The 72,089-nt window shown below is 39.5% G+C and overlaps 1 protein-coding gene across 2 annotated transcripts; it reads left to right on the top strand.

Annotated features, from left to right (window-relative positions):
* Positions 1–33,420: 33,420 nt before the first annotated feature.
* LOC119219356 (glucagon-like peptide 2 receptor) lies at positions 33,421–51,436 on the top strand. Of its 2 annotated transcripts, none has more exons than XM_037474542.2 (13): positions 33,421–33,837; positions 43,848–43,944; positions 44,026–44,124; positions 44,421–44,542; positions 44,657–44,763; positions 45,357–45,513; positions 45,726–45,885; positions 48,225–48,285; positions 48,379–48,445; positions 48,644–48,708; positions 48,957–49,095; positions 49,177–49,218; positions 50,681–51,436. In XM_037474542.2, the coding sequence occupies exons 1-13, from the start codon at positions 33,742–33,744 to the stop codon at positions 51,047–51,049; spliced, it is 1,581 nt and encodes a 526-aa protein (XP_037330439.1). In that variant the 5' UTR covers positions 33,421–33,741; the 3' UTR covers positions 51,050–51,436. The 2 variants fall into 2 exon arrangements, with proteins under 2 accessions (XP_037330439.1, XP_037330429.1); XM_037474532.2 differs by having other exon boundaries at positions 48,620–48,708.
* Positions 51,437–72,089: the final 20,653 nt, after the last annotated feature.

Genomic DNA, 72,089 nt, shown 5'->3' with positions numbered 1-72,089 from the left:
AAAAGTTGAAAGTTGAAGAAGTTTTGAAAGGATTTGAAAATTTAATCCATTAGGAAACCATGTTAAAAAGGTTGAAGATATTAATTTATATTAATTCAATTATAAGAGCTAAAAAGCTGAAAAGTCATAGCACCCCTCCCCTGAATGAGCTGAACATTTTAATATTTGAATGGTCTTAATAGCTGAAAGTGTGAAGGAGTTGAAAGGTGCGGCGGAAGAAATAGAAGAATAATAATATGAAGAAGATGAATAAGGCGGAATAAAGATTAGAAGAACAATACTTGGAATGCTTGAAGCATTCCAACTAACTAGTGAAACATAATGAGTGGTTATGAAAAAACTATAATAGATATCAACAAGCTGTTTTTTTTTGGAAATTGTTAAGACTTGTGTCAACATTTTAAAGTTTAAATGGTGTCTCTAGCTGAAAGATTGGAAAAGCTGAAAAAGTTGAAAGTTGAAGAAGTTTTGAAAGGATTTGAAATTTAATACATTAGGAAACCATGTTAAAAAGGTTGAAGATATTAATTTATATTAATTCAATTATAAGAGCTAAAAAGCTGAAAAGTCATAGCACCCCTCCCCTGAATGAGCTGAACATTTTAATATTTGAATGGTCTTAATAGCTGAAAGTGTGAAGGAGTTGAAAGGTGCGGCGGAAGAAATAGAATATGAAGAAGATGAATAAGTCGGAACTAGAAAATGCATTTCCTGCTGAAAATGCGTTGGAATGCAAGCTGAAAATAATTTCTAAAAGTTGCTTAAAGTACAGAAATGAAACCAGCTGAAATTATTCTAAACATTGCTGAAAGAATAGAAAAAGCTGAAATACACTTAAAAATGGCTGAAAATACAGAAATGAGAAAAGCTGAAATGAACTTGAAACAATTGCAAAAAAACTGAAATGGGAGAAGCTTCTATGAATTTGAAATCACAGAAATAATAAAAGCTGAAATTAATTTCAAAAAGTTGCTTAAAATGCAAAAAGCTGAAATTATTCAAAACATTGCTGAAAGAATAGAAAAAGGTGAAATACATTTAAAAATGGCTGAAAATACAGAAATGAGAAAAGCTGAAATGAACTTGAAACAATTGCAAAAAAACTGAAATGGGAGAAGCTTCTATGAATTTGAAATCACAGACATAAAAGCTGAAATTAATTTTAAAAAGTTGCTTAAACTGCAACAAGCTGAAATTATTCAAAACATTGCTGAAAGAATAGAAAAAGCTGAAGTACATTTGAAAAGCTGAAATGAACTTGAAAGAATTGGAAAAAACAGAAATGGCAAAATACAGAACGAAAAAAGCTTAAATTACTTATAAACATTGCTGAATCTTTTTCATTCAAACTAAATGAACTTGGTAAATGGACGTGTACAACGCTTTGCTAGTCTTCTGACTACTCAAAGCGCTTTAATACTAGATGACATCTCTCACCCATTAATACATTGATGTCACAACCTACCATACACAGTGGCACCTGCCCATTTGCACAGAATAAACAAGACAGGAGAAGATCCTGGCAACAAGTCAAAATAAAATATAAAAATCTTTTTGCAAATAGTGTAGAAATTACCAAGAGCTTTGTGGCGGTCCCATCAAAAACGCCCCTGGATACTTCCGGATAAGTTAACAGTCATGTCTTGATGATGTCATAGAGATGCGCGGTTTTGTGAAATAAAGATGGACGCATACAGCGCCAATGACTAAAATAAGTACTAAGTGTTTCACTTGGACAATTAAATGTTAGTGGACACACACAAATACTACAGCCCCCATCTCGATTACAATTGTTCACTCCTCAGTGCGCAGTTTCGCCCACCAGCGGACCCCCTCCTCCCCCCCTAACCCCGGCTGGCCCACCGTAACTTTTGACTTGCTTATTAACTGACGGACCTTCTTGCGGTCCGATGAAGGTTATTAATAGTATATTAGGTTGACGCTTTGTTGCGTAAAATAAAGACCAAACGATCTCCTGTCATTCGCGTAAGAAAACAAACTCACGTGTCTGCAGCTCAATCACCGAAGGAACAACGTCACGCCACTCCCTGTAGCTTTTGACGTGCTTATTAACCTACGGACCTTCTTGCGGTCCGCGAAAAGGTTATTAATAGTATCACTCGCGTAAAAAAATAAACTCACGTGCCTGCAGCTTAATGACAACACCGAAGGAACAACGTCACAACCACGGTTTAAGTCTCCAGCGGGGAGTAGCCTCGTTAGCAGTTTAGCTAGCTAGCAATCTAGTACTTATGGCTCTCACATGTCTCAAATATCTTACGGTCCAGCCTCCACATTACTTACGGTCTGCTCATCCCGGGTCTCCGTCCCAACTCACGACACGCACGTCCACACGTACCGTTATCTAACCACGGTTAAACCTGCACGTCCATACGTACCGTTATCTAACCACGGTTAAACCTGCACGTCCCTGAGCTGCGTCTTTATGGCCATCGATCAACAGCTGATCGCTAATTAGCTCGCAGTGAAGAGAGTGAAGAGATTTAGACAAAATCCACACCTCAAACAAATGCTTCCTGGAGCAAAACTATTTGGAGTAGCCAAAAAATAATGACATTTTGAGAGACACAAGACTCTACCGAACGTTTGAGTGTAGTTTTTATGTCTCTATGTGTTTTAAAACTGCTCAAACAGCCGTTTACAAAAAGTGTACCGGCTGTGTTTTTTTTTTTTAAATGTCGGCAGATTTGTATGGAAGCGTATGGGGCTCGGGGCAGACTTTGTCTCACAACCAGGCTCCTCACGCAAAAAGTAAATAACTCTGACATTCCAAACTTATACGAGTCCAACCAGCACAAGCACGGCTAATGTTTTCTTTTTAAATGAAGGCTGAAAAGTGAATATTGTGGCCGTAAAGAGAAAAGTGCCTCTTTTTTTTTTACTGAATCCTGACACGGCGCTCACTCTAAATCGCGGGACAATCCGGAAAACTCCACTCTAAATTCGAAAGAAACCCCAAAACTAATGAAACATAATTAGTGATTATAAAAAAACTATAATAGATATCAACAAGCTGTTTTTTTTATGAAATTGTTAAGACTTGTGTCAACATTTTAAAGTTTAAATGGTGACTCTAGCTGAAAGATTGGAAAAGCTGAAAAAGTTGAAAGTTGAACAAGTTTTGAGAGGATTTGAAAATGTAATCCATTAGGAAACCATGTTAAAAAGTTTGATGATTTTAATTTTTATTAATTCAATTATAAGAGCTAAAAAGCTGAAAAGTCATAGCACACCTCTCCTGAAGGAGCTGAACATTTTAATATTTGAATGGTCTTAATAGCTGAAAGTGTGAAGGAGTTGAAAGGTGCGGCGGAAGAAATAGAATATGAAGAAGATGAATAAGTCGGACTAGAAAATGCATTTCCTGCTGAAAATGCGTTGGAATGCAAAAAGCTGAAATTAATTTCAAAAAGTTGCTTAAAGTACAGAAATGAAACAAGCTGAAATTATTCTAAATATTGCTGAAAGAATAGAAAAAGCTGAAATACATTTTAAAATGGCTGAAAATACAGAAATGAGTAAAGCTGAAATGAACTTGAAACAATTGCAAAAAAACTGAAATGGGAGAAGCTTCTATGAATTTGAAATCACAGAAATAAAAGCTGAAATAAATTTCAAAAAGTTGTTTAAAATGCAACAAGCTGAAATTATTCTAAACATTGCTGAAAGAATAGAAAAAGCTGAAATACATAAATGAGAAAAGCTGAAATGAACTTGAAAGAATATCAAAAAAACAGAAATGGGAGAAGCTTCTATGAATTTGAAATCACAGAAATAATAAAAGCTGAAATTAATTTCAAAAAGTTGCTTAAAATGCAACAAGCTGAAATTATTCTAAACATTGCTGAAATAAAAAAGGCTGAAATACATTTAAAAATTGCTGAAAATACAGAAATGAGAAAAGCTGAAACGAACTTGAAAGAATTGGAAAAAACAGAAATGGGGGAAGCTTCTATGAATTTGACAAAATACAGAACTAATAAAAGCTTAAATTACTTCTAAACATTGCTGAATCTTTTTCATTCAAACTTAATGAACTTGTACACCGCTTTGCTAGTCTTCTGACAACTCAAAGCGCTTTAATACTAGATGACATCTCTCACCCATTAATACACTGATGACACAACCTACCATACACAGTGGCACCTGCCCATGTGCACAGAATAAACCAGACAGGAGAAGATCCTGGCAACAAGTCAAAATAAAATATAAAAACATTTTGCATGGTTGGTGAGTGCCTCAAAAGTTTGCAAATAGTGTAGAAATTACTGAAAGCTTCGTGGCGGTGCCATCAAAAACGCTCCTGGATACTTCCGGATAAGTTAACCGTCATGTCTTGATGATGTCATAAAGATGCGCGGTTTTGTGAAATAAACATGGACGCATACAGCGCCAATGACTAATACAAGTACTACGTGTTTCACTTGGACAATTAAATGTTAGTGGACACACACACAAATACTACAGCCCCCATCTCGATTACAATTGTTCACTCCTCAGTGCGCAGTTTCGCCCACCAGCGGACCCCCTCCTCCCCCCTAACCCCGGCTGGTCCACCGTAACTTTTGACGTGCTTATTAACTGACGGACCTTCTTGCGGTCCGATGAAGGTTATTAATAGTATATTAAGTTGACGCTTTGTTGCGTAAAATAAAGACCAAACGATCTCCTGTCATTCGCGTAAGAAAACAAACTCACGTATCTGCAGTTCAATCACCGAAGGAACAACGTCACGCCACTCCCCGTAACTTTTGACGTGCTTATTAACCTACGGACCTTCTTGCGGTCCGCGAAAAGGTTATTAATAGTATCACTCGCGTAAAAAAATAAACTCACGTGCCTGCAGCTTAATGACAACACCGAAGGAACAACGTCACAACCACGGTTTAAGTCTCCAGCGGGGAGTAGCCTCGTTAGCAGTTTAGCTAGCTAGCACTCTAGTACTTATGGCTCTCACATGTCTCAAATATCTTACCGTCCAGCCTCCACATTACTTACGGTCTGCTCATCCCGGGTCTCCGTCCCAACTCACGACACGCACGTCCACACGTACCGTTATCTAACCACGGTTAAACCTGCACGTCCCTGAGCTACGTCTTTATGGCCATAGATCAACAGCTGATCGCTAATTAGCTCACGGCGAAGAGAGTGAAGAGATTTAGACAAAATCCACACCTCAAACAAATGCTTCCTGGAGCAAAACTATTTGGAGTAGCCAAAAAATAATGACATTTTGAGAGACACAAGACTCTACCGAACGTTTGAGTGTAGTTTGTATGTCTCTATGTGTTTTAAAACTGCTCAAACAGCCGTTTACAAAAAGTGTACCGGCTGTGTTTTTTTTTTTTTAAATGTCGGCAGATTTGTATGGAAGCGTATGGGGCTCGGGGCAGACTTTGTCTCACAATCAGGCTCCTCACGCAAAAAGTAAATAACTCTGACATTCCAAACTTATACGAGTCCAACCAGCACAAGCACGGCTAATGTTTTCTTTTTAAATGAAGGCTGAAAAGTGAATATTGTGGCCGTAAAGATAAAAGTGCCTCTTTTTTTTTTACTGAATCCTCACACGGCGCTCACTCTAAATCGCGGGACAATCCGGAAAACTCCACTCTAAATTCGAAAGAAACCCCAAAACTAATGAAACATAATTAGTGTTTATGAAAAAACTATAATAGATATCAACAAGCTGTTTTTTTTATAAAATTGTTAAGACTTGTGTCAACATTTTAAAGTTTAAATGGTGTCTCTAGCTGAAAGATTGGAAAAGCTGAAAAAGTTGAAAGTTGAAGAAGTTTTGAAAGGATTTGAAAATTTAATCCATTAGGAAACCATGTTAAAAAGGTTGAAGATATTAATTTATATTAATTCAATTATAAGAGCTAAAAAGCTGAAAAGTCATAGCACCCCTCCCCTGAATGAGCTGAACATTTTAATATTTGAATGGTCTTAATAGCTGAAAGTGTGAAGGAGTTGAAAGGTGCGGCGGAAGAAATAGAATAATATGAAGAAGATGAATAAGTCGGAATAAAGATTAGAAGAACAATACTTGGAATGCTTGAAGCATTCCAACTAACTAGAAAATGCATTTCCTGCTGAAAATGCGTTGGAATGCAAAAAGCTGAAATTAATTTCAAAAAGTTGCTTAAAGTACAGAAATGAAACAAGCTGAAATTATTCTAAATATTGCTGAAAGAATAGAAAAAGCTGAAATACATTTTAAAATGGCTGAAAATACAGAAATGAGTAACGCTGAAATGAACTTGAAACAATTGCAAAAAAACTGAAATGGGAGAAGCTTCTATGAATTTGAAATCACAGAAATAAAAGCTGAAATAAATTTCAAAAAGTTGTTTAAAATGCAACAAGCTGAAATTATTCTAAACATTGCTGAAAGAATAGAAAAAGCTGAAATACATAAATGAGAAAAGCTGAAATGAACTTGAAAGAATATCAAAAAAACAGAAATGGGAGAAGCTTCTATGAATTTGAAATCACAGAAATAATAAAAGCTGAAATTAATTTCAAAAAGTTGCTTAAAATGCAACAAGCTGAAATTATTCTAAACATTGCTGAAATACATTTAAAAATTGCTGAAAATACAGAAATGAGAAAAGCTGAAACGAACTTGAAAGAATTGGAAAAAACAGAAATGGGGGAAGCTTCTATGAATTTGACAAAATACAGAACTAATAAAAGCTTAAATTACTTCTAAACATTGCTGAATCTTTTTCATTCAAACTTAATGAACTTGTACACCGCTTTGCTAGTCTTCTGACAACTCAAAGCGCTTTAATACTAGATGACATCTCTCACCCATTAATACACTGATGACACAACCTACCATACACAGTGGCACCTGCCCATGTGCACAGAATAAACCAGACAGGAGAAGATCCTGGCAACAAGTCAAAATAAAATATAAAAACATTTTGCATGGTTGGTGAGTGCCTCAAAAGTTTGCAAATAGTGTAGAAATTACTGAAAGCTTCGTGGCGGTGCCATCAAAAACGCTCCTGGATACTTCCGGATAAGTTAACCGTCATGTCTTGATGATGTCATAAAGATGCGCGGTTTTGTGAAATAAACATGGACGCATACAGCGCCAATGACTAATACAAGTACTACGTGTTTCACTTGGACAATTAAATGTTAGTGGACACACACACAAATACTACAGCCCCCATCTCGATTACAATTGTTCACTCCTCAGTGCGCAGTTTCGCCCACCAGCGGACCCCCTCCTCCCCCCTAACCCCGGCTGGTCCACCGTAACTTTTGACGTGCTTATTAACTGACGGACCTTCTTGCGGTCCGATGAAGGTTATTAATAGTATATTAAGTTGACGCTTTGTTGCGTAAAATAAAGACCAAACGATCTCCTGTCATTCGCGTAAGAAAACAAACTCACGTATCTGCAGTTCAATCACCGAAGGAACAACGTCACGCCACTCCCCGTAACTTTTGACGTGCTTATTAACCTACGGACCTTCTTGCGGTCCGCGAAAAGGTTATTAATAGTATCACTCGCGTAAAAAAATAAACTCACGTGCCTGCAGCTTAATGACAACACCGAAGGAACAACGTCACAACCACGGTTTAAGTCTCCAGCGGGGAGTAGCCTCGTTAGCAGTTTAGCTAGCTAGCACTCTAGTACTTATGGCTCTCACATGTCTCAAATATCTTACCGTCCAGCCTCCACATTACTTACGGTCTGCTCATCCCGGGTCTCCGTCCCAACTCACGACACGCACGTCCACACGTACCGTTATCTAACCACGGTTAAACCTGCACGTCCCTGAGCTACGTCTTTATGGCCATAGATCAACAGCTGATCGCTAATTAGCTCACGGCGAAGAGAGTGAAGAGATTTAGACAAAATCCACACCTCAAACAAATGCTTCCTGGAGCAAAACTATTTGGAGTAGCCAAAAAATAATGACATTTTGAGAGACACAAGACTCTACCGAACGTTTGAGTGTAGTTTGTATGTCTCTATGTGTTTTAAAACTGCTCAAACAGCCGTTTACAAAAAGTGTACCGGCTGTGTTTTTTTTTTTTTAAATGTCGGCAGATTTGTATGGAAGCGTATGGGGCTCGGGGCAGACTTTGTCTCACAATCAGGCTCCTCACGCAAAAAGTAAATAACTCTGACATTCCAAACTTATACGAGTCCAACCAGCACAAGCACGGCTAATGTTTTCTTTTTAAATGAAGGCTGAAAAGTGAATATTGTGGCCGTAAAGATAAAAGTGCCTCTTTTTTTTTTACTGAATCCTCACACGGCGCTCACTCTAAATCGCGGGACAATCCGGAAAACTCCACTCTAAATTCGAAAGAAACCCCAAAACTAATGAAACATAATTAGTGTTTATGAAAAAACTATAATAGATATCAACAAGCTGTTTTTTTTATAAAATTGTTAAGACTTGTGTCAACATTTTAAAGTTTAAATGGTGTCTCTAGCTGAAAGATTGGAAAAGCTGAAAAAGTTGAAAGTTGAAGAAGTTTTGAAAGGATTTGAAAATTTAATCCATTAGGAAACCATGTTAAAAAGGTTGAAGATATTAATTTATATTAATTCAATTATAAGAGCTAAAAAGCTGAAAAGTCATAGCACCCCTCCCCTGAATGAGCTGAACATTTTAATATTTGAATGGTCTTAATAGCTGAAAGTGTGAAGGAGTTGAAAGGTGCGGCGGAAGAAATAGAATAATATGAAGAAGATGAATAAGTCGGAATAAAGATTAGAAGAACAATACTTGGAATGCTTGAAGCATTCCAACTAACTAGAAAATGCATTTCCTGCTGAAAATGCGTTGGAATGCAAAAAGCTGAAATTAATTTCAAAAAGTTGCTTAAAGTACAGAAATGAAACAAGCTGAAATTATTCTAAATATTGCTGAAAGAATAGAAAAAGCTGAAATACATTTTAAAATGGCTGAAAATACAGAAATGAGTAACGCTGAAATGAACTTGAAACAATTGCAAAAAAACTGAAATGGGAGAAGCTTCTATGAATTTGAAATCACAGAAATAAAAGCTGAAATAAATTTCAAAAAGTTGTTTAAAATGCAACAAGCTGAAATTATTCTAAACATTGCTGAAAGAATAGAAAAAGCTGAAATACATAAATGAGAAAAGCTGAAATGAACTTGAAAGAATATCAAAAAAACAGAAATGGGAGAAGCTTCTATGAATTTGAAATCACAGAAATAATAAAAGCTGAAATTAATTTCAAAAAGTTGCTTAAAATGCAACAAGCTGAAATTATTCTAAACATTGCTGAAATACATTTAAAAATTGCTGAAAATACAGAAATGAGAAAAGCTGAAACGAACTTGAAAGAATTGGAAAAAACAGAAATGGGGGAAGCTTCTATGAATTTGACAAAATACAGAACTAATAAAAGCTTAAATTACTTCTAAACATTGCTGAATCTTTTTCATTCAAACTTAATGAACTTGTACACCGCTTTGCTAGTCTTCTGACAACTCAAAGCGCTTTAATACTAGATGACATCTCTCACCCATTAATACACTGATGACACAACCTACCATACACAGTGGCACCTGCCCATGTGCACAGAATAAACCAGACAGGAGAAGATCCTGGCAACAAGTCAAAATAAAATATAAAAACATTTTGCATGGTTGGTGAGTGCCTCAAAAGTTTGCAAATAGTGTAGAAATTACTGAAAGCTTCGTGGCGGTGCCATCAAAAACGCTCCTGGATACTTCCGGATAAGTTAACTGTCATGTCTTGATGATGTCATAAAGATGCGCGGTTTTGTGAAATAAACATGGACGCATACAGCGCCAATGACTAATACAAGTACTACGTGTTTCACTTGGACAATTAAATGTTAGTGGACACACACACAAATACTACAGCCCCCATCTCGATTACAATTGTTCACTCCTCAGTGCGCAGTTTCGCCCACCAGCGGACCCCCTCCTCCCCCCTAACCCCGGCTGGTCCACCGTAACTTTTGACGTGCTTATTAACTGACGGACCTTCTTGCGGTCCGATGAAGGTTATTAATAGTATATTAAGTTGACGCTTTGTTGCGTAAAATAAAGACCAAACGATCTCCTGTCATTCGCGTAAGAAAACAAACTCACGTATCTGCAGTTCAATCACCGAAGGAACAACGTCACGCCACTCCCCGTAACTTTTGACGTGCTTATTAACCTACGGACCTTCTTGCGGTCCGCGAAAAGGTTATTAATAGTATCACTCGCGTAAAAAAATAAACTCACGTGCCTGCAGCTTAATGACAACACCGAAGGAACAACGTCACAACCACGGTTTAAGTCTCCAGCGGGGAGTAGCCTCGTTAGCAGTTTAGCTAGCTAGCACTCTAGTACTTATGGCTCTCACATGTCTCAAATATCTTACCGTCCAGCCTCCACATTACTTACGGTCTGCTCATCCCGGGTCTCCGTCCCAACTCACGACACGCACGTCCACACGTACCGTTATCTAACCACGGTTAAACCTGCACGTCCCTGAGCTACGTCTTTATGGCCATAGATCAACAGCTGATCGCTAATTAGCTCACGGCGAAGAGAGTGAAGAGATTTAGACAAAATCCACACCTCAAACAAATGCTTCCTGGAGCAAAACTATTTGGAGTAGCCAAAAAATAATGACATTTTGAGAGACACAAGACTCTACCGAACGTTTGAGTGTAGTTTGTATGTCTCTATGTGTTTTAAAACTGCTCAAACAGCCGTTTACAAAAAGTGTACCGGCTGTGTTTTTTTTTTTTTAAATGTCGGCAGATTTGTATGGAAGCGTATGGGGCTCGGGGCAGACTTTGTCTCACAATCAGGCTCCTCACGCAAAAAGTAAATAACTCTGACATTCCAAACTTATACGAGTCCAACCAGCACAAGCACGGCTAATGTTTTCTTTTTAAATGAAGGCTGAAAAGTGAATATTGTGGCCGTAAAGATAAAAGTGCCTCTTTTTTTTTTACTGAATCCTCACACGGCGCTCACTCTAAATCGCGGGACAATCCGGAAAACTCCACTCTAAATTCGAAAGAAACCCCAAAACTAATGAAACATAATTAGTGTTTATGAAAAAACTATAATAGATATCAACAAGCTGTTTTTTTTATAAAATTGTTAAGACTTGTGTCAACATTTTAAAGTTTAAATGGTGTCTCTAGCTGAAACATTGGAAAAGCTGAAAAAGTTGAAGAAGTTTTGAAAGGATTTGAAAATTTAATCCATTAGGAAACCATGTTAAAAAGGTTGAAGATATTAATTTATATTAATTCAATTATAAGAGCTAAAAAGCTGAAAAGTCATAGCACCCCTCCCCTGAATGAGCTGAACATTTTAATATTTGAATGGTCTTAATAGCTGAAAGTGTGAAGGAGTTGAAAGGTGCGGCGGAAGAAATAGAATAATATGAAGAAGATGAATAAGTCGGAATAAAGATTAGAAGAACAATACTTGGAATGCTTGAAGCATTCCAACTAAAAATAAAAAAAAGGCGGAATAAAGAAAAGAAGAACAATACTTGGAATGCTTGAAGCATTCCAACTAACTAGAAAATGCATTTCCTGCTGAAAATGCGTTGGAATGCAGAAAGCTGAAATTAATTTCAAAAAGTTGCTTAAAGTACAGAAATGAAACAAGCTGAAATTATTATAAACATTGCTGAAAGAATGGAAAAAGCTGAAATACATTTAAAAATGGCTGAAAATACAGAAATGAGAAAATCTCAAATGAACTTGAAACAATTGCAAAAAAACTGAAATGGGAGAAGCGTCTATGAATTTGAAAACACAGAAATAATAAAAGCTGAAATTAATTTAAACATTGCTGAAATAGAAATAGGAAAAGCTGAGAATTAAAAAATACATTTTGTAGTAATTTAAGGTTTAGTACTATAGTTGTAATTGTGGTACTAGTGGTACTAGCAGCAGTAGAAGAAGTAAGTACTAGTTTCACTAGTATTTGAAAGCAATTGTGGTGTACCTATTGTTGAGGTACAGATAATCATTGAGGCTTTTATTTTGAAATAATGGTACTAGTGGTACTAGCAGCAGTAGAAGAAGTAAGTACTAGTTTCACTAGTATTTGAAAGCAATTGTGGTGTACCTATTGTTGAGGTACAGATAATCATTGAGGCTTTTATTTTGAAACTAGAAGTACTAGAAATATTAGTAGTGGTTGTAGTACTATTTGAAAGAGCAATACGTATTTAACAAAACAGCTTTATCCTAAGCTTCATGGCTAAATTACAGATAATCATTGCAGCTTTTATTTTGAAATGATGGTATTGGGTGAGTGGGTGGGGGGGTTGAGAGACAGTATATATTATTTAATAGGCCTCATCAAACATTACAGTAAGAATTCCCTCCATGGGGGTTGAAATACTAGTAGTACTAGTAAAAGTCATTTAGTAATAATACCAGTTGAAATACTAGAAGTACTACTAAAAGTACTTACATTTAAAAATTGCTGAAAATACAGAAATGAGAAAAGCTGAAATGAACTTGAAAGAATTGAAAAAAAAGAAATGGGAGAAGCTTCTATGAATTTGAAATCACAGAAATAATAAAAGCTGAAATTAATTTAAACGTTACTGAAAGAATAGAAATAGGAAAAGCTGAGAATTAAAAAAACTACATTTTTTGTAGTAATATAAGGTTTAGTACTATAGTTGTAATTGTGGTACTAGTGGTACTAGCAGCAGTAGAAGAAGTAAGTACTAGTTTCACTAGTATTTGAAAGCAATTGTGGTGTACCTATTGTTGAGGTACAGATAATCATTGAGGGTTTTATTTTGAAATAATGGTACTAGTGGTACTAGCAGCAGTAGAAGAAGTAAGTACTAGTTTCACTAGTATTTGAAAGCAATTGTGCTGTACCTATTGTAGAGGTACAGATAATCATTGAGGCTTTTATTTTGAAATAATGGAATTGGGTGGGGGGGGTTTGGGAGACAGAATGTTTGTTATTTAAAGCAAATGGACTTGGTAAAATAGAGTTGTACAGCGCTCTTCTAGTCTTCTGACCACTCAAAGCACCTTAACACTACATAACATCATTCACCCATTCACACACCAATGACAGGACCTACCATACACAGTGGCACCTGCCCAACCAGTAACTAACATTCACACACACTGTAGTCACAGCTAGAGGAACAATCCTGGGATTAAGCGTCTTGCCCAAGGACACATTGACATGCAGGTTAGCCGGGCCTGGGATCAGACCGCCAACCCTCTGATTGGAGGACGGCCGCGCTGCCCACTCACCCACAGTCGCACTAAGCTAATAAAACTAAAGTTTATAATTGATGGGCCTCAAACATTACAGGAAGAAATCCCTCCATTGGGGTTGAAATACTAGTACTAGTAATATTAGTAGTAGTAAAAGTCATTTTACTAATAATACCAGTTGAAATACTAGAAGTACTACTAGAAGTACTAGAAATATTAGTAGTGGTTGTAGTACTATTTGAATAAGCAATACGTATTCAACAAAACAGCTTTATCCTAAGCTTCATGTTTAAATAACATAATCATTGCAGCTTTTATTTTGAAATGATGGTATCGGGGGAGTGGGTGGGGGGGTTGAGAGACAGTATATATTATTTAATAGGCCTCATCAAACATTACAGTAAGAACTCCCTCCATGGGGGTTTGAAATGATGAGAGAAGGTGGAGAGAAGGAGGTCATGTCAGGTTGCACTAATCAGCTAATTAGGATCAGCTGTGAGTCACAGAAAGAGCCCCAGCTCGTTGTCGCGGCAACGGAGCAGCTGCACTTAGCTCACAGACAGTTACTGAGAACCCACACCTCAAACAAATGCTTCCTGGAGCAAAACTATTTGGAGTAGCCAAAAAATAATGACATTTTGAGAGACACAAGACTCTACCGAACGTTTGAGTGTAGTTTTTATGTCTCTATGTGTTTTAAAACTGCTCTACCAGCAGTTTACAAAACATGGACCCTCTCTTGTCTTCCGACTTTGTCTGCACTCAAGCGCCCACTCTAAATTCAAAAAGGACCCCAAAACTAATGAAACATAATTAGTGATTATGAAAAAAGTATAATAGATATCAACAAGCAGTTTTTTTAATATAATTGTTAAGACTTGTGTCACCATTTTAAAGTTTAAATGGTGTCTCTAGCTGAAAGATTGGAAGAGCTGAAAAAGTTGAAAGTTGAACAAGTTTTGAGAGGATTTGAAAATTTATTCCATTGGAAACCATGTTAAAAAGGTTGATGTTTTTAATTTATATTAATTCAATTATAAGAGCTAAAAAGCTGAAAAGTCATAGCACCCCTCTCCTGAAGGAGCTGAACATTTTAATATTTGAATGGTCTTAATAGCTGAAAGTGTGAAGGAGTTGAAAGGTGCGGCGGAAGAAATAGAATAATAAAAATAAAAAAAAAAAAGGCGGAATAAAGAAAAGAAGAACAATACTTGGAATGCTTGAAGCATTCCAACTAATAAGATTAGAAGAACAATAGAACAATACTTGGAATGCATCAATGCCTTCCAACAATAAAGATTAGAAGAATACTTGGAATGCATCACTGCATTCCAACAATAAAGATTCGAAGAACAATATTTGGAATGCATCAATGCATTCCAACAATAATAATAAGTTGAATACTTGCATCATTGCATTCAAACAATTACAATAAGGTTTACTGTAAATTTGAGTACGTTGTGTTAAATTCATAATTGTCTTCTTAATTTTACATGGATTGTTAGTTATGATAGTTCAAATGGAACGTGTGACACGTAGTCTACATATGGGGGCTGAGGCACAATTGACACAGGTGATGATGTATAGGTGACGGGGAAATCTCCCGCTATCAAATGCGCACAGCGAAGATAAGGAACCAAAGGCATATAGAGTTGGTTGTAAAGTATAAAAACTAACAAACTGGAACTTCACCCTAAAATAACTAGAATGTCTGTGTTAGCGAGTACGGAACAGGATCTTCTCCTGCACCCCGCCGAGTGGCAAACAAAAATCGGTACAGTTATGATAGACAGAAAATTGGCTTTTTGTTGTTGTACATGAAGCAGTTTGTGTTTCCTAGTTTTCACAGTGTTCCAACACAAAATAACATGAACATCAGTATGGAAACGTAGATTCTCTATGACCGGAGTGGATACACTGCCCTTTGAAAAGGTGAAAATAAAACCTATTTACAAATTACAGTATCACAGGCTTTATGTATTATTTTATTTTTGACTTTTAAACATCACTTGTTGCATCAAACTTCCCTCCTTTCAATCGCCCCATCACACACATTTATTTGATTGTTTGTTTAGAAATTAAGTTTATAATCATGTCATTGGGGTTGATAATTAGGGTCCTCGCTACGACTAGTTGTAGAGGAACCTATTGTATTTCAAGGAATTATTATTATTCTCACAAACTGCGGGCCTTTTTGGGGCCTTTATCATATTCAAAAAGTCGTTAAATTTGGCATGGATATCTGGACTGTTAAAAAATTTGATAATTTTTGGGTCTCACGTTTGGGTAAAAAAATTTCTTCATAGCGCCTTCTATAAATTTAAAAAATACCACACTAGGCCAGTTTCTGCCCATCAACTTGAAAGTTGGCACACAGTTGCTCTTCGACATGCTCTACAAAGAAGTCAATCATGACAACGCTGAGTTTGCCACGAAACCTTCGGTGGATCATTATTGGTTAAATGTGCCATAGATATATCAGAATGGTGCTTATAACATATTCTTTTGATGAGATTTGGGCGAATTAACTTCGCAAGGGGTGTGGCTTAATCTGTCAGATTTTTAACTTCCTGCCCTCACCAAAATGATACCATGTGTGAACATTGAAGCCCTGAACACACCCTAATTTATTAATCATTTTTGAAGAATAGGGGGGCTGTAATTAATGGTTGAAAATCTGCGTTTCTGGCCTGTTTTTGGCCTATTTTTCATGATTTCTTACAGTTGTAAAATAACTCCTGCCAGCAATTAAACATATAGCATGAACTTCCAACCCTTTAAACATCCATATGATCATTTCTAACCTGTCTTTGTGAGGATTCCTGTCTAACCCTAGTGTTTTTTCCCTATGTTTTCCCCATGCTCTCTCCTCATGTGGATGTCATCCCCCTGTCTGTCATTGTTTTGCCATGTGCTTGTGTTTTTGTTTCTGTGTCCCCAGTGGTGTCCTCAGAATCCCACCCATTGCCACGCCTTCCTCCCTTGACACAGCTGTGTCTCATCTTCTCATTATCCTGGCAGAGATAAAAACCCCAGCTTTCCTCTCCCGAGCTGTCAGTCCGTCCGTTAACCACACCCGGAGCCTTGGTCCTGTGAGTTACAGTTACTCTACCTGAATTACGAAAGTAACAGTTTCTTTTTCCTTTTTGTTTCCTCTGCACCACTGTTTTCCGTCCAGTGTCGAACCTCGGTGTTTCACCTGGCCGAGGAGGTCAGCCAGCGCGTTCCACGGAGATCCGCTGTGTTTCCGTTTGCTCCTGTGTCGAGCCTCGGGTCTCACACAGTCGAGCCCACCTGCATGCCGATCTGCTGCCTGTTTATATTGAGCTGTGGATTTCGTCTTTTTTCTTCCCTGCTGGAGATAATAAAGACCCCCCGTGTGGATCAAAACAGAACCCCCCAGTTGTCCTGCGTGCTGCTTTTGGGTCCATGTGCACATCATAACAGTCTTATGGTTTTAAGAAGATATTTCGGGCAAGGGGTGTGGCTTGATCTGGCAAGATTTAGAACTTCCAAATGGCTTTGCCTGCCCTCACTAAAATTGCAGGATGTGTAAACATTTAACACAACCCCTGAACCCCCCCCTAATTTTTTCATATTTTTTGAAGATTAGGGGGCATTCAATCATTAAAAGATGTGCCTTTTTGGCATATTTTCATATTTTCTTACAGTTTTACTCCTCCCAGGGATTAAACCCGATTCTTTTCAAATCCACGCAGTGTGCTCTTGAGACCTTGGCCTTTTAAAAGTTGCATTTTGCTGGAAGAAATATTAAACTATGTGCGTAGGGCGCAATTTAAAAAAAAAAAGTCTATTAAAAGATTTCGAAGGAAGTTGGGTCATGTATGGTATTTTGAGAGGCTTTTATTTTGGGATGGAACATCAGAATGTCCTGGTTATCCATAAGTGTCACCTTGGGGATGTGTACTATTAACCTGAAGTGGAATGGTCATGACAGTATTAATTGTTTCCTTTTAAATCTAATCTGAAAAAGTACAAAATGTAGTCTGGTGATTAAGATATTGACTCATCTATGAATAGCTAAAGTGCTTTTCTTTTAAGTCATAACATGAGCTGCGCTTTAGTTGAGGGCAGAGGAAGCTGACCAGGTGCCCAGACATATGAACGAAGAAATTGATTTAGCTTAAAATAGTGGGGTGCAGTTGGACTTTGGTTTGCTTTGTGGCATCAGCAAATGGTTTAAATTTGAGTCACCTTAGTTAATGGTAAATGTAATCATACTGGTATAGGACTTTTCTAGTCTTCTAACCACTCAAAGGTCATCATTCAAAACAATTTATACACTGAAGGCAGAAGCTACTATAAACAGTGACACTTTACCATTAGTAGTAAAATTATTGGCGGAATGTAGCTTAGGGACTAAAGTAGGTCAATCCTTGACCTACTTCAGTATGAAATGACTTATTATTCAAAACCTTATCGGACTTTGGCCTTTATCCTATCTAAACTTTGTGTTGTGGATCAGCTGCTGTTTTTTCCCCATCCTGTGTGTTTGTATCTTCCTTTGCCGTTTGTCTCCACCTGCAAGGGGCGTGGCCATTCATCCTGCTCCACTAGTGATGCCAGTTAATAAGTAACGAGTTACTCTAATTTGATCAAGGCCGGCTTTAGCACATTGGCTGCCCTGGGCAATACTAAGATTTTCACCCCCATTCTGGGAACAGCTTAATCATTTTAATTTATTTAGGCATGTTTCCTTTCGACAACAAATGAGCTGTAATATTTACAAATAATATAGGTAAAAATGAAGGTCCACATGTTTAAAGCAGGTTGGCTAACAAGGCCAACACTATGTAAACAATAGCCCACAACCAGAGTGTTATCTAAAGCACCCTCCTTCATGTGTGACATGAAATGACTTGTGATGAAAATACATACCTCTATACTGTCTCCTCCTCCTGCTTTTCTTCGTTTTCCTACTTTTGCACCAGAGAGTTCGGACCTTTTGATTTTACATTAGCTTGATCTGAGTGTGAGCATTGCCTTGCAACGCACGTAACCATAAGTTCCGTCGCGCCCCCCCCAAACACATATGGCACAACGGCGATTCCGCTACAACACGTGTGCGCATATGTCTGTATATGCCCACACACGTACCAGCGGACATACATCTACCCAAAGCCGGGAGCAGGAGGTCCTCCGCCACCCAAACAACAGAAGCTGGACTTCGGTGCAAAACCAGTAAGTAGTTTGTGGCAAGCGTGAGGTGGGGTAGGAACTACCCCAATAATCTATATTTTAACTAAGGGAAAAAAAGGAAACTAAAAGGAAACCAGCAACGCCACCCTGGGAGATATCACCCAGGGAAAAGAAAGAAATCTATGAATAAGGTAAATTACTAAATCTAAACAAAAGGACAACACAAGTTCGTTGCACTGAGCAAGCGAGAGACGAGTTTCCCAAAGCATATACAAGTTTATTTGGCACAATTCAAGTCTAAAAAGGTAATCCTATTTGTATAAATTATCATGTTTTCCAGGGCTGGGGCATTCGTGCTCAAGGTGAGTGAGGGGTGGTAGTATAAACTTAAAATGGGAGCACCACAATCCAAAATTAACACTCCAAACACACAAGGGCAAAGCAAAACAAAGGAGGGGAGTGAATAAGACACTACACACGAAGGGACACCATCACCAAACAGGATCACCAGTGAGGCCCTCAGCACCTGGAATCAAAGATGGACAGTTAATGGGAGACTGAAAATAAATTCGACAACAATAAAGTTCCAATACGAATCAAAAAAAGGAAAATATCAAAACAGGTTACAGTTTGAACTCAAAGAACTAAACCATCAAATAATCAAAAATAACTACAAAAATAATAAAGAAAGATCTCCCTTGCCATCCACCTCCTGTTTCAGGCAGCTAAACAGGAAAACGTAATACAACAGGCATTAAAATGCGGACACCGGTATTTCAACACTCGAACGCAGCCCTTAGCTGGCGATGTCCGTAAAAAGTGGGTTTTATCCCCCCCACAGAGCAGCAGCAGTCCAAATACGGTTCAGGGTAGTCGGGACCTCAGCGTGGCATAGCTCCGGGACAAAACGAGCAAACACGCAGTCCGACCTGCCAGCGCCTGCACATAAACGCAAGTTTATTACGGTGCAGACTAAATCGCCGACGCGCAATAGACTGCCGCAACCCTGCTGAGAGTGCCGAGCGTCTGCCGAACCTGCAGCCAGGTAAACCCGGAAGGGGGAGGTGCGTATCAGCTGTCAGAGAGCGAGCAGATCTACAGGTCCCTCCTTATATGATAAATTAAGGGGGACAATAATGCGAGTGGGCAGAGCCACTGGAAAAGCAGTCATCCTGCTACATGAGGGAGAGTTGAAAAAGTTGGTCGGACAGTACGTTGAAGAGGAAATACTGTCCTTAAACGCCGGTTGACTCACCCTCGTTTCGTGCCATAATAAACAAGATCCCTACTACTGTCAATTCCGGGCTGCCTTACGGAAAAGCTTTTTTGTCTTACATAGAGAAGGAGTATACAGTGATGGCCGTGCTGAATGAGGTCGACTTGTATTTATACTTATTTATGTTCAGTGAAGTCAAGAAAGTGTCTTTATTTTATTTTACAGGAAATAGTTTAAGTTCAACTTAAAGTCAGGACATTGTTGTTGCGTACATTACTGTTAAAAATGCACTTCTAATAAAGTGAGTGGCTTAACCAGTTGTCATTTTCATGTAGAGGCCCAGGGGTGTTGGCCGCTGCTGAACTAAAAAAGTAATTTGGAATTAAGTAATCTGTAAAGTAACTAAGTTACTTTTTAAAGGAGGAATCAGTAGTCAGTATCAGATTACTCAGGTACAAGTAACTGTGGCAACACTGGTTCCTACACAGCTGATCCACATCCCACAATTCACCCGTGCAGTATTTAGACCCGGGCTGTTCACCACTCCTGCGGCAGATCGTTACATACTCCTACGTGGTAACTTTGCTTGCGTTGTCCAGAAAACTTCCTCTGTGCTGATTCCGCTGTTACCTGTTCCTTACCTGCCGTACCGCCTGCCTCACTTCACTCCCACATCCCAACCTGCGTCACCTGGATTCCACTGTGGAGTTCAGTCGTATCTGCCACTCCTGGAATCCCTCAGGATTGGGCCCCTTCCCAGAAACCCCGGGCTCAGCCTCTGTTGTTCACCTCCCTGTTAGGGGCTTCGTATGACCCAGCACGCAGAGATCCCACACAGGACACCAACTAGTGATTCAAGTGGTTTTAATGCTGAGCTTAAATGTAGGGGTATGGCAACTCGGTGCAAAGTCCAAATGGAGACGTCAGACTGGTTGGGGTGACAGGCAGCACAGCAGGGAAGGACCAGGTGGGTAGGTGGATCTGTAGCAGAAGAACGGAGGTCAGACAATAGATTAATAGAGCTACTGGTGGGGTCTTTGTAGTGCGCGCCGTCGTATGGAGCCAACGTTACCACGTAGTGGAATTCAACGATCTGGCGCTGGAGAGGTGAGCAGCCCAGGTCTAAATGCTGTCGGGGTGATTGCCGGATGAGGTTCAGCTGTGCAGCCTGGCAGGCCACGCCTCTTGCAGGTGGAGCATAGACAGACACAGGGGAAAGGGGAGATGGAAACACGCAGGATGGGGAAAAAGGCAGCTGACCCACAACACTCCCTTTGCTCTCATTAAACTGTGTGAACTGATTGTCTGTGTCCTGTGTGGAATCTGTGTGCTGGCGTCATATATACAGTCTTAACAGAGCAATCTGGCCATGGACCCTACAGAGATACCCCAGGCTGTTCAGGCGGATGGCGCACAACCGGCCATCAATTCTTAGGGAATTTTACTAGGCCAACACGACCAGTTAATTCGCACCCTTCTGGAGAGCAATCAGCAGTTCATCAACAAGGTCACCAAATTAACCTTGCACACGTGGCTAACGTGCTCCCAATCCACCCTCTCTCTTTGCTCCTTTCGTCTCACCACCTGTTTGCCCAGAAATGGCGAACACTGTTTAATATTAAATGGTTGGTAAAGCCTTTTGGTGCATGTCTAACAACCACCTTACATCCCTCTTCCCACCAGAGATAATACCTCTCTCCATCTTCTACAAAGAGAGGGGACAAAATCTGAAATCCCCTTGTATAGATAATGAGAGTGGGTTGCGTAGTGGGGGACGATGAGCAGAATAAGATATTGCTTTGTTTCATCCAAGCCCAAGGACACAGAGCTGCTGAAAGGGGAATTAGAAGGTTGAATCCTGTGTCACTGTCTTGTTACTCCCTTTAAATGGTCAATGTAATGTTCCAATACAAGAGAAGGGCCAGGAAGGAAGAAGCCGTATTTGCATAGCCACTACATTGGTGATGGTATACCGGATAACAGGTAAAAGTGATTTAGGATGGGTAGCTACGTTCACACTAAAAGTGAAGCAATTTTCTGTAACGCTATACTTGGTGAGTTTACGCACCCAACTTCCTACACGTCATTTAGCTGATGCCTGTTATTCATAAATTCATGCTTTAGAGGCAATATGGGAGTGATAACGGGTGGAGCATCTCAACGCTGATTGGCCTATCAAAAAATATACATTTCTTCAACCAAAAAATACTTTTCCTCTGCTTATTTATATTTTCAATACATCGTTGTATGTTCAAATACAAAACTTAAACTCTCCGGTTCTACTCACACAACATGAGCATGAGGAAATAACAGAACTGGCATCAAATCTTCCAAATTTGATTGTTTTGATTACCTTTTGTTAATGTCCGCAAGGACAATAACTAATCTCAGCTTTTAACTTCTTAAGTACAAACAGTTTAAAAAATGCCCAACCAAAGAGGAAAACACTATGAGGGGCCGTTTAGGACTTAACTACTGAGACACTCTCACACACACTACTGAGACACTCTCACACACACTACTGAGACACTCAACACTCTCACACACACTACTGAGACACTCTCACACATACTACTGAGACACTCTCACACACTCTACTGAGACACTCAACACTCACACACACTACTGAGACACTCTCACACACACTACTGAGACACTCTCACACACACTACTGAGACACTCTCACACACACTATTGAGACACTCTCATACACACTATTGAGACACTCTCATACACACTATTGAGACACTCTCACACACACTACTGAGACACTCTCATACACACTATTGAGACACTCAGACAGCATCTCACTATACAAAATGAGAGCATCTCACTATACAATGTGAGAGAATCTCAGTATACAGTGTGAGAGCATCTCAGTATACAGTGTGAGAAAATCTCAGTATACAATGTGAGAGAATCTCAGTTACACCGGAAGGCATCTCAGTTACACCGGAAGGCGGAAGCAAAGAGCGCTGATTTTGAACAGCGCAATGCGCCAATCATACGCCCTTCCTTCATATGCCTTGAAGTCCGAGCTTGCCCGTCCAAGTTTATAAATACTACCATAATCAAGGGACGGAAGGTCATTCTAGGACGTTTTCAGGCGAGAAATTAGGTGTTTAAGCAACATTTCTGCGGTCGGTTTGTTAGCATTCAGCCATCGTAAAAAATTCCATGGAGGATGTCGGAGACGTGAGGCGTAGTTAACGGGACCATCTGATGCCCCCAGCACCGGGCGGTCAGCCTCATCTCACGCCGCAGACAGCAGCCTGTTCTCGGCCAGACTTCTGACCCTAATTTCTCGCCTGAAAACGTCCTAGAATGACATTCCGTCCCTTGATTATGGTAGTATTTATAAACTTGGACGGGCAAGCTCGGACTTCAAGGCATATGAAGGAAGGGCGTATGATTGGCGCATTGCGCTGTTCAAAATCAGCGCTCTTTGCTTCCGCCTTCCGGTGTAACTGAGATGCCTTCCGGTGTAACTGAGATTCTCTCACACTGTATACTGAGATGCTCTCACACTGTATACTGAGATTCTCTCACATTGTATAGTGAGATGCTCTCATGTTGTATAGTGAGATGCTGTCTGAGTGTCTCAATAGTGTGTATGAGAGTGTCTCAGTAGTGTGTGTGAAAGTGTCTCAATAGTGTGTATGAGAGTGTCTCAGTAGTGTGTGTGTGAGAGTGTCTCAATAGTGTGTATGAGAGTGTCTCAATAGTGTGTGTGAGAGTGTCTCAGTAGTGTGTGTGAGAGTGTCTCAGTAGTTAAGTCCTAAACGGCCCCTCATAAAACACACTGGATCACTGTTACACCACAGCACGAAGGGCTTATCACGCTGTCCTTTGTGCTGCGCTGGAACACTCTGACCACGTCATAGTCCATCTGATTCCTGCATACAGGCAGAAATTAAAGCTCTGCAAACCTGCAGTGAGGAAATTCAACAAGTGATTGGACTGCACAGACTGGGATGTTTTCAGGAGTGCAACCAACAGTCTGGATGAGTTCACAGAGGCTTTGGCTTCCATGAGGACAGCTGTGTACCGTCATACATACAACAACAAACCCTGGTTTACAAAAAACCCTCACCAACACCCTCCCGGACCCCCTACAGTTCGCCTACAGACCTGTTTTGTAGGCGACGCTGTCAAAATGGTCCTCCACTTCATCCTCCAGCATCTGGTCTCCCCAGGAATCTATGTCACCAGGGGGATATTGTGGTTTCTGTAAATTATTGGTTTATTATATTTTAGCATGGTTTGTTGATTCTGTATGACATCCATTGCAGTCTGTCCATCCCGGGAGAGGGATCCCTCCTCTGACGTTCTTCCTAAGGTTTCTTCCCTTTTTTTCCCCATTGAAGGGTTTTTTCATATTTTGGGGAGTTTTTCCTGTGCCGATGTGAGGGTCAGAGGATGTTGCATGTGTACAGACTGTAAAGCCCTCTGAGGCAAATTTGTAATTTGCGATTTTGGGCTATACAAAATAAAATTAATTGAATTGAATTTGGTTTTACATTTTAGCATAACTTGTTTTATCACCTTTTAGCATGGTTTGTTTTATTACATTTTTGCATGGTTTGTTTCATTACATTTTTATGTATTAACACACCTTTAAGTAAACTACATGCACCTGGAGGGACTAATAAATTACAGAGAGCCCTGGCCAACCGCATTGTACAATGAAAGGACCTCCCTTCTCCAATTAACACAGCTGCTATAAAGGACACTAAGCACGGCAGGAGAGCAGAAGCCACAGTGGAATCAAGCGAGAGGACGGCAAGACAGCGGACGAGCAGGCAGGGTGCAAACGAGGAGAGGAACGAGACGGATTGGACACCTCACTCAGGAAAGGAACGGATTGGAAACTTGAAGAAAGGGCAGGACGAATCAGCAGCAGTGGCTGGTCGAATTCTTAATCTTTTTTTTTGCACTTTGTTCCCGCTCGACTTTTAATACAATTAGTTATTTATGGGTTTTTAGTTAATAATAAAATCCTCCTTTTAACTACGCTTTTAAAGTCTTGTGATCCATGCTGTTCTTCCTCTGATGAAAAATAACCTGTTTTTATGGAGACCTAGACTCCGCAACTAAGTGGCGTTGCTGGTACCTTTTTTTTAAATAAATTTATCTTATTTTTTATTAGATTTTAAGTCCCCCGCCTCACAGGGCTGACATCTTTACCAGGATCATGTTTGTGGACTTCAGCTCTGCTTTCAACACCATCATCTCGTGTCTGTTGTAGGACAAATTCTCTCAGCTGCACGTGCCTGACTCACTGACTTTCTGTCTGACAAGAAACAGCATGTGAAGCTGGGAAAACATGTCTCAGCCTCTCCGTCCATCTGCACCGGTTCCCCCCCCCAAGCCTGTGTTCTGTCCCCTCTGCTCTTATCTATACACAAACAGCTGCACCTCCAGGTCATCAGTCGGTCAAGCACCTGAAGTTTGCGGATGACAAGACCCTCATTGGACTGAATTCTGGTGGGGATGATTCCGATCATCTGGTTACGTGGTGCAGCCAAAACACCCTGGAGCTCAACGCATCTGAAGACAGTAGAGATGGTTGTGGATTTTCAGGAAGAACGCAGTCCCACCTTCCCCCATCACCCTGTGTGACACGCCACCCCTCACCGCTGTGGATTCCTTCCGTTTTCTGGGCTCCATCATCACCCAGGACCTCAAGTGGGAGCTGAACATCAGCTTCTCCATCCTCCACAGCCAAGGACAAGGGCAGGCTGCAGTGTGTCATTCGCTCTGCAGAGAGGGTGATCGGCTGCAATCTGCAGTAGTTTTTGTCTGGGGTCGGCAATCTTTTTTTGCCCCGATTCGAGGACCCTGAAGCGGGCTAAAAAGATTATTGCTGACCCCTCTCAACCCGGACAAAAACTTTGTGCCCCTTCTATCTAACTGGCACAGGTCCATCAGGACGAAGACCTCATGCCACACAAACCGTCTCATCAACTGAGTCCAGGATAATTGTTTTACCCCCTATTGTCCTGCTCCAGAACCCAAGTGTGCTTTGGCTAGAAGTTGTGAACCGATGAACCGGACATTCTCCTTCAGGATTTTTTGATAGAGTCCTGAAGCTGCAAAGCAATCCCAGTCCATCACACTATAACCCACCACCATGTTTGATTGTTGGTATAATGTGGTTTTTCTGAAATGCGTTCTTACTTTTATGCCAGATGTCAGTCTACAGAATATTTGCCAAAAAGACTTGGGGATCATCAATGGCCAGCATTGACTTTCCCCCTGGAACTCTTTCATGGATGTGAGAATGAACAGAATCGTAAAAGCATTTCAATCGACAAACTACCTTTCAGCGCATTTCTGAGCTGGGGACCAGGGCATTACATTTGTTCTATCATTTTTGAACTGAATTATCTTCTTTCGTAATAGATGGTCCAGTGGTTTTTATGATTAAGGAGTTAAGTAGGGAAGCATTCAAGCTCCTTTCCTTTGCATTTAGAGAATTTGAACAGCTCCTACCATGGCAGCCACTTACACTACTTCCGGGTCAATTTACTCAGTTAGGAACCTTCCTAAGCAAAGAGGAGTATTCAAATCCAGCCCCAAATAAGTCCTCCATTTCGTAGACTGTAGTGCCTTCCAATAAGTCACTTCGGATGTCTCAGGGGTTTCAATATGCTGTTATTTTATTGCAGTATGTCGTTCATATTTCTGGATTTCTTTCACGTATAATAACGAAAAAATAAACTGTCACTAAACTTATAAATAAACCAACAAACAAACTAATAAACAAGCTAAAATTGAAAAACCATATGCCTGCTGGCGTCCACGTCTTTCCAACACTCAATACCAAAAGAGACAACTTCCAAACTCTCAAGGATCCTTTGTCTTCCTCTGCCCACTAATTGCCACAGGTGTGCAACTTCAAGGTCAGGATTCGCCAGCAGGCGTCACCAAAATAACTTTGCCGCAAAATGGCTCCTACACTAGCGTTGTAATTTGATGTTTCATACCACTGGCCACTAAAAACCTTGTCTCAAAATATGCTCACAAAAATAAAGCTATTACTGTGAGAATTTCTTTAGTGTAGACTGTAAAAGAGACTACTTGCATGAGCAATTTGTCTGTTTAAGTGTTAGGGTGGTGATGAGGACGGGATCCAAATGTGAACAGGAGACACGGTTTGAGGTCAACAAAACTGATTTATTCAGAGAAGGTGGCGGGCTGGGCAGGGTAGGATATTGAGCATAGGCTGCGCGGAAATAGCTGGTATACAAATCACGGGGACTGGAGGCAATCATCCGACATGGGGGCTCAGGGGAGAGCAGGCCCTGATTACTGATTAGCCGCAGGTCCGACTGGTGAGAGCGCTCCTCTCAGCCGTCCCACTCAGCCTGAAAACAAACACAAGAAAACTCAGCCAGCAACCAGGAACAAATATATCGCAGTGAAGGCCCAAGTCATAATCATCATATTAAGTTCTTAAGTCAAGCAAAATTGTTTTCTTAAACCTGACTAAATGTCTATTTTTTTGCCAAAACATGTTTTTTTCCTATTTCACTAATTCCCATTCCAATTTCACTTTTTACAAAAGTACAATACTAAATGGTTGAAGTGCCCCTTTAAGGGTATATACATTCGTAACCTATGGTAAAATAGTATTATGTTTTTACAAGTTAAAGAAAGGAAGAGGAAATATTCATTCACAAAATCTTGATTTTGATTTAGACAAAGTTGTTTGTACAAAAACCTAGAAAACAATCCAATCCGGTTTAGAAGAAAGTATGCATCTGAACAGCCTCATTTGTTTCATTATTGGGGGATTAGAAAAACAAACCCTCAGGATTTCTTAACACCTTAACATGTTCTGATGCTGTTATTTGGCTACAGAGCGTTGCTGTGCCTGGAGCTGTGTCTGGTGTTGACCCAAGCCGACCGGTGGACAGCCTGTTCCTGAGTATCCCTTGGCTCTGTGCTCTCTCTTCGGCCTATTTATTTTTCTGGCTAAGAGCTAGCCCCATCCCCCATCACTCAGCCTCAGCAAGAATGTAAACACATGGGGGATACAAGCACATGTCTTCTAAGTGCCATGCATGCATTTGCACATGTACAAACAATAAACTATAAAACTGTAGAGTTTATGGGTTTGTGTGAATTACAGTGAAAATCTTAGTATCCAGTATCACCTGGAGTTTAGTATACTATACTATACTATAATCAAATTCATATTACAATTATCATTCATTAACTATTTAGTGTTCCCACAAGAAATGTTTGTACTCTTCACCTGAAAAATTGTCAGTGGTAACAACAACAACCAAACAGAGCAGACTCAAACAGTTTACACAGCAGCAACATAAATCTGTTTAACAGTTCAGACAGGTGCTATGTGGAAGGTTAAACACTTTGTAAGCCATTTGCACAACATTGTAAATATTTGCAGTACTGTGTTTATCTAACACGCATAAGAACAGGTTGCAGCAAAAAGATAAATGCAGGCATTTCAATGTGACTAATCTCATTTTCAACAATTTGTGCAGGCTAAAGTGATTTGAACATTAACATTCAATGTTTAATTTGACTGGTGGGAAAATTAATACATTGCATACCTATATTTTATTTTATGAACCTTCTCACATGCTGTTTAAATGCCATTTGAAGATTTGAAGGTGAAATTAAACTCTTCATCAATATGAATGCATAGTTGGACTTATCCTGTATTTCTACTGTCTTTCCATCTAATGAAGCTCTGATGACTATATTGTTTTCTAGAGCATGAACCTTAGAGAGGTGTTGACCATCAAAATCCTAGATTACCTAGCAACGCCTTTCCTTTTCAGCCTCATCCCCTCTACCCCATCTTTAAATGACAATCCTACCATACAACACCCTGTGTCATTCAAGCCTTATAATGACAATATTTGATTGATGTATTTCCCCCTCTGTCCTAAACCTGTTATCTTCTGTCGAATAGGACGTGCGGCTATTCTGATGTTTATGTAGCTGTTTATGTAGCTTTTGTACATCACAGTCACTATTAAAGGCATGGCTGTTGAGCTATTCATTTATCAGGATTAAAATTGCACTTTTCTTCTAAATCTCATGAATTAACATGACATGAGAAAGCATGTCAGCACTAGTGACTCTTCCTGCTTTCCATGTGCAGTTGGCTGTGCTTTCAACTCTCAGGGGGTATTCCGGTGTCGGGGATAAACCAGGTATGAAGAATCAGTGCAGGAATGGCAGGGCAGACTTGAAGTAAAGGGTTGTGCTTTTGAGAACACAACACCCAATATCTCCCTATATTCAGCCAGGACGTTTTCCAAACCTCTGTCTTTTAGGGCAACAGTGGTGGTCCTCTGCAGACTGTGGCGTGGAGGGTAAATGTTGAGATGGAAGTAGCCTAGCAGCTACCAACATGTTACAGGCACTATCAGTGCCAAAGTGGTCTGTTTGCTACTCATTCAAACCGTACTGCTATCGCTGCATGTTTTTTTTTTCATAGAGCCAAAGCCTGTTTGGACGGGATACTGTTTATATTTGAACAACCTGGCCACCACTTTAACGGCTTACATCCAGTGTCAAATTACGCTGAAAACCTTCGGTAAAGCTCGGATCGACTTTGCACTTGACAAGCAAAGGAGGCTGAATATGATCCCCAAATACAGGCGGGGGGGAAAAGAAAAGACTAAAATACTAAATAAATGTTCTCCTTATGTGTAATGTTATTGGCTAATTTCATGGACTGTTGGCAATAAGTAAAGACATTTACCACATAGGCCTACTAGACAAATTTGTTATTGTTCATGTCTCATCCATTGCTTCAAAGCGGGACAGCCATGCGTCGCTGGTAGGGATGCGCTGAAGCAGCTCCGGCAGCGGGGGGAGGAGAACCGCACGCAAGTAGCCCAGGATGAGGAGAACGGCGAGGAGGAGCTGCTTAATAATGAACTTGTTGTTCGCGATGATGAGAATGGGGACGAGGATGTTGAGGGTGACGCCGAATAGCTGTACAAATGTTGCCCCATTACTGGTGAGCTTCGGATGTAGACCTAAGTATTATGTTTAGATGTAGACCTATTTCGCAAGGTCCATTTAGTTCGAAGTTTGTTTGCTCCATTTTAGCGTAGCTTAATGGCTATGCCCATTTAGATGTTGCTGATGAATTTGGTAGTTGTGTAATATGACAGACCTAGTCTAAGTCCTGGCCATTTGGTTTAATTTTGGTTGTCTCCTGTTCATTCTGTGATTGCTGTTCTTTGACAGGACCAGATATTTATTGTTACGTTGACACTGCAAATAAAGCGCTATACGCGATAAACTTTTTTTTTGGCCGAGTGAAATTTTTGACTTGCTTGATTGTAATTGAGAACATTGGAAAATATCTGCAATTAACGATGTATCTTAAGACTGACACTATGGTTTATTAATGATTCATTTCTAAATGGTTAGTCTCCAGAAAGTTGATTAGCTATAGGTCTACCGTTTTCATTCTACCGGTAAATGGTTGCAGGAAGTGCTGAACGCATATGCAATGAATGATATTAGTCTACTGATTAAATAATACAATTCTATAACAGAAGATACCGGTAAGCAAGAAATGAAGGCCTGCTCCAAATACAAGCCTGCCCCAAATACAGGCCGGTGCACTGTGCAGCCTATGTAAATAAAAGCCCCGGCCACTATTTGAGGATTTACGGTAGTTATGTATCCTTGATGGTAAATGTATATCGATCGTGCGTTCTCGCCGCATTTTGACCTGTTATTGAAATTAGGTAATCTGGCTTTCATAACTCTGTTACAGTGACTTCAACACCACGTAACTGATATAAAATTCCATGATGATATATATATATATATATATATATAAATAATTTCTGTGGATTCTGTTATAATCAGCCACATGGATAATAAAACAAAATGTATAATTTTTACATTTCTGTTGCTATTTGTATATCTGAGAGCAATGTGTAACCGGAGAGAAATTCCATATTTGTGCAAACATACATAGCCCATAAAGCAGATTCTGATTCTGAAATGATTGTTCCTTCTGTCCAAATGTAAATCTTTGAATTTGCAAAGCATACCACTTTTGTCTTTACCGTATTTTCATTGGCAAAAAATCTTAAAGCTGACCAAAAACGAATAAAATAGCTTTATCTCACAGATATACGTGACCACAACCTCTTAACACAGCATCACCTGTGGAGGACTCAGAATTATTACAAAGGTTTACAGCAATACAAGTAATTCATTAATAAATACAAAAATGTCTGTACCTTTGTGTAAATAATTACGTAACTTACATGTTGGCAACTTACATGTGTGAAAGTGGGGATTTGGATAGAGTGATTAGATAGACCTCTTCCCTTAGCGGTGTGGTTCCCAACCTTTTTTGCAATTTTTTGCGAACTTGTCTTGAAAGCAAATCACCGGTCAGAGGTGGGGGTAGTAGTAATTGCTGCGCATGGTAAAAAGCACTTGGGAGATGTGTCAAGAGGGACAAATGCAAGTAATTCAAAGGGATTCTGGTTATTTTTCAAGATAAATTATTTTGCAGAAAAGTTTCTCTGGGTCTTGGTATAAAGCCCGGTGATGGACTTCATACCAAGACTGATGGATTCCCTCAATCCAGCAGTACCTGCTGATTTCATCTCTGCTCAAGATAAACAGTTTATTGAGATGGCGTCCGACTCTACCCAGAGGCTTAGTTCTACAGCTCAAAAAAAGAGTGAGTTCTGGCTTGGTGTCGAGAAGGAGCATCCACTCATCGGTAGGGTTGGGTATCGTTTGAATTTGAACAATTCCGATTCCTTGTTTAGATTCCCAGCGATTCTCGATTCGGATTCTTTTAAGAGGCAGGGTCAAAATAGTTTAAGATATTTTAAATGAGCTAGCTAACCAAGGGTCTTTCTGAAAGAAATTGTCCTTCTCTATCAATGTTAATTCTATGAACTTTTTATTTTTATTTACTTTACTATGAATTTCTAACAGGGCTGTTTTCAACTACAATATGAATAACTATGAACTTGAATATTGTATAAACATTATAAACTATCAATATATTTTAACAGGGGTACACTTTTCTCAAAAAACAAAAACTTTATTTTTGAAACCTTACAAAAACATTTACACATCAGTGTATGAAACTGCAGGTACTTAAACGTTACCTTGCTCCCACTGATAGGCTAACCCTTAGAGCCAGAGGAAGAGGTAGCAGAGGACGGTCGGCGAAGCGTGTCAAAGACCGGGCCAACTCTCTCAACCCGAAATCAGGGACACGTTCTCTGACGGGGGGTGCTAGCGGTCGACGGGACAATCTTTTTTTTCTTTGCAGCGCCAGCCTCACTGCTCATTTTAACAGATAGGACAGCTCCGCTCTGGCCAGCAGCGCACACACTGGTCTGATGCGTCACAAATTCACAACAACCGGGAGTTCTTTGCGCGTCATTGACTTAGGAGGCTGTGATTGTAAATCGGGACCGGGTAATACGGGACAGTTGGCAACCATAATTCAGTGAAAAACAGGTTAATGATATCCACAATAAACCTCTGCCAAATTAGCATTTTTGCACAGATGGAACTTTATTTGTGTAGTCATACATTTTGGTTTTTGTGTACTAATGCTGCATTCAAATTTTTCTTCCTCTAAAGTTGGTTGTGAGAGAAAAAGTCGGTTACGGTAGTAAAACAGTTGATAAAGTTTAGTAAAAACATGATGGTTGGCTGTAAAATAAGAAAATATCTCATTTCACATTAACTTAACCCTTTGGGACACAAACTGATCCCAAACTACGGTTTTGTGGTTGAAGGTCATTAATTAAATAACTAATCTCTCCCCTTTTGCCGACTATAAGAAGTCTCGGTCACTGTCTCATACTGTTGCATAGGAACCTAAATGACTAGTCCATTTATATTTTGTCGATGGTGCCAATACTAACATATTAGATACTACCATCTCTTTATGCTAAAACGTAAGTGATAATTTCCATTCATTGTTTAAGATCCTTTATTTTATGTTAATGAATAAAATGTGCTATGTTTAATATTGCTTGGTCATGGTACAACTAATTGTGCAGCTCTTTAAACTTGTTGTGCATGCTTTTGGAGTTCCAGCTACCAAACTCTGGCTAGTTATTTTTTCTGAAGTTATCCAGCTGGCAAACTAACTATAATCCACCCGTTTTAAATGCAAATTCAAGCAAATTCATGAAAAGACAATGTTAGAAGAAAAGAAAACAAATAGCTGGCAAGTCAATATTAGATAGCTTGATGCTACATATTGCTGGTTGATTTAAATAGGCAAATGTTTGCTTGCGTATTGCTTTAAAAGTGGATAAGCATAAACAATTATATAATATGGCAATAAGCCTTCCTAAACTTTCGTTCCCCAAAAACAAACTTGAGATGGTAGTGAGACAGGCATCATGCTGGGCACGAGCCTTGTTGAGCTTTGGCTCTCTGCTCTTGCTTCTCAGTGTAAACTATCAGCACTAGAGCATTACAAAGTCCTGAAAAGTGTCAGAAATCCCATGTGATGCTTATTTACTTAGACGCTTAAACCTCGGGTCTGATTCTACAGAACGAGTGGTATTTGCTAAGCATCTTTGTGCACTTAATATTGCTATTGGTAAATTGGACCCATTTTCTGCTGTGTTCACATTTCTCAGACAACAAAGTTAGTGCAGTTGTGCAGCTGGCTTTCCCCAGGCCTCTCATTGATTGGTTGGGAGAGGACTGGGCGGGACATTTTATCTCTCAGTGAGGATCCCCAGACTCACTGGCCCTGCATCTACACAGACAAATCCACCTACTTCATTGCTTCTTCAGGGACAGGAGGACTGGAAGTGCAGCCGAGGAATCCCGGAAAACAGATCAAGAGGATATTGTGGATTTAATTGAAGTTTAGGAAAATTGTGGGGCTAAAACAACAGCAAGCATCACAAACTGGAGAATAAAATTATTCTCATTCTCAAACTACCCATTGTTTGGGGGAAACTAAAACTAGCAAGGACTTAGCCAGACAGAAGGGGGATTTGGAGGCCTTGCATGTGCACGGGTGAGGTGGTCAAACAACTGACAACCCAAAAACTTGCTGCAACCAATGTAAACAGACTGTACCATGCCAACCCTGCTGCAAATATGGCACAAGAGGACCCAGGCTGCAACAGGACATACTTTACTCCTTTTATTCTTCTTTGTTATCTTCATCCACCAGGTAAATGCTTAATATACACATGCATGCACACACACACAAATTAGGCCGTCTAGAGTTGTACCTTAGAGTAACAACGCGATAAAATTATTCTCTATCTAAATTTACAGTGGCATTATAACAGGTCATCTTTCTCATGAAGGCATCATGGTGGTGTGGTGGTTAGCACTGTGAGCTCACAGCAAGAAGATCCTGGATTTGACTCCGTCCAGTGGCCTTTGTGTGCACATGTTCTGTGCAGGTTCTCTCTGAATTGACTTCATCAGTAATGTTAAACAGTAAATGAGGTATGTTTCTCCGACTGAATTTGAAGAAGAGTCTAATGCCAGACAATGTTCCTTTAAGGAACATAACGGCCCCATTCCTTTAACAGAGTTAGCCGTATAAGTCCGGCTTTTCGGTTCCACCAAGCAAATTTGGCAAAATCCCCATAGCAAAACATAAATGAACATAAACCTCCAGAGCAGGCTAGCTTAGCCTAGTAGAATAAGCAAAAAAATAGCAGCCTCCTCCCTTAAGAGATCCCATTGATGAAGGAGCGATATTAGAATTGGGTATTATAGGGAGAAATATCTCAAAGATCCGTAATCGCATCAAGATGACTACTTATATGAGCGCTGTCAATTCTGCCAACAGGGAATCATTTATTTACGAGACCTTTTCGAGCCATACATTGTGAACACCACAGGCCGCGGTCGAGACTTTAGCAGACTTGTGCTTTTTTGCGAGAGGTATACTTTTGTACATTTTTGGCCATGTGGAAAACATCGGGAAAGCTGCTTATATGGCGGTGAAACTGATGGATGTTCCATACTGCTTCAATTGCTTGAATTTTGCATTATGATTAATGCAAACATACAGATCTGCCTATCCTAGTTCTATAGTCTATAACCTACACATGAATGTATATACACTACCGTTCAAAAGATTGGGGTTGCACAGACAATTTTGTTTTCCATGAAAATTCACACTTCAATTTATCAAATGATTTGCAAAATTAATAGAAAAGTAGAGACATTGACAATGTTAGAAATAATGATTTTGATTTGAAAAATGTATTTCGTTCTTCGAAATTTGCTTTTGTAAAATAATGCTCCATTTGAAGCAATTACAGCATTGCACACCTTTGGCATTCTAGCTGTTAATTTGCCGAGGTAAACTGTAGAAATGTCACCCCACGCTTCCTGAAGCACCTCCCACAAGTTGGGTTGGCTTGATGGGCACTTCTTGCATACCATACGCTCCCACATCAGCTCAATGGGGTTGAGATCTGGTGACTGCGCTTGCCTCTTCATTACAGACAGCACACCAGCTGCCTGCTTCTTCCCTAAATAGTTCTTCATAATTTGGAGGTGTGCTTTGGGTTATTGTCATGTTGGAGGAAATCAGCTCCAACCAAGCGCTGTCCACAGCGTTACAAAATGGAGTGATAGCCCTCATTTAAAATCCCTTTTACCTTCTACAAATATCCCACTATCCAAACTTTGATTTTTCTGTCCATAACACTTATTTCCAATCTTCCTCTGTTCAATGTCTGTGTTCTTTTGCACATATCAGATATGGGATTTTCTTTGCCACTCAGCCTAGAAGGCCACCATCCCGGAGTCGCCTCTTCACTGTAGATGTGGACACTAGTGTTTTGCGGGTATCATTTCAAGAATGCCAGTTGAGGACATGTGAGGCGTCTATTTCTCAAACTAGCGACTCTAATATACTTGGCTTTTGCACTGGGACCTCCAACGTCTCTTTTTACTCTGGTTTAGGCCTATTTGTGCTGTTCTCTGAAGGGAGTAGTACACACTGTTGTAGGTAATTTTCACTTTCTAGCATGGAATCCCTTTATTTTCTATGTGATGTTCCAGATTCTCAAATAGCACAAAGAAAGGCCAGTTTTATAGCGTCTCCCACCAGCGTAACTGTTTTCAGCTGTGCTAACATAATTGCACAAGGGTTTTCTAATCATCCATTAGTCTTCTAAGGTGATTGCAAACAATGTACCATTAGAACGCTGGAGTGTATCAAGGCCCATTTCCAGCAACCATGTAGATATTTCTGATTAATGTTATCTAGCTGTGCTTTTCTTTGACTATAGTGACTCCAAACTTTTGAATAGTAGTGTATACATCTATAATACATAAATCATAAAGTACATACATAAAGTGATTCATTTGAATGAATTAGATAGACAGCTCTGCTGCAATGGATGTCAAGTGTGAACGGCATAAAATATGTACAATTCATTCAATTCCTACAACAGAAATGATTCAAATATACATATTATGGTCTTAAATTTCGAATCATCCCCTGCTCATCATTAGAAAAAAATGCTCTTCAGTTGAATTTATTTACCACTGTTCTTTTAGAAAACCATAGTTGATAGGTGATAGGGTATTACCCTGATTTCTGTCTGCTTTAAATTAAGAAGATTGTTTGAGCGCAGATAAGCCTTTAGCATGACTTCAATCATCGGGTCAATTAACCTGGCTAATAGGACATTTGATCGAGTTGAACCACGTACGAGAAAGGGAGCCCTATTTGAGGAGAGTTCTGAAGAGACCATTGAGTGCTCCTGCTCCCACAGATGCGTATTGCAACGCATCAAGGTCTGTCTGATCACAAAATTCATAGTTTAACCACCTCTAATTTTATGACTGAAAGTCGGGCGAACCCATATTGTGTTTTAAAGAATTATTAGGGCCTGGGGCGATGGAAAGTCGGGCGAACCCATATTGTGTTTCGAAGAATTGTTAAAGCTTGAGGCAACTGAAAGTCGGGCGAACGCATATTGTGTTACAAAGAATTATTAGGTCCTGAGGCGATGGAAAGTCGGGCAAACCCATATTGTGTTTCGAAGAATTGTTAGGGCCTGAGGCGACTGACGGTCAGGCAAAGCCCTTTTGTTTTTTTTGAAGAATTATTATTATTAGTCCACCACTTCAATTGCACTATTGAGGCCTTTATCATATTCAAAAATTCTTCAAATTTGGCCTGCGCATTAAAAGAAAAATTTAGGGGTGCCCCTAAAAGTCAGGCATTTTTTTGTACCTTAAAAGGAGTTTGCATAGCTTGGTTATCAAAGGAGCGTTTATTTCAACAAGTGAGCTAAAGGTTGAAGTTAGTTTAGTGCAATTTAAGTGAAATAATGCCAATTCAATTCTCTTTTAATGCTATTGTTCTCAATGTTGAGTGTAGCATATGAGTGTGAACACTGATACTAAGACGAATACTGTATAACATTGCTTAAAAGGAGCAGCTTCACAGCCGTCACTTTGGCTATGATTTATTATTAAGAACCTGAATGGAAACCCTTTGTCAGGGTTTGGGCTCTTTTCCGGCTTTATTTTGTAGTTTCATGTTCTAACTGCCTTGTCCTGTCCTGTCTGCCGTGTCAATGATCGTTTCCACCTGTGTCCAATCACCTGAAGCTCCCCTGTGTATTTAAGCCCTGTCAGTCTTTTGTCTTGCGTCGCGTCAATGGTTCCATATTACCTGTTGTGCATGTCGGTCCTGAACTCATTAAAGAGCACGTTTTGGTTGTCCTGGAAACTCTGCGTCCGAGTCCTCCCTGACTACCTGCACCAGCCAGCCGTACGTGACACTCTTATCGGAGCTAACGTGGATAGGTAATTAGAATTAAAGCTGTGAGCAGCGTTGGACGGGTCCTCGCTACTCCTTGCACGTCGGGGAACTAGCCGGACGAAGCATTCGCAAATCAGTGGTCGTTAACCAAATGCTTCAGGTTGTGTCGCTGTCGCGTGGCAACGCGAAGCTTCAGCTCCCTCCACACATTTTCTATGGGATTAAGTTCTGGAGACTGGCTAAGCAATAAGTTACGAGAGGCTGTACTGTAACAGTTCGAGGGGTGTTAGGCACTCCCAACTGTTACATTATTGAAGGTAAAGTACTGCCTCAAGTACCTTATTGCTTTTATAATATGGTTGCCAACAAAATAATAAATAGTAAGTAAATAGCTGCCTTCAGCACAAAAGAGTATTAGCCACTAAACGTTGTGTATCACATTTCAGTAGTCTAGAGCAAAAAAGATCTTGCACCATCTCATTCATTCACATCATTCATGACGTCCACCTTAATGTCCGGTTGTGAAAGCTCGCATTGCCCAAAACCAATCATTATTGGGATTTCCGGTCTTTTGTCGGCTATCGCCACTGAGCTATAAACGGAAATGTCAACGGTCACCCAAAATCTAACTTGTTACTTTGTGCACTGATAAAGAATGCTTGGGTCAATGTGAACAGTAACTGTACATTATCGCTGAAATGCACACCCTGTGACTCACTCTCAACCAATCAGAACGCTGGATTTCATTACCTGTATTATAATTGTAAATGATTCTTGTCTGCAGCATAGATAGCGCTCGTACAGGAAGTCATTGTAATAGGACTGCAGATATTTGTGATCTCAGAACTCTCTTCGTTCCATCCATCCATCTTCAACCGCTTATCCGGGGTCAGGTCGCTGGGGAAACAGCTCCAGCAGGGGACCCCAAACTTCCCTTTCCTGGGCCACATCTACCAGCTCTGACTGGGGGATCCCAAGGCGTTCCCAGGCCAGTGCAGAGATATCATCTCATCTCCACCTAGTCCTGGGTCTTTCCCGGGGCCTCTTCCCAGGTGGACGTGCTTGCAACACCTCCTAAGGGAGGCGTCCAGGGGGCAGATGCCCAAACCACCTCAACTGGCTCCTTTCAATGCAAAGGAGCAGCAGTTCTACTCCGAGCTCCCCACAAATGGCTGAGTTTCTCACCCTATCTCTAAGAGAGACTCCAGCCACTCTCCTGAAGAAACCCATTTTGGCCACTTGAACCCGTGACCTAGTTCTTTTGGTCATGACCCATCCTTCATGACCATAGGTGAGGGTAGGAAAGATTGACTTTGCCTTTTGGCTCAGCTCTTTTTGTCACAATGGTGCAGTAAAGCGAGTGCAATACCACCCCCGCTGCTCCGATTCAGTGAGAGTTTGAGGACGCAGACCGAGGATGCCATCAGGACCACATCGTCTGCAAAAAGCAGTGATGAAATCCACAGCCCCCCGAACTGTAGACCCTCCTCCCCCCGACTACATCTCAATATCCTGTCCATGAAAATCCAAGACAACCCCCCAACACCCATTGCGTTTAGCATCTCTGGATGAATCTCATCAATCCCCGGGGCTTTGCCACTGCGGAGTTGTTTGACTACCTCAGTGACCTCCACCAGGCAAATCCCTCCTCCGCCTCCACCATTGTATTGCATTGTATAGTTGGATTCAGGAGTTCCTCAAAGTGTTCCTTCCACCGACCAATAACCTCCTCGGTTGCGGTCAACAGGGTCCCATCCTTACTATAGACAGCTTGAATGCTTCCCCGTTTCCCCCTTCTGAGGTGCCGGATGGTCTTCCAGAAACACTTTTGTGCTAACCGAAAGTCCTTCTCCATAGTTCCCCGAACTCCTCCCACACTCGCTGCTTTGCCTCCATCACGGTAGAGGCTGCTGCCCTTCGAGCCTTTCGAGCTGCCCTTCGAGCACTGCAACTTCCTCCGGAGACCCACCAGATATCATAACCCGAAAGGCCTTCTTCAGTCAGATGGCTTGCCTGACCACCGAGGGTTACCGCCCCTTGATGCACGTAAGGTAGTGAGTTGTAAGGCCACAACTCACTACCGCAACTTCAGCAATGGAAGTTTTGAACATGCACCACTCTGGTTCAATGTCCCCTACGAAGCTCACATTTCTCTCCCTATAAAACGTTAATCTAACTAATATCAATGAGGAAGCAAGCTGCCCTTTTTTCCGGGGGAGTGGCGAGCTAAGCCAGCTGGCTCAAGCCGGCGTCGAGCAGGTTCCAGTGATCTATGTAATGTTACCCTGAAAAGTTATCCGGCTAACTGAGTTAGATCCTGATCTTGATCTCTGACACAAATTTTTCCAGGCACTCCTCCACAGTGCTGTACCTGGCCTCCCTTTCTGACAGCTTCCAGCTGATGTAAACCACGGGGCGGTCGAAACCCCCCACTTCCAGGGACAAACGGCCCCCAGCCCTCTGTCCGATGCATCAGTCTGCAGGGTAAAAGGGAGAGAAAAATTAGGTGTGTGGAGGAGCGGCTCCCCACAGAGTCACCGACCAAGCCAACGGGAAGCATGGTGAATTGGTACAAACCGTACGGAGTGGAGAAATCCGTTTTCTCTTTGGACTCTGTTGACAGGGGAATCTGCCAGTAGCCCATAGTCCAATCCAGGGTCGTAAAGAAACGTGCAGTGCCCAGCCGGTCCAGGAGTTCGTCAACCCAGGGCATCGAATCGTGCACCTTTCGATAGTCCACGCAGAACCGCACGGCCCCATCTTTCTTGGCCACCAGAACGATGGGGCTACACCAGGCACTGTTGGACTCTTCTATTACCCCCATCTCCAACTCCCGGACTGCAAACAATAGAGGATTAAGCCATTAGTCCCAATTACGTTCATCTTCGCTAATAAAATTACGGATCATGGACTCCAATCCGTCGGTCTGGGGATGGTACACGCTTGTGCGGACCGACCTAATGCCCAGTAACCCTGTAAAGTTCTCTCAGTGTGCGCAACATGAACGAGGTGCCCTGGTCTGAAACTCTTTCGGGATTCCAACCCGGGAGATGACCTGAAACAGTGCTTGCGCCACACTCTTTGCAGATATATTGCGCAATGGCACTGCCTCAGGATATCGTGTTGCATAATCCATGAGGACCAACACAAAGCGATATCCGCGTGGGAACTGCTGGAGTCTCCACGGGAGGCTCCGCTGGTTCCCTCTCCCCCGGCAGCGTCGGATGACCTCACGTCACCGCTGAGCACAGCACACGTACCGCATGTCCCTGACGGTCGTGAACGCACCCCCGCAGCCTTCCCCATTAGCGTGATACTCGTGAATGTCCCCGTACACACACCTAATTCTCACCCGCGATGCCTCCACCAATGCCCCGGGCCAAACCAGGCTCTCATGTGATCATAGACTGCGAACAGCCCGAATCCATCATCGCCTGGCGTATACCCCTCTGGATTTTTACCGGAACGCGGTACGTCGCTCCCGGGCCGGGGGAGGGTGATGGAGCGCTGGATCAACATCCCGGCTGCCCGCACCTCCAGCACGCCTGCCCTGATGTTTAAGACAATCCCGGTGGGTCGGTGTTACGTCCGGCTGCTGCTTGTGTTTTCTCCCCCCCATCCTTTTTTTGCTTCAATCTGTGCTTCACAGGTGCGGTGAGTTGCTGCTGACGATGCGGGCGTGGCAGGTGATTCTCCAGCCAATCCAGCGCGGCTCTCCTGTATAAATGTTTGTTTGAGAGAGCTTGCTTGGAAGGGTTGTTGGGATAGAACTTTGAGAGACAAACTTTGACAGACAAACTTTGAGAGATAAGACATTGAGAGATTTATTTGGTTTATGTTGTTTGTTAAAACTGTGTGTTAAGTACTTACCCCAAGAGCACTGTGGAGCAGGGCTAGGTAAGATACCCTGGGGTCTACATACACACGTAGGAAAAACCTCTGTTAGACACACTAGGTTAGAAGCCAGTGGCTGTCACCCAGTTTTTGTAGCAGTTTAGGTAAGTGGTTTGATAGGGTAGATTGTGGTAGGTAGGATTAGAGCAATAGGGAAGCTCAGGGTCCTTTTGTTTCTTTGCTTTGACAGACCGCTGGCACCGCCCTACTCCACAGGCCTTGCTACCTGTTAGCCCTCCTATCCCCTGTCTACCATTTTGTGTGTATTTATATGGTATGTACTTGTCATTTCTTTTCATTATTATTTCACTCTGTACTTTTTGTAGCAGCGTGTGTTTATTTGCTATTGAAGTGCATAGTGTACGGGTTCTGGCATCCAACAGGCGTGGTCTTGGGCAGTTACGCCCCACCTCCTCTTCCGAGCCGGGGTGGAGGCGTAACAGTCGGGAATGGCACCGCTGTCTGCTGCAGTTGGTGGGTAGTGTGCCGGGGGGAACGCGGCCCGTCGCGGGTTGCTCCGCTGTCTTCCTCCATGCGGTATGGCTCCTAGTTGGGTCGCGGTCGATGCTTACCCTTTGCCTACTCGCCCGCTGGGATGCACCGCCAGATGGTCCTCAGCCAGGGTAACCGCTGCCTCCAAGGTCGGGGGGCGGTGATACTGCACCCACGCCGCAGTCCGGTCCGGGAGCCCCACCATGAACTGCTCCAACACCACCTTCTCCAGTACTGCCTGCGCCCCCTCCCGGCCCGTTCGGCAGCAACCATCTGGCCGCGGCGTCCTTGAGCCGCTGCCCGTACGCAAACAGCCGGTCCCCCGGCCCCAGCCTGGCCTCGCGAAACCGGTGGCGGTGGTCCTCCGGGAGCAGCCCCAACCTGTCCACCACGGCCTTCCGCACAGCCGCATACTCCCGTCGTGCTTCCGGTGGGAGTCCCATGGCCGCCATCTGCGCTTCCCCCATCAGGAGCGGTAACAGCCGCACCGGCCACTCGTCTTCCGGCCAGCCACACGCCTCCGCCGTCGCCTCCAGGTACGCTTGGACGTCCTCCGCTGTCAGGTGGAGTGTCAGCCCGGCCAACGTCGGGGGTGCGGCTGGCCACCCCGCCAGCTGGTCCAACGCCTGGGCTTGTCTCCCCACTTGGGCCTGGAGCGCCCCGAGGAACTGTCTATTGGTCTCCGCCTGGTCGTGCTGGATGGCCGCCAGCTCCATGATCATCCGGCCCAGTGCCATAAACGGCTGGGTTGATATCCCCTGCTGCCGATCGTCGTCCGTCATCGTCCCCCCGTCGGAATGACAGCCAGACACTTGTTCACAGTTTTAAATATAGTTTTATTCTCACAGGTTTCTCCGTTCCCCTGCACTCGCTCCTGTTTCACTCCTAAATAGATCGGGAGTCATCTAGTCAATTGTCCTCAGCTGGAGGTTCATTACCTCCTGTCACCATTCCCCGAGCTACTCCCTCTCTCTCCTCCTCTGCAGCCGAGCCGAAACCACGCCCGCCACCACAGATATTTGTTTTTTCCAAGTATTGGAAAAATAAAGATGATTTCTACAGTGTAGAGACTAGAGATGAGCGAGTACAGCATTATCTGTATTTGTTGAACCATATGAATTATCTGTATCCGTATCTGTACTCGGATTGGGCGGGGCCTAACCAGGAAGTGGGCGGGGCTTAACCCGGAAGTAGGAAGGATTTACCCCGTAAGTTGTCGGGTTGTCTTGAAATGGGCGAGGCTTTAACCATTATGCTCTTTTTTAAGCATGCAATTGACCCTTCGCAGGGAGCTTGATTAACAGGTGATATGACCAATCATACATGAACTTGGGAAGTGTGTGTGTGTGTGTGTGGCTTAATTTGTAATATTAATATTTAGTTATGTAACACAACTAGTCAACGTCAGACACTGGGTGCGTGAAGGGATCATCAGACGGTAAAAAAAACTCTGATGACCGGCAGAGACAGAGACAGAGAGAGAGAGAGAGAGTAGGTCAGTGCGTGAAGTAAAAAAAAAAAAAATCTCCGACAGGCAGAGACGCATCCGCGAGTCGCATTCTTAAGCACCACGTTTTAACAAGCCCCACGTTTATCTGAACTCTACTAGTTAAGAACAACAAACCGAAGTAAAAATAATAAACCTGAAGCCGAAGAAATTCTTTAAATTTATCGGGAAAGACCTGCAAACCTGATGACTGAGGCAGGGAGAGAGCTGTTCTCTTCTCGGTGTTCTGTGTATGAGTGAGCCGAGCGGGACACAGCAACACAACAAACAGTGTGTGTGTGTAAGGGAGGGGCGCTGTGACTAGCCTATCTCAGAACACAGACACAGTCAGCTACCCAATGAGGACTTTTATTCAATCCGAGCACAGATATTGACTCGTATTACTCGTATAATACTCTTACTCGGCAAATGTGCTTTATCCGTACTGGATACTCGTTTCAGCCTGATATCCGGCTCAACTCTAGTAGAGACCGTTCATTATCAAAGTGAATTTAATTCAAAATAATTAAGTTTATTTCATTTATTTAATCTCTTTATTCAGGTAACAGGCTCAGTTCTTGGAAGTCTAATAGCTAAACGGACCGAATACTGGGAGGAATGTAACATAACTCTGGCAACAAGGGCACTACCAGAAAATGGTCAGTCTGCAAAGTATTTCACTGTTAATTAGCTTGATTCTTACTTGATCTTTGTGACAACTAGATTATTGTTTTTTACAGGAATCTATTGTAAAGGAACGTTCGACACATTTGTGTGTTGGCCCCATTCATCTCCTGGGAATGTGTCTGTCCCCTGTCCTTCTTACCTTCCATGGATCAGTGAGAACAATGTTATGTTTTACTACTTGAGTAAAATGCATTTTAAGTGTGAAGTCAAATTAGCCACACTTGTAGGAAGTTCCATACATTGCACAGCAAACATTCATTGTACTTTTGCTGAACTTTGATGAATAAATATTACATATTGGGTCAGATCAACATTTAAATTAGTTTAAATACCTAATTGGGAGATTTCAGACATTGAAATTCCTTTCAGTACAGCAGACCCATTCAAAGTGATCTCTCAAAGATCTATCCAGGCTTGAAAATAATATGTGTCTTTAAATCACCGACAGACAGCTCCAGGAGGGCATACAGGGAATGCTTATTGAATGGCGTATGGCGAAAGAAGGATAATTCCTCTGAGACCTGGAGGGATGACTCAGAATGTAAGGAGGACCATTATTTCAAAGACAAGGTGAGAAAATGTAAAATCTATGGTTTCTACATTTTTTAGTTGAAAATGTCTCTATATTAGTAACTTAACTAAACTTATACAGTTTTCTTGTGTTTGCATGTGTGTACGTAAAAGGAGGATGAAATGCTGCGCCAGACAGCCCTCAGGCTCATATCGGTCATCGGCTATTCCATGTCCTTGTCCTCTCTTTTTATTGCTACCCTCCTGATGGGCATGTTGAGGTCAGTAGTAGGGAATAGAGGAGTTTCTGATGGAAACTAATATAATAATTTGTATGGAGATGGAAGATTTGCCTTTTTCTTAGGTATGATAACATTATACTACAATCTAAGAAATGTATCTGTTTTCTAGATAGCCATTTAAAAGTATGGGAACCAAATTACATTATAAGGAAACTTAAGATTTGTTCCGTTTATCATTTTGAGAAAAAAACAAGTAATTTGAAGGTGTATTATGTAAATTATCATATTTTATAAAAAGTTTCATGGCTTCATTGCTTCTCACCAAAATGTATAGTTTATTCTTCAAACCTATTAAACATGTTGAATGATTTATCTAGAGTTATTAAAAAGGTAAAACATGTTTTTTCCAACATTTTAAAAGAAATTAATACATCCATGAATGATTGACGTTTTATTCTTCATAGCATCTGTTGATGTTGTCTTGTGAACCCGAACAGGCACCCACTTTTAAAAACATTATTTCATAGTGGTGAAAACAAGAAATGGTCAATGTTTCATGTACCTCTTATGCCATGAAATATGCCCTCAGTATGGATCTTTGGCGTTTACAAATTACTGTTTCTGCTTACAAGGAAGCTACACTGTACCAGGAACTACATACACATGAATCTCTTTGTGTCATTCATCCTGAGGGCCATGGCTGTCATTTCTAAGGAAATTGTATTATACATCATGTATTCCAAACTACCCAAAGACGATCCAGGATGGAACTCCTATTCAATCTCTACGGTATAAATGATTCTTATTTTTCAGTTGATTTCATTTTGTATAGCCAAAAAGAGAAATTTGTCTCAGTAAGCTTTACCTCATTACCCTGATCATTATTCACATATCTGCTCGTGCTGATTTGGTTTTAGCTGTGAAACGTTTTAAATGTGCACTACAGTACTTGTCAATTAACCATAACATTTTCAATACTAAATTACAATTTCTTTCAACAGATAGCGTTGATATGTAAATTTTCCAAAGTTTGTATGGAATACTTTGTGGCCTGTAACTTCTTCTGGCTCTTGGTGGAAGCCATTTTCCTCCGCACACTGCTCTTCACAGCTGTGCTGACCAAGAGACATCTGCTGAAGAACTACATGCTGCTTGGATGGGGTAACTAAAAATAATATTACTCTCAATGTTCGGTAAATGGCCCTTCACCTTCTCAAGTCAATTTTGGACGTGTCACTCCCAAAGGGTGGGAAACTAACTTTACAATCCAATACTGTCATCTGCAATTATGACTCAATGTAGAAAAGTATCAAATGTTATTATTATTATCCCTGTAAAAATGTTGACACTGTGTTGTCCATTCCTTACTGTCCCTGAATGCAACAGACATAACAGAAATGATTCTTGTTTACTTTTATACTTAGGCTTAACTCACAGATATTTGGTTTGAGCAGCCAAATATGGATGGAAGCCAATTTACATCCCTTGTTTAGGATTGCATATAAATTGAAGCATTTCTGGGGTTTTTTCCACCCTTAACAAAAGCCAGTTGGGATAGGGGTAGATCGCCATGACTGTAAAGGAGTACCTGAACCCAAAAGCACAACTAGGAAATGGAAATGCAAGTAAAGTTAAGGTCAAAACTGAGAATTTTTAGTTAGTTAGTCCAACAGGTCAACAAATTATATTTCTTTAAATGTGCCTACTGGCAGGAGGCTTCATGGAATGCATCTTCATCCAATGAGAATAATGATCTCAACTTTTTCAGAATAGATAGATATAAACGAGGATAGATGTAGCAGCTTATATATCATATGTATGTGCGTGTATGTGCATCTATTGTACATAACAATATATGTTCAGATATTTGAACTATTAAATTAGTGAAACATGGAACATCCAGAAGTTTATTAAGCGACGTATAAATCAACAGAACGGACAGTTGATGCACGGCTACAGCGTGTGGTGTTCATCCCATGACGTTACAGCTCGAGAAAATCTTCTTGTAAATGAACAATTCCAGTTTTCAGTAACAATGGTGCTCGTACAGGACGTCATCGCCATGTAAAAAGGATCTTTGTGTTAGAGAACAGTCTCCCTATAAAACGTTAATCTAACTGATATCGCTCCTTCATCAATGAGGATGTGAGCAGCCTTTTTTTTCCAGGGGAGTGGCAAACTTATCCAGCTGGCTCAAATTAACCTGTGCTGGAGCAGGGCGGAACAGTGTCATGGGAAGCAGCAAAGTCGTTGGCTTCAAATAACAATATGGCATCAACGTCATTGAATGAAATAACAGAAGCTTTGTGTTGATAGCTTGGTAAGCTAGCGAAAGTATTAAGTGCAATGATGGAGGGTGGAGAGTTGAGGATTTAGTAAAAATAGTTTTTCTAAACTGTCTTTACAGAATCAAATCAGACGGCAGGCTTCCTCTGAAATTCTCCCCACGCCACTGGTTTGAACAGATCTGGAACAATTTTTAGATATGCCGGAGAGCTTGGCAATAACACACCTAAATAGTAAGGGACTAATGAGGGAATTGGCTGCAAGTGAGAAGGGTGTGAGAACCAGGTGAAGGGAATTCGAGATGATCTGATCTGGATGTCAGCATCTGGAAGACAGTTAATTAATCCCTGAGGCAGTATGGAAACAATAAGAATTGTAACAATGACTTGTTCGATTTAAAAGTTACTTGTGTCCCTGAAAAAGTGGGCACAGTAGGTTTGGACAGACATGAAAACAGAAAAAAGTTTATGTATTTACAGCCAAATTAATACGTTTTTTTTAATACGGAAGTTCTCATCAATCCAAACAGTAAAAGTCATTGTATCCATTATTACAATAGCCAAATGTGTGAAACATGCTGAATATAAAATACAATCAATAACCTGGATGTTGTTATTAAACCAATTCCACCTGCATATAGCCGTACTCTAACCCAATTTATTGTAAAATATTGTCGTATTGCAAAATTAAAGGTTAAAAAAAAGGAAACTGGGGTCGGCAGCTGTGGCAGCTTTGGATGTTATAAATCAAAATGTTACAAAGGACATAAATTGCAATGTCCTTGGTGGATAGGAATGGGTATTGTTTTTTTCCGGTATGGTGCTAAACCGATAGGGTAAACAGGGTAAACACTGACTTAAATGAAAATACAAAGAAGGTAGATGGCTAGCTAGCTACTATATATACCACAAGCAGTGGGTTATGTCAGCTGATGCGAGGACGGAGTCAGAGTAGTGTAAATAACGTTTTTTTAATTGGCTCAGGTACTGAAAGGAAGCACCAAAATCTGGGTTGCGTTTCAGTAGGTATCAGTCATGTAGGTACCAACATGGCACCAGTTTTCAGTACCCAACCCTACTAGTGGAGGCCCTGTCTTTGCCTTTGTACAAACTAAATTGCTTTGACTTTTAAATAATGGAGAAGGAATGAAGCAATGTTTTTTGAGCCAATATGTGAATGTATATGTTGGATCTTATTCTTTTGTTACTTTACAGGCACACCTATTTTGTTTGTAACACCATGGACAGTGGTCAAGATTTTATATGAAAACACAGAGTGAGTTATTGATTACATTCTTCACCCCCCTAGAAAATACGGATCATGTTATAATGACCTGATTGACTTTTTAAAAATCTTTTCATTTCTAAGATGCTGGTCAATTGTGAACAAATGGTTCTGGTGGATAATAAGGGGCCCTATTACCTTGTCAGTGCTTGTAAGTGATTTATGAACCAATCCTTAAAAGCATTTCTGAGAACCACAGCATAATTATTCAACCTGATGGTCACAGTTACAGATGCATCATCTTGCTCCTATAAGTCTTGTTTCTTTGGTGCCAGATTTCATGTTAAATGCATTCCTTTAAATCTTAACTTGATATGTATTGCAGGTCATTTTCTTTATATTCATTAAGATTCTGATGCTACTGCTATCCAAGCTGAAAGCAGATCAGGTGACATTGACAGACTACAGATATAGGTATTTGTTCCTGACTTTACTTTCTAACTCAATAAAAATTCAGGAAACATCTTTGACCTTGATTGGCAAGTACATTTAAATGTCAACCATAAATCTCTCTATGGAAAGGAAGCTTTCAAATCATAATACTATAGCTTATTTGGTACCTTATTTAGACCTTTGAATTGTGTGCAACTGTATATTTTGCAAACTTATAACCTGTTTTAATTGGCTATAATTATTAACTTCTGCATAATTTTGTCCTTCAGCTTGGCCAGAGCAACATTGGTACTGATTCCTCTGCTGGGACTCCATGAAGTGGTTTTCACTGTGCTGATAGATGAATGTGTGGAGGGCAGCAGTCGCTACGCCAGGAACTTTATCAACCTCACTCTCAGCTCATTTCAGGTAACACCTGTAAGGTTTTAAGTTTTTGTTTTGTTGGTTGTAAAGCCACATTAACTATCATCTTTGTGTATCCTTTTCCAGGGATTCTTAGTCGCTGTGCTGTACTGCTTTGCTAATGGAGAGGTAAATTTCATCTGCTTGCAGTGTGATTTTTCACATACATGTAGAAACATGAATTGAAAACTCAATACAATCATTATTGTTGGAATGCCATTCCAACAATCATGATTAGGACTTTCCAGCTATGACTTTTCAGCTTTCTACCTCTCATGCTTACCTCAAATATATCACTTTAAAAAAGCAGCTTGTTATCTATTTAACTTTCTTCAATAGCACCACCATATGGAGTGAAGATTGAAGAGCTAGAGGTCAGAGCAGCGTCAGGATCTGGTTAAAAAAATATTTCTATTTTGCCCTCATTGCCACACTCTCATCATTTTTGATGAAATTGTGCTTATGCTGGTCATAGTCATGTGACTATCCCACAGAAAAACCCAGAGCGAGACTGTCTCAAGCCACAGAGACCAATGGAAATCCGGTGACATGATTCTCGGACAAAGCAGAAGCTACAAGTTCTGGAAACTGGTGATAGAGTCACATCAAATCGTATTTTTTGCACAAACAACACCTTTTTGTCATGTGGATTCTATGGGAATCACTGTTCTCTCAGATCTTTGTTTGGCTCATTAACAAAAAATTAATTTAGGTTAACTTGACACAGTGGGAAAGAATTGATCACAACAGTCGCTGGGGAAGGTTAGATGAAATACCAAGCAAAATTCAAATGTGGAAGCATTAAAATCGTAAGAAGTGACTATATCTTTACTTTATTGTGAGAGCCAAGTTGAGTAAAGAATGGAGCATATTTAGTATCTCAAAAGTAACTTTTTTTTCTAATATCAGCTGGACAAGTGGTTAAAAAGAGAAGAAAAAAATCTATAACTGCAGGATTCGAACCATGGATCGACAGCATTCAGTGCTCGGAGATAACCACTCGGCAATCGGCTCACTTGTGATTGGGCAATCAAAATGACTTTAATATAGGTTAGTTTAACTCCATTCCGTCATGGCAGAGAGTGCGATCTGTGGGGACTATTTTTTGCAGTCATTTAGCTATTCGTTTTTAAATGTTAATAAAATATTAAGTCTAAGAGTTTTTGTAGTCAATTACCGAGCGGTCTCTGCAATGGGAAGGTCGGTCCTACGGAGGAGACTTCCTTCTTGTTGATCCATATCTGTATTCTGTATAAACTATATATAAAACCGTAAGAGCCTTAGTTAATTAATTAGTTAAGTAAATCTGTGCCATCGGGGGTTGAATAATGATAATTATGTACCTGTGTCATTAATCTTTGGTATGCATTTCAGAAAGAAAAAAATGGTTAGGATTCAGGTGTAATTGCAAATAATGATTAATCCTGATTAATCCACTGAAAATTCTGATTAATTTGATTAAAATTTTTAATCATTTGACAGCCCTAATTATTTTCCCTGTCAATAAATCCACCAAAATGTAACACACTGCCATGCCAACTACCATGTAGTTTTTACGACTGGTAACAATTTTCTTTGAACTGGAATTCAGGTCCAAGCTGAACTGAAGAAGCGCTGGCAACTTTTCCTGTTTACCAACCACTTCCAAATCAGGAGCTGTTCTTGGAGCATACCCCTCAAGTACCTGCGCAGGAATACCCGGGGGCACCGCCCGCAGTGCTCTCAGCAGGACAACTTTGTTGATAAGGACTTGACCATCACAACACATCCACACTTGCTCCAGTTAGCTGTACATGAAGGGGGTCCGGGACTTGCAATAGGAGAGGTAAAAGGTCAGGGTTTGAAGGACTGTGACACAACAGGGCTTGTCTTTCTCAACAGAAAGAGCTTATCCAGTAGTGATGGGGAGTTGACACTTGCAGAGACAATGGAGGAAATTCAGGAGGAGAGCCAATTCTGATCCCCTTTAGTGGGTTACTTTTATCAAATAATATCATTGTATATAGCAACTGCATATCAATATATTATTGATGCTAAATCATTTGTGCATTCATACCCTGTCCTTTGATGCCTTATGTTGAAATTTAAACCTTTCCAATTGTTTGTATTATGTTTATGGTGTATTTATCAACCCCAAAAGGCCACATATATAGTTAATACAGACAAACAACTCTGTCACTTAGTCTGTATTAGTGCCTATTCCACAGGAAACGCGTTGTGATAGACTTGCTGGGCTAGTTGGCGAGGGAGAATACTAACCCTACTGTTTCCTTTACTTGTTTTATTTTGTTTTGGGGCTATAACAATTTTCATCTTCCATCTTCTAAAGAGGTGAACTGCAATGGAGTCACTTTAGCAACATTGTATTAAATGTATTCATAATATCAACTCTGTCTTAAAACTACAGGGCAGGGTTAGCATGAATAAAGTTGATTTTACTCTCCAGGTGTGACTGAATACACAATTTTTGGATTCTTTAAAAGTTCCACATTATCAGAATAGTTTGCGATATTCAAATGGATATTTTTTCATTTCACCAAAAAATATTGAAGGTTAATTGACTAATTAAATTATTTTTCTTGCTGACATTTAACTAATTTAAAAGTAGTGCTTGGTGGTATTTGATTGGTCTTGGGTTCGTCTGGGAAAATATTGATGATTCTATAAATACTCTTAAGGTGACGCTACTTATTCTTTATGTGATGCATTTCCTTTCAAGATTGTGTTTTCTTTCATACTTTGTGGTTTGAATAGCTATGGCGAAAATTGTTTAAGAAAATCATTCAAAAGGAAGATGGTGAATCTCACGAGTGTCACGTTCAATTTAATTCATTTTATATAGCCCAAAATTATTATTAAAATGATTTGCCTCAGAGGGCTTTACAGTGTGTACACATGCAACATCCTCTGTCCCGAAACCCTCACATCGGCACAGGAAAAACTCCAAAATATGAAAAAACCCTTCAATGGGAAAAAAAGGGAAGAAACCTTAGGGAGAACGTCAGAGGATGGATCCCTCTACCGGGATAGACGAACTGCAATGGATGTCATGTGTACAGAATAAACAATGTAAAAGATGTCAAATACATTTAATTCCTCTAACAGAAATGATACAAGTAATTGCAAGTAGCAGAACAAGTGTACGGCAGGACCACCACAGGGACAACCACCATCATATAGAACCACCATCTACAGAGGCTGTGGGGAGGGAGAGCAGAAAGATGTTGGTTTATGATGGCAGTAATATGAATCATATTTAAAATTATGATGATGGCAGCAGCAGATGTCAGCATATGATAAGTTTCTCAGGACTGTGGGGTGACCTTTCTTGGGAAACCTGTGACCTGTCCGAGTTTACAATAGCCTCCTGTCTAAACAGAAGGGCCAACGGATGCCTTGACTGATCTATATCCTGTTTTGTTACCTGTTTCGTGTTGGTGATTGACTTGGCGCCAGTAAGAGGGGTCCCACTTGAAGGGCATAAAACAGATGTCCCCCCTCTCCCTGGTGTCAGATCTTCCTGCTCCTCCGAGGGAGAAGGAAACATCTTTCCCTTTTCAGCTGAATTGTAGTCATTTGACTTCTGTCTGTACTTCCGGCTTGTGTTGATGATTTCTGTATTCTTTATAATTTTTCTATATTCTAGTTAGTAATAAATACTTAATCATAAAGCGAGTTAGAGATACTTTTGATTTCTCACAAGGCTTCAATCCATAAATTTCCACCACACCCCCCATTCTACTTTTTAAAACTCTAGGAACCACAAGTAACCCAGCATCTATGGAGCGCAGATGCCTTGTAGGACAATACGGTGTAACTGTCACGGTTTGGGTCCTCTTCCTGTCTTATTTTGTAGTTTTCTTATGTCTCGTGTCTCTGGGTGAGCTTCACTTCCTGTCCTGTCCTGTGATTGCCTGATTGCTTCCACCTGTGTCCAATCACCTGCACCTCCCTTGTGTATTTAAGCCCTGTGTGCCTGTTGTCCTTTGTCGCGTCATTGTCTAATGTCAGTCATTGTTGGTGCACGTTCCTTGGCTTCTGATTTAATTTTTGTGGTGAAATAAATAGCACCTTCTGCAAGACTTGTATCCTGCGTTTGAGTCCTGCCTGCCTGCCTCCTTCAACCTGCACCAGCCCCCTCTGACAGTAACAAGCTCTTTAAGATAAGACGGTGCCTCACCAGCAAGTGCCTTGTAGGTGAGGAGAAGTACCTTAAATTCTATTCTTGATTTAACAGGAAGCCAGTGCAGAAGTTATTACATCATATGATCCCATTTCTTAGCTCTTGTTAATACACGTGCTGCAGCATTCTGAATCAACTGGACAGGTTTAAGCGATTTACAAGAGCAGCCTAATATTATAATATATAATTAAAGCTGCAAGCAGCGATGAACGGGCCTTCGCCTATTCTCGCACGTCGGGGTGGGGCGGCGGTCGGCCGGGCTCGCGGGTCAAAAAAGACTAAAGAGACTAAACAAATCACTCTCGGGGCTGCCATTCAAACCTGAATCTGCGGCCTCACGAACGGAATCCACCGACACCAGGCTGTTGCCGAGCTGCAAAAGACCTGCAGAGTAATCGTTACAGGTCTCGGGCACGATGACCACGGTAACAAAAAGATGCATTCCTGTAAAATAAAGGTAGAGTCTGAAGCTCAAGAATCACAGCAAACGCTCGTCTCGTTCTCCAGTTTGCGTCCGTATAATTGATTCAACACACGTACAGTTTACATCCAGTGCATTTTTCTTGTCCTGTATATCTTATAGACGCAGTCTCAATCAAGGTTAATTCACAGAAATATCCACCTGTAATTACCTTAGCTGTTATTACTGCCTAATACAGTTCCAATTGACCAACTACATAAGGGATATTTCCACACCATGTTGACTATGATAAACGTATACAACTCTTATTCACGCACTTTAGAATGTATATTCATTAACTCAGCATGTACCAAACCATATTGTCATGTAAAAAAAAACAAAATATGACTAAATAAATCACTGCCCCTGCATACTGAACAAATATTACATTCTGGATTCATTAAACACATTTAAAGTCACATGAGGAGTCTTCTTAAATAAGTGCGGGCGATGTACAAAGTACAACACCTTAATAAGAGGTAAAAAAAAAAGAAGTATTAACATGCCAAGAATCAACCCCTCATCTACTGCAACAGGGGCCAACGCTCTGCAGATGACCTGTCTGCTCTAATACAAGTACAATTCGAAACGTCACTCAAATAGGATTGGTGCCCCTCTTGCAAAAATACAGCGAATTTTAATACTTAAATGAGAGCTAAAGGAGAAAATAAACGCAGTAGGTCACACAAGTTCTGTCGGATGTTCAAGTTGCCCAGAAGGATGAGTGGAGAGCTGTCATCTGGAAGTTGTCACTCTTCCATTCGTTGTAGAAGTAAATAACTACTTCTTCTCTGGAACGATCATTTTCCACTGTGGTCCAGTCGACTTGGGTCTTTGCCACGATTGCCCGCGGTGAAGCCCGCCTGTGCCGTGTGCTGGAAGAAAAAAAGAAGGCCAAATTATTACATCCATCGACAGTCACACAATATGGAATGCTGTTGTACGAATGCGGGAAGAAGTCTTTTACAATTATGCAGACAGAACAAAATATACATAAAGAAATGCTTTCCCACCTCGCTGGAGTTGAAAGGCACGTGTCCCATGTGCCATTCCCATTGATGTCCTCAGACTGGTGGCATGACTTTGCACGGGCCATCTGAAAGTATTTGAGCACCAACATGTATTATCAGAATACGATTAGGGCTGTCAACAGATTATAGACAATTAACTAGTTAATCACACATTTTGAAAAACATTTATCTTGATTACAATATTTTTTTCTCTTATATTAACTGTTTACAGTTTAGTAATTTGTTGTTTCAACTCCATAATGAGCTTGACGTGTGTATATTATTTCATTGGAATGAGGGGCATATTAATCATATCATTTAATGTTAGATTCATGCTCATTGTGAAGGCAATAAATATATAACATATTGAAAAGCATTGAAGACGCACATTACATTACGTGTCATTTAGCTGACGCTTTTATCCAAAGCGCCCGGCTGCACGCTGCGGGCAGATTATAGACAATGAAGTAGTTAGTTAGCTGCTGCGAGCACGGTTCTACTCATAGTGTGTAAATAAAGTGATTCAATCGGGCCAAGTTATTTAGGGCACACGGAAACGTAAACAAAGTGGCGTTAATAGCGTGAAGAGGTGTCTTTTGACGCTGTAAAGCTACCGTAGTTAGCTTAGCTAAAAGACGTATGCTGGTTGTTATTGTTCAGCTTAGGTTGCTCTAGGCTGTGCTAAATAAAAACCCTCTTGAATGTAGAACACGACTCACGTCTGGCCTCATATGACAGGCTCTTAATGTTCTCCCTCAAACAGCTGTTAGCAACGAGGCATTGTTAGCACGTTCCCCGCAGTATCCCCGCTATTTAAGTGGGTAAGACTGGAGAACGCACAAGGAAAAAGTCATCACTCACCGTCCAAAGCGTTTCCACTTGGTTTAGTCCGTTTGGATGTAAGCATAGGTGTGCAGTTAGCAGCATGAAGAGTACAATCCGGACGGATTCAGCCTGTTGCTTCCCAACGGATCCACCAGCTCACTGTGATTACGCAATACAAAATGGCGGAGAGTGCGATCTTTGGGGACTATATTTTGCAGCATTATTCAATAAACACAATGTAAGTCACATCAGGAGTCTAATTAATTAAGTAAGGGCGATGTACAAAGTGTAAGACCTAAATAGAGGTTACTTTAAACAAATACATTACGTTGAGCTGGCAAACTCTCGCGATAACAACATCAACTCACGCGAGACTACGTACGCGGCTGTGCGCACGTAGTCTCTGCGCATGTAGTCTCTGCGCATGTCCTTCAACACAGACTAGGGAATGCTGGGTGATGGAGTTCTTTACCTTAACAGTAAACCGTAACATCTAGTAACATCACAAAACGTGTTTGCATCTCCACCCGTATGTTGCAGAATACGTCAATTTAAATCCATAGATGTAATTATATTGAACTGTCCGTGTTATGTCTAGGTTAGATGTGTCAAACTGCAGAACGGCTGCCCCGTCCAGAGCAGTCCGCCACCCGACTGCGTAACGCCAGGTTCACTTCCTCAGTCGGCTGTTCCGTTAGTACGTGCGACGCAGCAGTTTCTGGCAGTAAACTCAAATGAGTTTGACAAACATCCTCTAAAGTGTACAAAGTCAATAAGTTCAGCAAGGAGAGTAAACTGAATCATTTTGTTCGTTAGATCAGCCGGACACGCGGAAAAAAGAGTAGAAAAAAAAAAAAGAGATGTTTGTGACGGGACTCGAACTCGAGATCCCCACGGGAAAAACGTTGGAGCATGCTTAGAGCTAAAGGCCCACTTGAGAATCTGGGAGGAAAACGTCCCTCATAAGGAGTTCATGGCTCTCTGCAAAAAATACAGGGAATAGTCACACTAAAAAAATTATAACTGCCTTCCTGTTTGTTTTAGAGCAAATTCCTCAGAGACTTTTTAAAGTCTCCCTTTAATACATATGGTAAAAAATCAGCAGACTTGTAGATTAAACGGCGTGCCGGCGGGGCTTCGTCAAAATCTTCCAGGGGGCGCAATGGAGGCAATTTTTCACTTTTGATCCAAAACTCCCCATCAGGTCTGTAGAGGTCATCACGTAGGATACTCACAGAGGTTTTCAAGAGTTTTGGAGTGTGCCGAGGCTCAGAAGATGTGCTTGAACTTTCATGCGAACATGGCGTCGTCACGGCAACAAAGTTGGTCCAAAACTCCCAATTCTCACTGTGAGCCATCGTCACAGTCTTACGTCTTATATTCCCAGATTTGAAGTTGATCAGATTAAAGGGCTAGGAAATGGACATGTAAATGTAGAAACTTTGCATTGACCTAAGCCAATAGGTGGCGCTATACTTTTTCGAAAATCACTGCATGGCATTACTTAAAGGCCTACACAAGCATCATGAATATACATTTATAGCCAGAAATATCAATGTTCCTTGGAGTTATACCATTTTACATTTTGGAAAAAAATCTTCCAAAATTGTCCAAACTGCACGCAAGCTCACGCCCAGGTAGTTTTATGAAAATTCTTGATTTTAATAACTTTTGACCCCAAGGGTGTCGGGAACCACTTACCAGATTTTGAAATGGATCGGATTTAAACTCTCGGAGGAGTTCGTTCGTTTGTAAATGCAAAAATTGAAGGAAATGGCCAAAAATACACAGAATCACCACAGCGCCCCCTAATGTTCAAATATTCTGGGAAAATTTGGGGATGTTCTAGGACTCAATGTGAACATGTCCTCAAAATTTGGTGAAAATGACGGTTAGAAAAAAAAAAAGTTATAGGCCTTTGAATTTTCAGGACACAAACCTACAAACTTCATTGGTCCATAACTTTATTGAAAAATGAGATATCAACATTCTTTCAATAAGTTTTGATCGCATCGAGCCAACGATCATTTTGCCGAAGATTTCGTAAGAATCGGACCAAGCGTCTGGGAGGAGTTCGCAAAAACGTGTTTTTCACAAAATTCAAAATGGCGGCCATAAAACGGTAGGTGCATTTGCATATGATAATTTTTTTTGTGTACAGCACATCCAAGAGCACCTGTGTGAAAAGGTTCCAAGTCGATCGGTGAAAGTAAAAAAAATAATTAACATTGCGGCCACTTTGGGGGGCGCTAGAGAGTTCTTTTTCTTCTCCTCTAATTGCGGGACCCGAATCATACGTCAATTTTGCGCACTTCTGATGCGCGTGCAAAAATTCAAGAGTTTTTGAACATGATGAAGTCCCCGAAAGTGCGTTCGAAGTGGCGAAATAATAATAATAATAATAATAATTCTTGCAATTTCAATAGGGCTTTCGCCCAACTTTCAGTCGGCTCAGGCCCTAATAATAATTCTTGCAATTTCAATAGGGCTTTCGACCGACTTTCAGTCGGCTCAGGCCCTAATAATAATTCTTACAATTTCAATAGGGCTTTCGCCCGACTTGCAGTCGGCTCAGGCCCTAGTAAGAATTACAGTGATTCTAGTGAGTCTAGAAGTAAGCAAATGACCTTTTTTATTCATTATCATTATGATATGAAGGATTAGGTATAGTTTTAGAACCTCATTAAATCAGCTACGTTTTGACCATTTATGTTACTTTCAAAGCTTGTGCAGAAGGTGAAAACAGCTAAAACGGACTGAAGAATGCTTTAGCTTACACCGTTTCTATCAAGCAAATGACCTTTTTTCATCATTTTCATTATGGTATGAAAGATTAGGTATATTTTTAGAACCTGATTCACTCAACTACGTTTTGACCATTTTTGTTACTTTCAAAGCTTGTGCAGAAGGTGAAAAAAGCTAAAACGGCCTGTAAGAGGAATGCTTTAGCTTACACTGTTTCTATCAAGCAAATGACCTTTTTTCATCATTTTCATTATGGTATGAAAGATTAGGTATATTTTTAGAACCTGATTCACTCAACTACGTTTTGACCATTTTTGTTACTTTCAAAGCTTGTGCAGAAGGTGAAAACAGCTAAAACGGACTGTAAGAGGAATGCTTTAGCTTACACTGTTTCTATCAAGCAAATTACCTTTTTTATTCATTATCATTATGGTATGAAGGATTAGGTATATTTTTAGAACCTGATTCACTCAACTACGTTTTGACCATTTTTGTTACTTTCAAAGCTTGTGCAGAAGGTGAAAAAAGCTAAAACGGCCTGTAAGAGGAATGCTTTAGCTTACACTGTTTCTATCAAGCAAATGACCTTTTTTCATCATTTTCATTATGGTATGAAAGATTAGGTATATTTTTAGAACCTGATTCACTCAACTACGTTTTGACCATTTTTGTTACTTTCAAAGCTTGTGCAGAAGGTGAAAACAGCTAAAACGGACTGTAAGAGGAATGCTTTAGCTTACACTGTTTCTATCAAGCAAATTACCTTTTTTATTCATTATCATTATGGTATGAAGGATTAGGTATATTTTTAGAACCTGATTCACTCAACTACGTTTTGACCATTTTTGTTACTTTCAAAGCTTGTGCAGAAGGTGAAAACAGCTAAAACGGCCTGTAAGAGGAATGCTTTAGCTTACACTGTTTCTATCAAGCAAATGACCTATTTTATTCTCTATCATTATGGTATGAAGGATTAGGTATAGTTTTAGAACCTGATTCACTCAACTACGTTTTGACCATTTTTGTTACTTTCAAAGCTTGTGCAGAAGGTGAAAACAGCTAAAACGACCTGTAAGAGGAATGCTTTAGCTTACACTGTTTCTATCAAGCAAATGACCTTTTTTCATCATTTTTATTATGGTATGAAAGATTAGGTATAGTTTTAGAACCTGATTCACTCAACTACGTTTTAATCACTTTTGTTACTTTCAAAGCTTGTGCAGAAGGTAAAAACAGCTAAAACGGACTGTAAGAGAAATGCTTTAGCTTACACTGTTTCTATCAAGCAAATGACCTTTTTTCATCATTTTCATCATGATATGAAGGATTAGGTATAGTTTTAGAACCTGATTCACTCAACTACGTTTTGACCATTTTTGTTACTTTCAAAGCTTGTGCAGAAGGTGAAAACAGCTAAAACGGACTGTTTGAAGAATGCTTTAGCTTACACTGTTTCTATCAAGCAAATGACCTTTTTTCATCATTTTCATCATGATATGAAGGATTAGGTATAGTTTTAGAACCTGATTCACTCAACTACGTTTTGACCATTTTTGTTACTTTCAAAGCTTGTGCAGAAGGTGAAAAAAGCTAAAACGGCCTGTAAGAGGAATGCTTTAGCTTACACTGTTTCTATCAAGCAAATGACCTTTTTTCATCATTTTCATTATGGTATGAAAGATTAGGTATATTTTTAGAACCTGATTCACTCAACTACGTTTTGACCATTTTTGTTACTTTCAAAGCTTGTGCAGAAGGTGAAAACAGCTAAAACGGACTGTAAGAGGAATGCTTTAGCTTACACTGTTTCTATCAAGCAAATTACCTTTTTTATTCATTATCATTATGGTATGAAGGATTAGGTATATTTTTAGAACCTGATTCACTCAACTACGTTTTGACCATTTTTGTTACTTTCAAAGCTTGTGCAGAAGGTGAAAACAGCTAAAACGGACTGTTTGAAGAATGCTTTAGCTTACACTGTTTCTATCAAGCAAATGACCTTTTCTCATCATTTTCATCATGATATGAAGGATTAGGTATAGTTTTAGAACCTGATTCACTCAACTACGTTTTGACCATTTTTGTTACTTTCAAAGCTTGTGCAGAAGGTGAAAAAAGCTAAAACGGCCTGTAAGAGGAATGCTTTAGCTTACACTGTTTCTATCAAGCAAATGACCTTTTTTCATCATTTTCATTATGGTATGAAAGATTAGGTATATTTTTAGAACCTGATTCACTCAACTACGTTTTGACCATTTTTGTTACTTTCAAAGCTTGTGCAGAAGGTGAAAACAGCTAAAACGGACTGTAAGAGGAATGCTTTAGCTTACAGTGTTTCTATCAAGCAAATTACCTTTTTTATTCATTATCATTATGGTATGAAGGATTAGGTATATTTTTAGAACCTGATTCACTCAACTACGTTTTGACCATTTTTGTTACTTTCAAAGCTTGTGCAGAAGGTGAAAAAAGCTAAAACGGCCTGTAAGAGGAATGCTTTAGCTTACACTGTTTCTATCAAGCAAATGACCTTTTTTCATCATTTTCATTATGGTATGAAAGATTAGGTATATTTTTAGAACCTGATTCACTCAACTACGTTTTGACCATTTTTGTTACTTTCAAAGCTTGTGCAGAAGGTGAAAACAGCTAAAACGGACTGTAAGAGGAATGCTTTAGCTTACACTGTTTCTATCAAGCAAATTACCTTTTTTATTCATTATCATTATGGTATGAAGGATTAGGTATATTTTTAGAACCTGATTCACTCAACTACGGTTTGACCATTTTTGTTACTTTCAAAGCTTGTGCAGAAGGTGAAAACAGCTAAAACGGCCTGTAAGAGGAATGCTTTAGCTTACACTGTTTCTATCAAGCAAATGACCTATTTTATTCTCTATCATTATGGTATGAAGGATTAGGTATAGTTTTAGAACCTGATTCACTCAACTACGTTTTGACCATTTTTGTTACTTTCAAAGCTTGTGCAGAAGGTGAAAACAGCTAAAACGGACTGAAGAATGCTTGAGCTTACACTGTTTCTATCAAGCAATTGACCATTTTTATTCATTATCATTATGGTATAAAGGATTAGGTATAGTTTAAGATCCTGATTCACTCAACTACGTTTTGACCATTTTTGTTACTTTTAAAGCTTGTGCAGAAGGTGAAAACAGCTAAAACGGCCTGTAAGAGGAATGCTTTAGCTTACACTGTTTCTATCAAGCAAATGACCTTTTTTCATCATTTTCATTATGGTATGAAAGATTAGGTATATTTTTAGAACCTGATTCACTCAACTACGTTTTGACCATTTTTGTTACTTTCAAAGCTTGTGCAGAAGGTGAAAACAGCTAAAACGGCCTGTAAGAGGAATGCTTTAGCTTACACTGTTTCTATCAAGCAAATGACCTTTTTTCATCATTTTCATTATGGTATAAAAGATTAGGTATATTTTTAGAACCTAATTCACTCAACTACGTTTTGACCATTTTTGTTACTTTCAAAGCTTGTGCTGAAGGTGAAAACAGCTAAAACGGACTGAAGAATGCTTGAGCTTACACTGTTTCTGTCAAGCAATTGACCTATTTTATTCTCTATCATTATGGTATGAAGGATTAGGTATAGTTTTAGAACCTGATTCACTCAACTACGTTTTGACCATTTTTGTTACTTTCAAAGCTTGTGCAGAAGGTGAAAACAGCTAAAACGGCCTGTAAGAGGAATGCTTTAGCTTACACTGTTTCTATCAAGCAAATGACCTATTTTATTCTCTATCATTATGGTATGAAGGATTAGGTATAGTTTTAGAACCTGATTCACTCAACTACGTTTTGACCATTTTTGTTACTTTCAAAGCTTGTGCAGAAGGTGAAAACAGCTAAATCGGACTGAAGAATGCTTGAGCTTACACTGTTTCTATCAAGAAAATGACCTTTTTTATTCATTATCATTATGGTATGAAGGAATAGGTATAGTTTTAGAACCTGATTCACTCAACTACGTTTTGACCATTTTTGTTACTTTCAAAGCTTGTGCAGAAGGTGAAAACAGCTAAAACGGCCTGTAAGAGGAATGCTTTAGCTTACACTGTTTCTATCAAGCAAATGACCTTTTTTCATCATTTTCATTATGGTATAAAAGATTAGGTATATTTTTAGAACCTAATTCACTCAACTACGTTTTGACCATTTTTGTTACTTTCAAAGCTTGTGCAGAAGGTGAAAACAGCTAAAACGGACTGAAGAATGCTTGAGCTTACACTGTTTCTATCAAGCAATTGACCTATTTTATTCTCTATCATTATGGTATGAAGGATTAGGTATAGTTTTAGAACCTGATTCACTCAACTACGTTTTGACCATTTTTGTTACTTTCAAAGCTTGTGCAGAAGGTGAAAACAGCTAAAACGGCCTGTAAGAGGAATGCTTTAGCTTACACTGTTTCTATCAAGCAAATGACCTATTTTATTCTCTATCATTATGGTATGAAGGATTAGGTATAGTTTTAGAACCTGATTCACTCAACTACGTTTTGACCATTTTTGTTACTTTCAAAGCTTGTGCAGAAGGTGAAAACAGCTAAATCGGACTGAAGAATGCTTGAGCTTACACTGTTTCTATCAAGAAAATGACCTTTTTTATTCATTATCATTATGGTATAAAGGATTAGGTATAGTTTTAGAACCTGATTCACTCAACTACGTTTTGACCATTTTTGTTACTTTCAAAGCTTGTGCAGAAGGTGAAAACAGCTAAAACGGCCTGTAAGAGGAATGCTTTAGCTTACACTGTTTCTATCAAGCAAATGACCTATTTTATTCTCTATCATTATGGTATGAAGGATTAGGTATAGTTTTAGAACCTGATTCACTCAACTACGTTTTGACCATTTTTGTTACTTTCAAAGCTTGTGCAGAAGGTGAAAACAGCTAAAACGGACTGAAGAATGCTTGAGCTTACACTGTTTCTATCAAGCAATTGACCATTTTTATTCATTATCATTATGGTATAAAGGATTAGGTATAGTTTTAGAACCTGATTCACTCAACTACGTTTTGACCATTTTTGTTACTTTCAAAGCTTGTGCAGAAGGTGAAAACAGCTAAAACGGCCTGTAAGAGGAATGCTTTAGCTTACACTGTTTCTATCAAGCAAATGACCTATTTTATTCTCTATCATTATGGTATGAAGGATTAGGTATAGTTTTAGAACCTGATTCACTCAACTACGTTTTGACCATTTTTGTTACTTTCAAAGCTTGTGCAGAAGGTGAAAACAGCTAAAACGGACTGAAGAATGCTTGAGCTTACACTGTTTCTATCAAGCAATTGACCATTTTTATTCATTATCATTATGGTATAAAGGATTAGGTATAGTTTTAGAACCTGATTCACTCAACTACGTTTTGACCATTTTTGTTACTTTCAAAGCTTGTGCAGAAGGTGAAAACAGCTAAAACGGCCTGTAAGAGGAATGCTTTAGCTTACACTGTTTCTATCAAGCAAATGACCTTTTTTCATCATTTTCATTATGGTATAAAAGATTAGGTATATTTTTAGAACCTAATTCACTCAACTACGTTTTGACCATTTTTGTTACTTTCAAAGCTTGTGCAGAAGGTGAAAACAGCTAAAACGGACTGAAGAATGCTTGAGCTTACACTGTTTCTATCAAGCAATTGACCTATTTTATTCTCTATCATTATGGTATGAAGGATTAGGTATAGTTTTAGAACCTGATTCACTCAACTACGTTTTGACCATTTTTGTTACTTTCAAAGCTTGTGCAGAAGGTGAAAACAGCTAAAACGGACTGTAAGAGGAATGCTTTAGCTTACACTGTTTCTATCAAGCAAATTACCTTTTTTATTCATTATCATTATGGTATGAAGGATTAGGTATATTTTTAGAACCTGATTCACTCAACTACGTTTTGACCATTTTTGTTACTTTCAAAGCTTGTGCAGAAGGTGAAAACAGCTAAAACGGCCTGTAAGAGGAATGCTTTAGCTTACACTGTTTCTATCAAGCAAATGACCTTTTTTATTCATTATCATTATGGTATGAAGGATTAGGTATAGTTTTAGAACCTGATTCACTCAACTACGTTTTGACCATTTTTGTTACTTTCAAAGCTTGTGCAGAAGGTGAAAACAGCTAAAACGGACTGAAGAATGCTTGAGCTTACACTGTTTCTATCAAGCAATTGACCATTTTTATTCATTATCATTATGGTATAAAGGATTAGGTATAGTTTTAGAACCTGATTCACTCAACTACGTTTTGACCATTTTTGTTACTTTTAAAGCTTGTGCAGAAGGTGAAAACAGCTAAAACGGCCTGTAAGAGGAATGCTTTAGCTTACACTGTTTCTATCAAGCAAATGACCTTTTTTCATCATTTTCATTATGGTATGAAAGATTAGGTAAAACTATACCTAATCCTTCATACCATAATGATAATGAATAAAAAAGGTCATTTGCTTGATAGAAACAGTGTAAGCTAAAGCATTTCTCTTACAGTCCGTTTTAGCTGTTTTCACCTTCTGCACAAGCTTTGAAAGTAACAAAAATGGTCAAAACGTAGTTGAGTGAATCAGGTTCTAAAACTATACCTAATCCTTCATACCATAATGATAGAGAATAAAATAGGTCATTTGCTTGATAGAAACAGTGTAAGCTAAAGCATTCCTCTTACAGGCCGTTTTAGCTGTTTTCACCTTCTGCACAAGCTTTGAAAGTAACAAAAATGGTCAAAACGTAGTTGAGTGAATCAGGTTCTAAAACTATACCTAATCCTTCATACCATAATGATAGAGAATAAAATAGGTCATTTGCTTGATAGAAACAGTGTAAGCTAAAGCATTCCTCTTACAGGCCGTTTTAGCTGTTTTCACCTTCTGCACAAGCTTTGAAAGTAACAAAAATGGTCAAAACGTAGTTGAGTGAATCAGGTTCTAAAAATATACCTAATCCTTCATACCATAATGATAATGAATAAAAAAGGTAATTTGCTTGATAGAAACAGTGTAAGCTAAAGCATTCCTCTTACAGTCCGTTTTAGCTGTTTTCACCTTCTGCACAAGCTTTGAAAGTAACAAAAATGGTCAAAACGTAGTTGAGTGAATCAGGTTCTAAAAATATACCTAATCTTTCATACCATAATGAAAATGATGAAAAAAGGTCATTTGCTTGATAGAAACAGTGTAAGCTAAAGCATTCCTCTTACAGGCCGTTTTAGCTTTTTTCACCTTCTGCACAAGCTTTGAAAGTAACAAAAATGGTCAAAACGTAGTTGAGTGAATCAGGTTCTAAAAATATACCTAATCTTTCATACCATAATGAAAATGATGAAAAAAGGTCATTTGCTTGATAGAAACAGTGTAAGCTAAAGCATTCCTCTTACAGGCCGTTTTAGCTGTTTTCACCTTCTGCACAAGCTTTAAAAGTAACAAAAATGGTCAAAACGTAGTTGAGTGAATCAGGTTCTAAAAATATACCTAATCTTTCATACCATAATGAAAATGATGAAAAAAGGTCATTTGCTTGATAGAAACAGTGTAAGCTAAAGCATTCCTCTTGCAGGCCGTTTTAGCTGTTTTCACCTTCTGCACAAGCTTTAAAAGTAACAAAAATGGTCAAAACGTAGTTGAGTGAATCAGGTTCTAAAACTATACCTAATCCTTTATACCATAATGATAATGAATAAAAAAGGTCATTTTCTTGATAGAAACAGTGTAAGCTCAAGCATTCTTCAGTCCGATTTAGCTGTTTTCACCTTCTGCACAAGCTTTGAAAGTAACAAAAATGGTCAAAACGTAGTTGAGTGAATCAGGTTCTAAAACTATACCTAATCCTTCATACCATAATGATAATGAATAAAAAAGGTCATTTGCTTGATAGAAACAGTGTAAGCTAAAGCATTTCTCTTACAGTCCGTTTTAGCTGTTTTCACCTTCTGCACAAGCTTTGAAAGTAACAAAAATGGTCAAAACGTAGTTGAGTGAATCAGGTTCTAAAACTATACCTAATCCTTCATACCATAATGATAATGAATAAAAAAGGTAATTTGCTTGATAGAAACAGTGTAAGCTAAAGTTATCAGTTTTAGAACCTGATTCACTCAACTACGTTTTGACCATTTTTGTTACTTTCAAAGCTTGTGCAGAAGGTGAAAACAGCTAAAACGGACTGAAGAATGCTTGAGCTTACACTGTTTCTATCAAGCAAATTACCTTTTTTATTCATTATCATTATGGTATGAAGGATTAGGTATATTTTTAGAACCTGATTCACTCAACTACGGTTTGACCATTTTTGTTACTTTCAAAGCTTGTGCAGAAGGTGAAAACAGCTAAAACGGCCTGTAAGAGGAATGCTTTAGCTTACACTGTTTCTATCAAGCAAATGACCTATTTTATTCTCTATCATTATGGTATGAAGGATTAGGTATAGTTTTAGAACCTGATTCACTCAACTACGTTTTGACCATTTTTGTTACTTTCAAAGCTTGTGCAGAAGGTGAAAACAGCTAAATCGGACTGAAGAATGCTTGAGCTTACACTGTTTCTATCAAGCAAATGACCTTTTTTCATCATTTTCATCATGATATGAAGGATTAGGTATAGTTTTAGAACCTGATTCACTCAACTACGTTTTGACCATTTTTGTTACTTTCAAAGCTTGTGCAGAAGGTGAAAACAGCTAAAACGGCCTGTAAGAGGAATGCTTTAGCTTACACTGTTTCTATCAAGCAAATGACCTTTTTTCATCATTTTCATTATGGTATGAAAGATTAGGTATATTTTTAGAACCTGATTCACTCAACTACGTTTTGACCATTTTTGTTACTTTCAAAGCTTGTGCAGAAGGTGAAAACAGCTAAAACGGACTGTAAGAGGAATGCTTTAGCTTACACTGTTTCTATCAAGCAAATTACCTTTTTTATTCATTATCATTATGGTATGAAGGATTAGGTATATTTTTAGAACCTGATTCACTCAACTACGGTTTGACCATTTTTGTTACTTTCAAAGCTTGTGCAGAAGGTGAAAACAGCTAAAACGGCCTGTAAGAGGAATGCTTTAGCTTACACTGTTTCTATCAAGCAAATGACCTATTTTATTCTCTATCATTATGGTATGAAGGATTAGGTATAGTTTTAGAACCTGATTCACTCAACTACGTTTTGACCATTTTTGTTACTTTCAAAGCTTGTGCAGAAGGTGAAAACAGCTAAAACGGACTGAGGAATGCTTTAGCTTACACTGTTTCTATCAAGCAAATGACCTTTTTTCATCATTTTCATTATGGTATGAAAGATTAGGTATATTTTTAGAACCTGATTCACTCAACTACGTTTTGACCATTTTTGTTACTTTCAAAGCTTGTGCAGAAGGTGAAAACAGCTAAAACGGCCTGTAAGAGGAATGCTTTAGCTTACACTGTTTCTATCAAGCAAATGACCTTTTTTCATCATTTTCATTATGGTATAAAAGATTAGGTATATTTTTAGAACCTAATTCACTCAACTACGTTTTGACCATTTTTGTTACTTTCAAAGCTTGTGCAGAAGGTGAAAACAGCTAAAACGGACTGAAGAATGCTTGAGCTTACACTGTTTCTATCAAGCAATTGACCTATTTTATTCTCTATCATTATGGTATGAAGGATTAGGTATAGTTTTAGAACCTGATTCACTCAACTACGTTTTGACCATTTTTGTTACTTTCAAAGCTTGTGCAGAAGGTGAAAACAGCTAAAACGGCCTGTAAGAGGAATGCTTTAGCTTACACTGTTTCTATCAAGCAAATGACCTATTTTATTCTCTATCATTATGGTATGAAGGATTAGGTATAGTTTTAGAACCTGATTCACTCAACTACGTTTTGACCATTTTTGTTACTTTCAAAGCTTGTGCAGAAGGTGAAAACAGCTAAATCGGACTGAAGAATGCTTGAGCTTACACTGTTTCTATCAAGAAAATGACCTTTTTTATTCATTATCATTATGGTATAAAGGATTAGGTATAGTTTTAGAACCTGATTCACTCAACTACGTTTTGATCACTTTTGTTACTTTCAAAGCTTGTGCAGAAGGTGAAAACAGCTAAAACGGACTGAAGAATGCTTGAGCTTACACTGTTTCTATCAAGCAATTGACCTATTTTATTCTCTATCATTATGGTATGAAGGATTAGGTATAGTTTTAGAACCTGATTCACTCAACTACGTTTTGACCATTTTTGTTACTTTCAAAGCTTGTGCAGAAGGTGAAAACAGCTAAATCGGACTGAAGAATGCTTGAGCTTACACTGTTTCTATCAAGAAAATGACCTTTTTTATTCATTATCATTATGGTATAAAGGATTAGGTATAGTTTTAGAACCTGATTCACTAAACTACGTTTTGATCACTTTTGTTACTTTCAAAGCTTGTGCAGAAGGTAAAAACAGCTAAAACGGCCTGTAAGAGAAATGCTTTAGCTTACACTGTTTCTATCAAGCAAATGACCTTTTTTATTCATTATCATTATGGTATGAAGGATTAGGTATAGTTTTAGAACCTGATTCACTCAACTACGTTTTGACCATTTTTGTTACTTTCAAAGCTTGTGCAGAAGGTGAAAACAGCTAAAACGGACTGAGGAATGCTTTAGCTTACACTGTTTCTATCAAGCAAATGACCTTTTTTCATCATTTTCATTATGGTATGAAAGATTAGGTATATTTTTAGAACCTGATTCACTCAACTACGTTTTGACCATTTTTGTTACTTTCAAAGCTTGTGCAGAAGGTGAAAACAGCTAAAACGGCCTGTAAGAGGAATGCTTTAGCTTACACTGTTTCTATCAAGCAAATGACCTTTTTTCATCATTTTCATTATGGTATAAAAGATTAGGTATATTTTTAGAACCTAATTCACTCAACTACGTTTTGACCATTTTTGTTACTTTCAAAGCTTGTGCAGAAGGTGAAAACAGCTAAAACGGACTGAAGAATGCTTGAGCTTACACTGTTTCTATCAAGCAATTGACCTATTTTATTCTCTATCATTATGGTATGAAGGATTAGGTATAGTTTTAGAACCTGATTCACTCAACTACGTTTTGACCATTTTTGTTACTTTCAAAGCTTGTGCAGAAGGTGAAAACAGCTAAAACGGCCTGTAAGAGGAATGCTTTAGCTTACACTGTTTCTATCAAGCAAATGACCTTTTTTCATCATTTTCATTATGGTATGAAAGATTAGGTATATTTTTAGAACCTGATTCACTCAACTACGTTTTGACCATTTTTGTTACTTTCAAAGCTTGTGCAGAAGGTGAAAACAGCTAAAACGGACTGTAAGAGGAATGCTTTAGCTTACACTGTTTCTATCAAGCAAATTACCTTTTTTATTCATTATCATTATGGTATGAAGGATTAGGTATATTTTTAGAACCTGATTCACTCAACTACGGTTTGACCATTTTTGTTACTTTCAAAGCTTGTGCAGAAGGTGAAAACAGCTAAAACGGCCTGTAAGAGGAATGCTTTAGCTTACACTGTTTCTATCAAGCAAATGACCTATTTTATTCTCTATCATTATGGTATGAAGGATTAGGTATAGTTTTAGAACCTGATTCACTCAACTACGTTTTGACCATTTTTGTTACTTTCAAAGCTTGTGCAGAAGGTGAAAACAGCTAAAACGGACTGAGGAATGCTTTAGCTTACACTGTTTCTATCAAGCAAATGACCTTTTTTCATCATTTTCATTATGGTATGAAAGATTAGGTATATTTTTAGAACCTGATTCACTCAACTACGTTTTGACCATTTTTGTTACTTTCAAAGCTTGTGCAGAAGGTGAAAACAGCTAAAACGGCCTGTAAGAGGAATGCTTTAGCTTACACTGTTTCTATCAAGCAAATGACCTTTTTTCATCATTTTCATTATGGTATAAAAGATTAGGTATATTTTTAGAACCTAATTCACTCAACTACGTTTTGACCATTTTTGTTACTTTCAAAGCTTGTGCAGAAGGTGAAAACAGCTAAAACGGACTGAAGAATGCTTGAGCTTACACTGTTTCTATCAAGCAATTGACCTATTTTATTCTCTATCATTATGGTATGAAGGATTAGGTATAGTTTTAGAACCTGATTCACTCAACTACGTTTTGACCATTTTTGTTACTTTCAAAGCTTGTGCAGAAGGTGAAAACAGCTAAAACGGCCTGTAAGAGGAATGCTTTAGCTTACACTGTTTCTATCAAGCAAATGACCTATTTTATTCTCTATCATTATGGTATGAAGGATTAGGTATAGTTTTAGAACCTGATTCACTCAACTACGTTTTGACCATTTTTGTTACTTTCAAAGCTTGTGCAGAAGGTGAAAACAGCTAAATCGGACTGAAGAATGCTTGAGCTTACACTGTTTCTATCAAGAAAATGACCTTTTTTATTCATTATCATTATGGTATAAAGGATTAGGTATAGTTTTAGAACCTGATTCACTCAACTACGTTTTGATCACTTTTGTTACTTTCAAAGCTTGTGCAGAAGGTAAAAACAGCTAAAACGGACTGTAAGAGAAATGCTTTAGCTTACACTGTTTCTATCAAGCAAATGACCTTTTTTATTCATTATCATTATGGTATGAAGGAATAGGTATAGTTTTAGAACCTGATTCACTCAACTACGTTTTGACCATTTTTGTTACTTTCAAAGCTTGTGCAGAAGGTGAAAACAGCTAAAACGGACTGAGGAATGCTTTAGCTTACACTGTTTCTATCAAGCAAATGACCTTTTTTCATCATTTTCATTATGGTATGAAAGATTAGGTATATTTTTAGAACCTGATTCACTCAACTACGTTTTGACCATTTTTGTTACTTTCAAAGCTTGTGCAGAAGGTGAAAACAGCTAAAACGGCCTGTAAGAGGAATGCTTTAGCTTACACTGTTTCTATCAAGCAAATGACCTTTTTTCATCATTTTCATTATGGTATAAAAGATTAGGTATATTTTTAGAACCTAATTCACTCAACTACGTTTTGACCATTTTTGTTACTTTCAAAGCTTGTGCAGAAGGTGAAAACAGCTAAAACGGACTGAAGAATGCTTGAGCTTACACTGTTTCTATCAAGCAATTGACCTATTTTATTCTCTATCATTATGGTATGAAGGATTAGGTATAGTTTTAGAACCTGATTCACTCAACTACGTTTTGACCATTTTTGTTACTTTCAAAGCTTGTGCAGAAGGTGAAAACAGCTAAAACGGCCTGTAAGAGGAATGCTTTAGCTTACACTGTTTCTATCAAGCAAATGACCTTTTTTCATCATTTTCATTATGGTATAAAAGATTAGGTATATTTTTAGAACCTAATTCACTCAACTACGTTTTGACCATTTTTGTTACTTTCAAAGCTTGTGCAGAAGGTGAAAACAGCTAAAACGGACTGAAGAATGCTTGAGCTTACACTGTTTCTATCAAGCAATTGACCTATTTTATTCTCTATCATTATGGTATGAAGGATTAGGTATAGTTTTAGAACCTGATTCACTCAACTACGTTTTGACCATTTTTGTTACTTTCAAAGCTTGTGCAGAAGGTGAAAACAGCTAAAACGGCCTGTAAGAGGAATGCTTTAGCTTACACTGTTTCTATCAAGCAAATGACCTATTTTATTCTCTATCATTATGGTATGAAGGATTAGGTATAGTTTTAGAACCTGATTCACTCAACTACGTTTTGACCATTTTTGTTACTTTCAAAGCTTGTGCAGAAG

Source organism: Pungitius pungitius, chromosome 3 (assembly GCF_949316345.1).
Source record: "Pungitius pungitius chromosome 3, fPunPun2.1, whole genome shotgun sequence".
In the NCBI taxonomy this organism is placed as follows: Eukaryota; Metazoa; Chordata; class Actinopteri; order Perciformes; family Gasterosteidae; genus Pungitius; species Pungitius pungitius.
Note: the sequence above shows the minus strand (reverse complement) of the source record. Positions and strands in the feature narration are given on the sequence as shown.

What these genes read in the sequence shown, in the direction of transcription:
- LOC119219356 (XM_037474532.2), top strand. Translation starts at nt 33,742, where the DNA reads ATGCCAACCCTGCTGCAAATATGGCACAAGAGGACCCAGGCTGCAACA. An exon ending in ACCATTATTTCAAAGACAAG is followed by an intron (nt 44,543 to 44,656) that starts GTGAGAAAATGT and finishes TGTACGTAAAAG; the next exon opens with GAGGATGAAATGCTGCGCCA. An exon ending in TCACTCTCAGCTCATTTCAG is followed by an intron (nt 49,096 to 49,176) that starts GTAACACCTGTA and finishes ATCCTTTTCCAG; the next exon opens with GGATTCTTAGTCGCTGTGCT.